This window comes from Protobothrops mucrosquamatus, unplaced genomic scaffold (assembly GCF_001527695.2).
Source record: "Protobothrops mucrosquamatus isolate PMUCROS unplaced genomic scaffold, P.Mucros_1.0 scaffold60, whole genome shotgun sequence".
NCBI classification, from domain to species: Eukaryota; Metazoa; Chordata; class Lepidosauria; order Squamata; family Viperidae; genus Protobothrops; species Protobothrops mucrosquamatus.
The window spans coordinates 544,282-612,046 of NW_015386439.1; the positions used below are offsets into that span (position 1 = coordinate 544,282).

The 67,765-nt window shown below is 51.6% G+C and overlaps 4 protein-coding genes across 4 annotated transcripts; 1 reads left to right on the plus strand and 3 right to left on the minus strand.

The window, feature by feature from the left end:
- Nucleotides 1-3,702: 3,702 nt before the first annotated feature.
- CLEC16A (C-type lectin domain containing 16A) lies at nt 3,703-40,188 on the minus strand. The gene is made up of 25 exons (XM_029283353.1): nt 40,109-40,188; nt 37,783-37,911; nt 37,381-37,514; nt 36,211-36,359; nt 35,738-35,849; nt 34,263-34,386; nt 34,007-34,181; nt 33,273-33,326; nt 32,054-32,167; nt 28,958-29,168; nt 28,340-28,448; nt 28,003-28,103; nt 25,936-26,058; nt 25,161-25,270; nt 24,521-24,565; nt 23,657-23,707; nt 23,180-23,308; nt 20,246-20,366; nt 17,845-17,996; nt 16,269-16,473; nt 15,780-15,944; nt 8,952-9,098; nt 6,603-6,692; nt 6,286-6,306; nt 3,703-4,169 (listed from the first exon to the last, which is right to left on the minus strand). The coding sequence occupies exons 1-25, from the start codon at nt 40,186-40,188 to the stop codon at nt 3,838-3,840; spliced, it is 3,183 nt and encodes a 1,060-aa protein (XP_029139186.1). The 3' UTR covers nt 3,703-3,837.
- A 4,235-nt stretch (nt 40,189-44,423) lies between these two features.
- On the minus strand, nt 44,424-56,526 carry CIITA (class II major histocompatibility complex transactivator). Its single transcript, XM_029283346.1, has 18 exons — nt 56,324-56,526; nt 55,153-55,241; nt 53,215-53,310; nt 52,613-52,738; nt 52,096-52,155; nt 51,696-51,761; nt 51,393-51,434; nt 50,721-50,870; nt 50,450-50,569; nt 47,935-49,588; nt 47,177-47,350; nt 46,876-46,947; nt 46,561-46,641; nt 45,997-46,089; nt 45,663-45,746; nt 45,294-45,377; nt 44,812-44,895; nt 44,424-44,529 (listed from the first exon to the last, which is right to left on the minus strand). The coding sequence occupies exons 1-18, from the start codon at nt 56,524-56,526 to the stop codon at nt 44,454-44,456; spliced, it is 3,354 nt and encodes a 1,117-aa protein (XP_029139179.1). The 3' UTR covers nt 44,424-44,453.
- Nucleotides 56,527-58,220: 1,694 nt separating this feature from the next.
- TVP23A (trans-golgi network vesicle protein 23 homolog A) lies at nt 58,221-62,200 on the plus strand. The gene is made up of 7 exons (XM_015811984.2): nt 58,221-58,235; nt 58,849-58,928; nt 59,784-59,928; nt 60,488-60,577; nt 61,054-61,182; nt 61,730-61,861; nt 62,108-62,200. Exons 1-7 carry the CDS (start codon nt 58,227-58,229, stop codon nt 62,165-62,167), a joined length of 645 nt encoding a protein of 214 aa, XP_015667470.2. The 5' UTR covers nt 58,221-58,226; the 3' UTR covers nt 62,168-62,200.
- Nucleotides 62,201-63,191: 991 nt separating this feature from the next.
- NUBP1 (nucleotide binding protein 1) lies at nt 63,192-67,298 on the minus strand. The gene is made up of 11 exons (XM_015811983.1): nt 67,228-67,298; nt 66,961-67,065; nt 66,554-66,687; nt 66,156-66,224; nt 65,643-65,675; nt 65,196-65,286; nt 64,751-64,905; nt 64,169-64,279; nt 63,892-63,994; nt 63,574-63,657; nt 63,192-63,328 (listed from the first exon to the last, which is right to left on the minus strand). The coding sequence occupies exons 1-11, from the start codon at nt 67,268-67,270 to the stop codon at nt 63,276-63,278; spliced, it is 981 nt and encodes a 326-aa protein (XP_015667469.1). The 5' UTR covers nt 67,271-67,298; the 3' UTR covers nt 63,192-63,275.
- Between the last annotated feature and the right edge of the window lie 467 nt (nt 67,299-67,765).

The following is a 67,765-nucleotide window of genomic DNA, read 5'->3' on the forward strand; positions in this document are numbered from 1 at the left end:
ATGTCCGTCCAGTCTCTTCTTAAAAACCTCCAGTGATGGAGCACCCACAACTTCTGAAGGTTGTGCCCACGTTCTTCATGGCACAGGTTGTGCCCACCTGCGCCTGCTCTGAGCCAGCAAACATCGTTACGAGTTCCCAGCACAAAGCACATCTGAACAAGTGGAAATTTATCTTCTGCCAAAGAATCAGATCCCTCCAGCTTTCCTGGCAGTGGCCATTCAAACGTCTGCACGGGACGAGGAGAGCCGGGGGACACCCCAGCGAAGGCGAGAGGCAGCCCAAAACGAGGCCAGGGCAGGGCGGGAAGGCAGCCCTGATGCCCATCAGATCCTTTACGATCCCTGGTGTGACTTTGCCCTCTTTGAACCGGTTCCCAGGGGTTGCCCTGTTCCTTCCTCAGGGCTGGACATGGGAGCGAGGAACAAGATGGTGCAAAGCCTTGCACGCACACACACACACACTTGCAGTGGCAGGGCTTCTGCCTTCTCCCTGCAGGAACTGCCGGACTGGGGAACTGCATCCCGTCTGCTCCTGTTCCTCCTCAGGATTTTAGGGGACAGCAGGGAACAGCTTTCTACCTGCCAAACAACCCCAGCCCCCCCCCCCAATCCTTTAGGTGGCTTGGCTCTTCCCCAAATCAAGAGGGTGCCTCTTCCTGGGGAGGGAAGCTGCTTTCTGGAAGAGGGGAACCGTGGGAGCAGGGGGTCTGTGACTCATTGGGGAGGCCGGGGTGACCCCTCTCTCAGACTCCTCCCACAAAAGGCTCCTGTCCAGCTGTGGGACCATTTTTGCCGGCTCTTCTGCGACCTCCCTGCCCCCCAGAGAGCTGGGATTTCTCTGTGGCCTTATTTGGACTCCTCCGGTCAACTTCCCTCTTGTGGGAGGGCCATCCAGTTGCTGCCTGTAGATACTGTCAGAGCAAGGAAAGAATCCGGTGTTTGGGAACAGACCGTTCCACACTCGAGCAGCCCTGCCTGGTGGGGAGGGGCACAAGGGGAGAAGGCGAGGCCCGCCATCTTGGAAGACCCCCCCGGGAGGGAAGCCAGCATCGTCCCCCTTGGGTTCCTCTACGAAAGGAAACGCACACATGAAATAAATCTAAGGCACAAGTAATAGAAAGCAGAGCTCCCACACTTGGGGCACAGGCAGTATAAAATTCACCCTGGCAACCTTGGGTTAGGTCTCCCTGGCTGAGGACGATGGGCTCTGTGATGCTACCCATCTGGAGAGCCCCTTGCTGCAGGAAAGCGGAGCTGCTGCCCTCCAGCCACTCGCTCTCCTTGACTTGGGCCGCTGGCCAAGAGCCAAACGGAAGCACTTCTGGCGCTCAGGCTAGCCGGCGTGTGGGGGGCCGAGCCAGCCCCCTCCTCAGGAAAAGGCAGGCCAGGGGAAGGAAGCCGTGCAAGTGAGGAAGCGGCCAGGGCAGGGGGGCTGGCAGGAGAGGGCCAATTCTCAGGGTCCCGAGTGCAACCTGCATGGAAGGTGATCTCTGCCTTAGCAGGCCGGCCCCGAGGGCCAAAGGCCCCCTGGGAAACCAAGAAGCCCCTTCCCCGGCTCTGAGCAGCCTGGCCACTGCAGAGGGACCTGTGCAGGCAAAGCAGCCTCTTTCCAGCTCTGTCATTCACGCTCATGACTGGACAGCGAAAGAAAGATGCGGGGGGGGGGGGGCTTTGGGCTTTCTTGCTCAAGCACCCCCGAGTTTATTTGGAGGAGGGGTCCGGCCTTCTGCAGAAACAACCTCCTCCTCACAAGGAGCCCGAGCTTGTTCTGCCTGCGGGTGGATCTCTGGGCGGCCTTTGGCCTTGGCGTGGCTTCCCACCCGGTTGGCCACAGGGCAGCTTAGAGTCACTTGGGGGGGGCACATCTGGCTTCTGAAGCCCCCCCCCCAAGCCCCACTGGCATACCTGCAGACGTGGCTCCTACCTTTTCTGGGCCAAAGTTGGGATTCTTTGTGACGCTCCTGGAGTCTGACTCAGCTGGACCAGGACGGGGGCCGGATTCCAGCCATGACTCAGAGACTATTGTGGTGATTTCAGACATGCCACGTGCCACGCCATGCTGTGGAAACTCTTCCCACTTGGAGGGACCGGACTACAATTCCCAATGTTCTCAGCTGGGGTGGCGGGCAGGGCCGGCCCTGACACCATTAGCCCCCCCCAAAAGGCAGGGCCAGAGACCTCCTGCTCAGCTAATGCCCAGCCCCCTTGAGCCCCCCCTTCCTCATCTGCTGTGGGCACGACCCTCTCACAGAATGCAGGGGGGGGGGCAGAATCTTCCTGAAAACACAGCAACACTTCCCCCCCCCCACCAGAAGTTTGCTGTGTCTGTCTGTGAAGCTGCTGTGGCGGCTGCTGCCAACTTCCCAGGAAATTTTTTCGTCCGCTGTGTCTCAACAGGATCAGTTGCTTTCCTGGGAAATCCGTGGTCACGGACAGCCGGGCTGGTAGGGATATAAAAAGTGCTAATTGTTTAAAAAGAAGTCAGAGAGATAATGCAGGACAAAGATAACATCTTTTGTATCAGCATCAGAAAGGAAACTGATTCACCAAAGGCTGAATCACAGCCTGTAAAAAGCTGGATTGGGGAGGTGGGTCCTCAGCTGATTGGGAGGGGGGGTTACAGGGAGTTCAGGCAGTCGGGCACCCCTTAGGCATGGGGGGCTCATTCCCCCCCCACTCAACCCCAACCAAGGAAGGCAATGAGTGTGGGGCGGGGTCCAAAATGTGCAGTTTGGAAGTCCTTGGAAAATAGTTCCAGTTCCAGCTCACCAATTAGACAAGCGACTGGGGGGGGGGGGGGTCAGCCTAGGCCGGAGTTGCTGCCCCAAAGCCTGAGTGGGAGTTTTCCCCTGAGACAAGCCCACCCCCCAGTTCTTCCTCGGGGATCTCTTGGGGCCGGCACAGAAGGTTGCCCCCTCTCCCCCATGCAGACCTTCCGTGGCTTGGGGGGTTTGGTGCACTCGCTGGTGATGCAGAATTTCCCCTCTGGATTCGTTTTAGGAGTTAATCTGAATTAACTGGGGCTGAGATTCTGCTCAACCCACTCCCACACACACACTAGCAAAAATGAAATGAAGGACAGGATCAGTAAGCTAAAATATTTTACATTCCTCTGAAATCCTTTACACAAAACTCTTGACGACATTCCTCCATGTGTTCACCCAAAGCAGCCCTCAGATGTATGCAAAAAATCTGAATTCTGTATTTGTAAATCCCCACCCGTAATAGGCGTGTGCGTACAACTTCAAGTTAAAATTATTTCACAGGGAATACACACAAGCGGAATATTAAAGTTAGTGCTATGAGTACAAGTGGCCAGCTCAGCGTGGAGTTCCAGACTATCCTGCCCTCTAATCGAAGGAAAGAAACCAAGAAAAATGAAATTGCGAAAGGCTGGTAGACCAGACGAGTTCTGCTCAAATAGTGTGTGTGTGTGTGTGTGTGTGTGTGTGTCTGTGCGCACACATATTCATGGGGGAAATCTCTCTTCGGTTCCTTGAGAGGCCATTCCTGGCCAAAGCGGAGAGCAGAGGTTGGGTGAGGGTCCATCCCAGAGGAGCTGGCAACGTGGCTTTGCTGCAGGGGAGCTTCTGCTGGCAGCAAATGGAACAGAACCAACCACCAAGGAAAAAATCCACAGGTCCTTCCAAAACACCCCCAACCCCTTCAAGTGCCCTCCCCCCCCCTGGGGCAGCGTCCCACAGCTGCCTCTCACGGACTTCTCCCTTAAAGAAACGCTGGCTACTGTTTATTGTTTCAGAGAACCCGGTGACCGGCTGCGCTGGGGAGAGCAGCAGGAGGCCTCCCGCAACGGTCCGGCCGCCGCCTGAGCAACGGCTAGGACTGCTGCTCGGGACCTGTGAAGGCCTCCGACTCCGCAGCCAGGGACTGGGCCGTGCCCACAGCAAGGATGCTGTCTGCAGCCACGGGGGGCACCAGGGTCAGCGACTCGATGCTCAGGCTGTCCGTGCTGTCCTTGGAGATCAAGGAGATGGTCGGCTGCGGGGCAGGAATCAGGCTGGGCGACAAGGCGGTGGCCGTCTCCGCTTCGCTCCTGGAGTGGCTCTTGCCAGATTTCAAAACCGGAGGCAACGAGCGATCGGCTGCGGACAGGTAACCGGACGAGGAGGAGGGCAGAGCCTGCTCACGCGCGACCGAGTCGTCTGCGGAAGGAAAGGGGGCCACCCGTCACACTCGGAGGAAATTCTCTTTCCTTGCCCGCCACCCTGGAGGGTCTGCCTGGCACACTTAGGCAATCTAGGCCAATCCTTCCCAAACCTGGATAAATGTTTGCTAACCCAGGGCTGACTTTGTATTTACTGAGAACACTGCTCTGGCTCTCTTCTCCAGTCTTAGAGGCTTCTCCCTTCATTTAAAGCTTCCTTTAATCTTGGGAGTCGTCCTCTTTCCTTCCCAAGAGCCTTTGAACTTTGCCCAACTTACAAAGTGACAGTTAATGGTCCTTTTCCTCCTCCCTGCCTCCAGCTAGGGTGACCTACAAACAGGGAGTCCACAGGCATGGAACAGTCTGACTTCAGCATTAAGGCCTTAATGCACTGTTGCCCACGCATCTGCGCACAAAGGTGTGTGTGTCTCTCTTTTAAATTGCCTCGAGTGTCCATTTCACACAGAAAAACATGATGTATTCGTCAAGGAAAGGAGAGCAGTGCTCTCGGTCAGGTTCTCCTTCTGGAGCCTACCTTTGCCTGGCAGGGAGGGCAGCCACAGACCCCTCCCACTGAGAAGGCAGGCTGTGCAGACAAGCCCCCCACCCAGGGCAGGGGGGGGGGGATTCTGCTCTGGTAAACCAAAAACTTCAAACAGGAGAAGCAAACAGGGGAGGGGAAGAAGCGGGGAGTCAAAGGAAGAGAAGAGAAACCGCCCTTGTCCTGAGAGAAAGAGGAGAGGAGACCCAGAGCGCAGAGGAGGGGACCGGGCAGAAGGCGACTCCTGGGACGCCTGACCCTTTCTAAGAGGCCCCCAGCCCAGGAGGAGGGAGCAGACCCTCCAGGAAGAGGCCTCTGGATGACGAAGGGAGCAGAGCAAGGCTTGGGAGGGACCCAGCAAGCCCAGTTCCCGCCCAAAGTGGTCCTGCCAGGGATGATGCCCGCCCTCAGGAGCTGCGGAAGGCACTCTGAAATCCTTGCTGGGGGGAGGGGGGGGAGCCCAGAAGGCTGAGCTGCTGGGACCTCGAAACAGCCCCTGCCAGGTCAGGCCTTTGCCCATGTCCAGCTGGCAGGGGGAGGGGGGGGCAAGGGCACTGCAATTCCAGGGAAGGCTGCTCTGAGCCTGAGCCCCGTTCGCTCTGCCTCCCAGGTGCTTCCCCTGCCAAGGTGGCCCAAGGCCAGGGGCCATCTCTGCTGCCAGCAAGCCCAGGTCTTTACTTATTAACCAAGGCCATCTCGGATCGATCGGATGATCAATGCTATTGACTTAAAGCCTTCCCCATAAATTAAAACTAGCCCATCCAACTGTCACAACGTATCACCAGGAAAAGACCGGGATCCCAACAGGCCTGGGCCTTCCTGACCACTCCATGGCCGCAGCTGCCCGGCCACAGACTCGGGGGCCAGAACGGGGCGGGGCAGGGCGGGCGCTGGGTAGCTCAATGTTGCTGGGATAAGCACTCGGGAGACCGGCTCATGGCCTCTCGGCTGGAGCAAAGCCAAAGGCCTTCTGGGGGTCTTTCCATCAGGGCCCCGGCCGGGAGGTCGGCAGAATGGTTTGGAGGGACGCCCCCTTTTCAGCCGGGCCAGTCGCCTCTCGGCACCCGAGCACTTTTTTGAACCCAGGAGCAAAAGAGAGTCAAGGCCAGGAGTGGCAAGAGAATACTTTTCTTGCTGGAAAACTGCCCTCATTTGCCTGGATGTGCCCAGAAGAGCTGCTCTTTCACCAGGTCAGGTGAGCCCCCAGCACGGCCACCCAGCTGGAACTAGGGAGCATCCCATCAGCCCTGCACAGAATGCTGGGGGGGGAGGGGGGCACGCGGGAGAATGGAAGTCTCTTCTTGGCAGGCGACCCTCCCCAGGGGCTCCCCCTCTAGAAGGGGCCGGAAAAATGGAGACTTCAGAACTCTGAAGATGGGAGGAAAGTGATCCTGGGTGTAAAGGAAAATGCAAATAAAACCAAGCAGCCAACGTGTTGCAAAATGAAAAGAGGGCCAACACCCAAGTCACCCCTTGCGAACAAAAAGAAGCCCCTCCTGCTAAAAAAACCGGCTTGCTTCCATCAAGCCGCGTTTGAAGTTTTCAGATTCCGCTGAATTTACCTCCAAGCAGCTCCTGAGGTTACGGCAGGAAGAGCGGCCTGTGTTTTCCAGGGCTCCCTGGATCTGATCCACTTGCCGGTTCCACCCGTGGCTTTGTCAGATCCCACCAGATCCCCCCACCCCCCCTCCGGCAGAGACCTTCTCCGCCCAGAAGGGGAAACCTGCCTTTCTCTCAAGGAAGTGTGTGTGTGTGTGTGTGTGTGTAAGAGAAGCCATTTTGGGGCAGGAGGAGGAAGGTGCGCCCGATTAGCACAGAACCCGGGTGCGAGAGACGCGTGCACGAAAACACATCCAAGAGGAGACCTGCCTGAGAGGGCTTGGCCAGGACGGGGGCCACTGCTGCTGGACGGCCTAAACCCAGTGTCCGCCGTGACTCTCAGCCTCTGAGAGACTAAGCACTCTGCGGCGTCCTTTCCTGCCCGGCCTTACTAGAGGGAAGCACAGGGAGATATCATAGGAAGCCTTCAACAACTGGAGCGGGGAGGGGGGATGTCAGGAGGAAGGAAACAGGAAGGAGGACACGTTAGTGTGACAACAACACAAGCACCACCGAGGCAGAGACGTCAACCGCCCAACAGCGACGGTATCCTCGGCCTGCCTTGAGGATGGGGCCCCAAGACAAGGCCGACGTCCCCACTTACAAAGGAAGGAAGCAAGCAAGCAAGCGTGCTCTGATTTCAGAGATTTCGGCAAGAGCCCCCCTCATTTCACTTCCACATAGCAAGCCTGAAATCCTGCACCTGGAACACAAAGCTAAAGGCATGGCTTCATTTATTTAAACCAAAAAGAAGGCATGGGAAGCGGCATGAAAAAGGGGCGGGACAAAGACAGAATTTAGCACGCTAAATGGCCGGGAAAGCTATGGGGGGGGGAGCAGGGCGCAGAGGAAAAGGAGGGAGGGAAGGCACTGATGCCGCCTCCTGTTTCGAGAGGCCCTGAGCGCTTTCCAAGGCTGCCGCATCCTTCACGGGGAGCTCCCACCAGGATCCACTCTGCCTATTTTCAGTATGCAAAGCTTGTCAGAACTCTGGGCAGCTCCTGTGAGTACACAACCCCATCTGGGGGCAGCCCCAGATGGACCTGGGGGTGAAGACCAGGGACTCTCCAGACCCCTCGGGTCTTAAGTAAGGAGACCGTCCACCGGGTGGGGGGCACTTCCAAAGAGGGCTGGCTTGGGGGGAGGGAAAGGCCCTTCCCTGTGGGACGTGGAGGGGCAGCCTGGCCAACTCTGCTCCCACTTAACGCTGCTCACCTTTTAAGCAGGCGCCTTCAGGCCACCCAATCCATGACACAACGGGGCAGTTCTAAGGCCTTGCCTGGGGAAGCTGCTGCCACCACTTGGCCTAGCTGGACTTTGCCCCCCCCCCCCCAGCCTGGGCAGGGCAGGGAGCCGTCCGGGCCTGGTGCCACCTGTCCTCGGGCAGGAAAGGCCAGCGGGGGAGAGCAAGGCAGAGACTCAACCCCCAGTGGAGGAACCTGGGTGGATTCAGCAATCTTTTCCCTCTTTGTTCAATCTTTTTGTAAAGACGGAAGGGACTTTACAGTAACTCTCTCCAATGGCCGCCACCATCCATGGTGAAGAACGGACTTTGATCCAAGCGAAAGCACTAAAATCCCCTTTGAGCTTTGCAGCAAATGATCGCTTCATAAATCTTAAGGGACTTTCCTGGGTGCCCGAAGGAAAGCTTCCTCTTTCAGGTTTCTAGGGGCCCTTAAGAATTCCCTGCAGGGTCCCCAGGGGGTAGCCAGAGGAAATCCTTTGATTGAAAACCAACGAGGAAAAGGACGGGAAAAGCAAGAAGAAGAAGAAGAAAGCAAAGCGGGGAGTCTGCCAGCTTCTTGGGAGCTGCCTCATCATCAGCTCAGTCCTCCGTATTTACTACACATTTCTCACTTCCTTACCTTAGGATACCTAAGAAGGTTCTTCAATCATTAAAGCATTTCTCTCCCATTTTATGAATGGTTTGCTACCCTGAAGGACAAACCACCAGTCCCCTGTTTTGCCCGTGTCCTGCACCCTCATTTTGGCCCCCGGTGGGGTCCACACGCTGAGCTACACTCGAGTAGAAGGGAAAGGCCAGCAATTTGGCCAAAGCAGGGCAGAGGGCAAAGTCCTCCTGTGGAAAGGAGTCTGGTAGCCAGCAAAGCGCCTGTTAGCTGCTGCTGCTGCTGCTGCTGCTGCTGGGCTCCCTCTGCCGGGGGGGGGGGGGGGAGATCACGGACTTTGCTCCATGCGCTGCCAAAAGGAGACTCTTCCTTTCCCGGCAGGGGCTGCGTTTCTCCACCTGGGCAACCTGGTGCCCAGACTTTGAACGGAGGGCACAGATTCTGGGAAAGCTTAGAACAGCATTTCTTTGGGCGGCTCAGAATGACCCCTCCTGCTAACCAAGCACTGGGGGGGGGGGGTCAACCCTGTGAACGGGGTGGGGACCCAAAGCTATGAGGCTTTCAGACACGTAGCCAGTTAATTTGTCCAGAATGCAGAGAAGCTGTTTCTGAGGAAAAATAACTTGGCAGATCGCTTTGCATGTGTTATGTTTTCCAGAACGGTTACTAATAAATGACAGTATTTGTACAATTAAGCAGCTTCATTAAAACTTCAAGTGGAGTTCAAATCAAGTTTATGACCTCGACCCCGCTCAACCCCCAGAGTCGCCTGCGCTAGAAGGCCAGGCGCGGATACCTGAGGGGCTCTGTGCGACGGAGGGTGTGGACGTGGAGCTGGCCACGGCCGAGTCGCAGCACCCGGTGCTCCTGCTGGAGGACGGGGACGGCGAGGAGGAGGAGGAGGAGGGGTGGTGCTGGTCGAGACACTGGGCTACTGCAAAACCTGCAAGAGAGGAAGGCAGGACTTACACAAGCGCCGGTGGCGGAAACACACCAGCCTCTTCACCACCGAAGGAGACACTCTGAGGCCGCCGGGAGGAGAGAAGGGCAGCGCGGGGGGAAACTGAGTCTGGCCGCAACAGGGCAGGTTCAGGAGGGGCCCTGCCGAGCAAGTCAGACATTCCTCTCCTTTGGCTTCTGGGAAGGGGCAACTGCCGCCAGCGAGGACTCCGGCCTACGATGGACGGGGACATCATCCTGTTTGCATCCCGCCCTTCTCCCCAGGCAAGTGCCAAGAATTGCTGCCCTCCCCACTCAGGCAACAAAAAGCCCCCGATGCAGGTTGAGGGTCCTCCGTGGCTGCCAGGAACAGGACTGTTGCAGGCCTCCCACGAGGTCACGGAATGAACTTTCTGTAGTTTCTCCAGAAGACTCTCCCTGGAATAATTCTCCAGCCCTTTGAGTCTGCTTCTGGAGGAGGCTCTCCGAGCTGCAAGGGAGCCTCCAAGGGAGCCTCATCCATGTTTCCCTGCAAGCTGCTCAGCAAACGAGGCGGAAGACAGCACGGGAACGTTCCTTCCACCACTCATCTGGCCATTCAGCCCCCCCAGGCAGAGGAGAGTTTTCCCACGGGGGGGGGCGAAGAAGAGCAGCTCTCTCCTCCCGCGTTGGGCATCCAGCTGCAAGGTGGGCCACTTCAAGGGGCCAGGATTGAGCCAGGTGGCCGAGGCCTTGCTCGTGCCCACGTCCATCCGCTTGGCAATCCCAGGGGACCTGATGGGCCAATCGCTCACTGCACCAGGGAATGATGGGCAAAAGTCTGCTTGTTTCCCTGGCTTGGCAACGTTTTAAAACACAAACAAGGTAGACAAAACCAAAGAGAGGCTGAGCCCAGAGGAGCAGCTCATAAGGAACTGGGGCTGGGCGCTTGGGAGACGGACACAAATCCTCCTAACTCCCGTGCTGAGGAGCCTTCCCTTCCGCACCTCTCTGGGGGCAATTCCTGGGAAGGGGGAGGCCTCTCCTTCTGCCCTGCTGAGCAAAAGGCAAGTGAGCTCAAGGGCTGGGGAACATGACTGGGCAACGAAGCTGCACCTGGGAGGTCAACTCCCTAATTCCAGCCCAACATCGCTAATCAAAGTGGAAGATCCGAACGACACACACTCCAGCACCCCAAAGGCCGCTGCCCTGGGAAGACAGCGCTTTGCTCGGTTCCTGCCTCCATATGGGGAGCACACACAGGTCCCATTGCCCGCTGTCCACCCCACTGTCCCTGGCAACGGCAAACTGCCTCCAACGACCATTCTGGGGAAGTGCCACCAAATCAAAACAAACAAAAATCCCCACCAGATGTTGGACTCGGCTTCCTGAGAAGTTCAACTGGCATTTAAAAATAGTTCCTAGCTCTTGTGATTCTAAACCCACTTCTAAAAATATGAGGACAAGGCTATAACAACCTAATCTGTTGCAGAAAGGCTGAGGAGTGCCGAGGGCAGAACCGGCCAGGGGCTCGCCCGGCCACCCTTTGGTTCCTCTGCTGGAAGCTTACAGGCCTCTCGCTCTCCTCCCTGGTCGGACATTTCCTCAAGGCCTCTTGAGAGCAGGTGCACGTGCTGGCTCTGGGATTCTGGGAGTTGAAGTCCACGCGTCTTAAAAGTGGTTAGGCTGGTAAACATGGCTCCAAGCTCAAAAACTGCCTACACCCAATGTTCTCTCCTGGGGCCTCTGCCGAGCCCCCTGCCCCTCTCTTTAATTCTCACACATCAAATTCGTCTCCAACAGTGCGGCATGTTCATTTACATTAACAGCTAACACGGGGGAGAGGAGAGGGGTGTCTCTTTAAGATTGTTCTCCAAAGGAACTGCTGCTAACTATGGCGGCCAGGGACTCCAGCATAAATTGTGATGCATAAATTGACTGGCAGATTTTTCTGAAAAGGGGGGGGGGGAGGAGGAAGAGACTGTGATATTCCTCGATTGCCCAAGGCTGTTCTGCTACAAGGAACCTTTATAGAACTTCTTTGTAAGGGGAAGGCTGGGACAGAGTGGGGGAGCTCCACTCTTAGCACAGTGTTTAATCTGTATGGGTGACTCACATCCAACTTCCTCCAGCTTTCCTCTTTATAGTGACTCCGAGGGAAGCTCTGCCTCCCTCCGCTAGTTTGGAAGTGCTGATGGCCACGACTCCCAGCACACTTCCCTCTCCCATTTTCAAGAGCTTCCTGGGAACGGGACTTCCGGGAGCCCTCCTTCCAAGCAGCCACCACAGAGGAGAAAAGCCGCAGCCTCCAAATTGTGGCTGTCCTGCTTTGCCTTCACTCGACCGGACCACACTCGCAAAGGACACAGATTTGACATCACCAGAGCTCTACTGACATCCGCCCTATAACTTGAGGGGATGCCCTGGAAGAGCTCGTCATCAATGCCACCCAAATGATGGCAGCTTTGTTTACTGTTCTCCATGGTGACTCTGCCCACAGGGTGCAAACTCCAACTACTGTGTGCCAGACGGGCACTGACAGCCTCCAACTAGCATCTCTGTGGCCTTTGTGTGGAGGTGCCAGGGGTCTTGCCCTGGAGGCTCAGCAAAGGTGCAGGGGTTTGTTTCTCAAAGGTGCATCCTGCCTGGCTCCCAACTATTTCCCTTTGCCCAAATGCTGGATGAAACTAGGCTGAGCTCCTTGAAATCTTTGCGTCACGGGAGTTCATTCCATGTTAAATGCACCACAAATTATGGTACCTGGCAGGAACTGAGAAAGGGCAAGGCAGCAGGCTGCTTGGCAAGGCCCAGCCTCCCCTTGGCCCCAGACCTCCAGCTGAATCCCCAGTGATCCAAATGCACGGCAGAATTTTGAGAATGTGTTCATTGAGCCCAATCTTTAGCTTGCCACCTTCAACTGAAGAGGTAATAAATCTATGAAAAAGATTTTTAACAAAATCAGCAACAGGAAATGGCACCCAGGCCTGCCAGAAAATACAATACTTTTGAAAACCACAACTTCACAGAAGTCGATAAACCTGTTATTTAGGTAGACCTTGGGAACACTTCATGGTCTAAAAATCAGTTGTTCATGGCACCAGCAGAATGAAGGGCGGCGGGAGGGGTGTGTGTGATGGTTCAACATTTGCAAAAGAAAGTCTTCTGCCCCACCCCCACCCCCCACCTCAAGAAAATCACTGTGTCAGAAGACCAATTTCTAGGAACAGAAATTTCAGTCAAGAGCTAGAAGTCAATAAAATCTCAAGGGTAGAAAGTTCAGAACGAGTGCATTCTCCAAAAATGTTAAGTAACACGGGGAAATGGTTGGTATTTATCATTACAAGTAGACAGTGAGAAGACAAACATAGTTACATCTGGATCATCAGATCATGAAAAGTCAGGTTACAAAATTGTTTTCTTAGGACAAAACATTTCAGACCCATCACTTCTCATCTCCTCAAGGTAATTTAAAGCCAAAGAACTTCAGAGAGGCTGACGGTCTAGTACATTTACTGAAAATAGTGGCTGTCTTCAGGAAGTGTGGAAGAAACCCAACACTGTGATATTTGACTTCAGAAATAAAGAATGTTTTATTTTTTAAAAAATAAGGGTGGCCGAAAGGAAATTGACAGGGAGGGGACCAGGTCCCTCCAAAATGCATTGTCTGAAAATGGGCCATGAGCCGTGTTTATAATCAATCCTCTGAATCAAGTGATCACTCTCCTGCTTCAGTAATCTGGTTGCTGAACTTGAAATAGAAAATCTCCCCCCCCCCAATTCAACACAAGAGAGTCTTCAGAAAATCAGTGGCTGCATGGAAAGTCTTAAGAGACTCAACCCCCAAACCCACCTGCTCTACACAAATTGTGATGATTCAATTTCCAAGCAACAAAGATAACATGATACCCTGAGTTCTACTGTGAAACGGGCTACAACAGCTAAAGCACCCTGCCCTCTGGGGAAAACAACAGAAACGCCCGGTTCAACTCCCATGCGTGCGAGGGCTTTGTGCCTTCCAAACATGGTTGCACATCCCTAAACTTTCCCCAGTCTTCCCCACCGCCCTGGTGACGGTCTGTTACACGGGTTTCCAAGGAAAACTGAGCAAGGGCTTGCCTCTGATGCAGGATGACCCAATGTTGTACTACTGGTTTGTGACTCTTTCACAGGGTTTATGGGAAACGAGCCTTGAGGCACCCTGACTGTCACCCAGCTACTATAATTGAAAATAACCAGCAGCACCGTAAAACAGAGTGTTGTGAAATCCCCTGCCTTGCAATGCAAATTCAGAAACAGGACTCCGGCTTATCTCAGAGCTATCTGGCACCTTCTTCAGAAACGCTCATTTGGCTATCAGGAGGCCAGTTAGCACAGAGCCACTTCTCACCAACCTATCAGAAGGATTATCTCATTTACAACTTCTATGGAACCACACATCATTCTGCTGCGGGTGCAAAGAGGCCGTTCCTGTTTGTAAAAGGGGAAAACAAGCTAATCACAGCAAACTGTTTACCTAAAAAAGGCATCTTTCTTTTTTTCTCCTGAACTGCTCGGTTGCATTGCTGTAAACTTGGCTACCGTAATGTGGTGTCAGGCTTCCAGCTAAAAAGATTTCAAAAGCAGAACTAGGAAAGGAAAAAAAAAACCCTTGTGAAGGGGTCAAAGGGCACGATCCTGGGCTAAGGGATTAACACCAAGGCCCCCAAAGACCTCAGGGCTTCACGTTCTGCCTTGGCAGCCTGCCAATCCTGCTCTAGGCCAGCTGGACGGACGGAGCCCCGGGTCCACAACCTCCTCAGCCCTCCGTCTGCACTGGCACGGCTGGGCCGCCCAAATCAAATTTCGGCTCCCCCCCTCCCCCCCTTCCCATCACTGAAGGCCCGGCCGGTACAGATTCTCAGCTGTTTTAGTGTTCCAAGCTTCCATGCATCATTTCCCCCAGTCCACGTAAGCCTGATTATTTCTCTTCCTATTCGGCAGCCTCCATCCACAACAACGGCTGGCTTCTCTGGCCTATCGCTTCCTCAAGCAAAGGAACTGGAAGCGGCGGTGGCAGCGGTGAGGAGCAGGGTCCCTTCTGGGGGGTCTCTTCCTCTGTGCCCCTGCTTGCAAAAGAGAGTGGCTCTCATGTAATGAATCTGCCCCGGATGACGTAAGTCACGTCCCTTGTGCAACGATCGGCACTCTTGCCCACAAGCAAGCGGCAGCTGTGTTCGTCTCGGCCTCCAAATCTAGACGGGGCTGAGGCCTTCTGGAACTGCTGCCCCGCTGCAGCTGGAGGCTGCCTGCTGGAAAGGCCACCCCAACTATTTCCCAAGCGCCGAAGAGAAGGCAACCTACGGGCTCTGCCTGCATCACTTCCAGCCCTTCCCTCCTGGGTCATTTTCTAGGTTGGGTCTCCCAGCCGGAGTGCACGGCTGAAGGCTTTGTTAGGCTTGTCCAGGCAATATCAAAAGAAATGGATTCAACAGACTCTGGAACTATCAAGGTTTTGCTTTGATCTATCAATTTGGGGCATTTCATTTTTTAAAATATCATTTTCTAACATTATAGGATCTTTTTTCACAAACACACAGTGTAAGAAGGAGAATCACACCTACGTTATAAGAATGAATACATAAAAAATTAATTTTAAAATATTCAGTATTCAAATAAGTAGTAAGTATTCTTGTCGTAGTAGTAAGTATTCAAATAAGTAGTAAGTATTCTTAGGCAGTAAGCATAGGTAACAAGAAATTTGATTTAAATCAATGACTTAAACAGCATAGTTTCCTAGCTTTATTATATTGAAGATTTTAAATAACTTCAATCTGTTTTAATCAACAAAAACAGAGTTTTTAAGAGATTACTTATATGAGACTCATAGACCAGAGACATAACAAACACAATATGCAACACAGCCAACTGCAAATAAAAGCACCGGGTTTAAATGCTGCATATAAATAAAGCAGAACCAGAAATGATGGAAAGAAAGGATACTAAATAATCTAAACGCAACAGCTACCACCACTGGGCACTTTTGGTGGAGCCTGTTCTCACACATGTTTAACTCTCTCACATCTAGGCTCCATCATAAGCAGACTCAGGTAAATATTTCTTTAGAGAAACAACAAGGCAACATTAGCACATACCTGGAACATTTAAAAAAAAATCTGCTGGAGAGATGCCAGGTTGCTATAAGCCAGGAATGTCAAACTCGCGCTGTAAATGACGTCGCAACTTTCCCCCCATTGCTAGCAACAGGGTGGGCGCGGTTTCAGTATGATGCATCCGGCCCGTGGGCCGGCAGTTTGACATGCCTGCTACAAGCCCTCAAAAGTCCTCCCCACCCCGCCATTCCACCCCCAGGTCTCAACTGGACAGTTTCTGAAACTGAGTTTCTTTTGGTTTGTACGTAAACAGCATTATCAAGTTTTAATAACTTTTTTTAAAATGATAACTTTTTTATTTTTACATCTTTAACTCATTTCATTTATTATGTTTTTGGATTCTGAATTTTCTTACATGCCACCAGGGTAGCATTCTTGCTACAGAGTGGCAAAAATGAGATTTTTTAAATGAAGATGCTTCTAAAAATAATATTATCGCAGAAAGAGAAACTAAAGAAGACTGGGTCACGCCTTCCTCTGCCACAATACCGTAACCTCATCGTGACATCTTACCTAAGATGCACCTGGGGGAGGAGGCAGAGGAGGAGGGAGCTTACCTGGGACTTTATCAACCGAGGCAAACACCGAGCGCTGCACAGTTGGGTCGCAGCTGCTGCGTCGGGCTTGCTCATAAAACCGGAATGGCAGGTGTTGGGTGGCAGCAGAGCTGTGTCCAAAGCCCATCACTTCATTGGCTGGCTGGATGGGCAGGTCCAGAAGTGCTGGGTTCAAGGAGACACACGTTACGTTTCGGCTAAGAAACTAAGAAAGCCAAGACTGCCCTAGCATACAGTGAGGCCGGGTACCTTGCCTGGCAGGCCTTAAGTTCTCCCCCCTTTGCAGATAAACGCTCCTTCCTGGCTGGTTTACATGATATGTGAGCTGTGATTCCTCAACTGCTCTCTCAAGACTAGCCAGGAAGAGGAAACTGAGAACGAAGAATGGCTTCTGACTTGCTTGGGAAAAAACAGGCCAGCCTGCCCCATTTGCGACAGGTGAAGGAGCCCAGTGGGACCCCGAGAGAAACAAGAGGACCAGGCTGGTACCTGCGATTCTTTGCATTTTCATCCGCCGAGCCTGGATCCTCCCCTTGGCCAGGCGCTGCCTTGCAATGACGCAACGGATGTGATCCGAAAAAATGAAGGTCGCCTGTAGGATGGGGAAAGGTTTCGAATGTGGACTGGAAGCCGGCTTGTGTATGATGATATTCAGGGCCCGGCTGTCGTCTTCCACTCCTGTCACCTGCATGTCCTGGAAGGGGCAAGGAAGGAAACACACGGGGTCAGCAAAGACCAGAGCTTACAGCTGAGGTCTGGCACAGATACCAGAGCTATATTTGAGGAGCAACTGAGATGATTAAAGGCCTGGAGACTAAAACATATGAAGAACGGTTGCAGGATTTCGGATTGGCTAGTCTAGAGAAAAGAAGGACTAGGGGGGACATGACAGCAGCGTTTCAGTAACTGAGGTGCTGCTACAAAGAAGAGGGGGGGGGGATCAAGCTATTCTCCAAAGCACCTGCAGGCAGGATAAGAAACAACGGATGGAAACTAATCAAGGAGAGAAGCAACCTGGAATTAAGGAGAAACTTCTTGACAGTGAGAACAATTAACCAGTGGAACAGCTTGCCTTCAGAAGTTGTGGGTGCTTCATCACTGGAGGTTTTTAAGAAAAGACTGGACAGCCATTTATCCGAAATGGTGTAGGGTCTCCTACTTGAGCAAGGGGTTGGACTAGAAGACCTCCAAAGTCCCTTCTAGCTCTATTCTGATTGATTTGCAAAAGACAACGAGGCAGAGTTACTCTTTCTTACTGCAGCCAAACCAGCCCCCTTGCTCCCTCTTCTCTGTTCCTAGGTTAAGCAAGGGGACGTCAGCACTGGAGAGGCAGATCACTAGTCCAGGCTCAGAGGCATCACAATGACTGTATTCACACAACAGATTAGCCTAGCTTCAGAAGTCACCCACTTCTGTTTGCACAACGGTTTGCTAACTGAAGGGGCTGAATCTGCATAACACACTCAGCAACCAAGAAGAATACAAATTGAGCTCCAGGGATTCTGCTAAGGCAGCTGCTAGATCTTTTGCTGAGCTGACTCCCTGTGTTGTGTGGAGCCAGTCAATTACGGCACGATGAATCCCAGATACAGTGCTGCTGATTCTTGTTGCTTTAAAGTCAATAAACTGGAAGCCACAATGAATACTGGCAAGTCTCCTCTTGCAGGAAACTGTACACACCGGCAGCTGCTCAGGTGCGCTGAACCAGAAAAAGGTAAGCCACCTGGCTTAGAGAGGAACATGCTGAAATAGAAATTGGCCATGTGGCCACAAATCCCTGCTCTGAAAATATCCCAGGTCAATTGTCACTCTCATCATTTTTTCACGCTGAAAAACTCAGGAGTCTCAGCACCTTCACCTTTGGAAAGTCCCTAAGAGTTTGGTGGCTTTTCTGGGCAGGAGACTCGTCCCGCTCCACTTGGGGGGGGGGAGTTGCTCACCATCGGTGGCCAAAGAAGGCTTTGCTGTCAAGTTGCTGCACACTCTGCTTGCCAGGACACGCGGACACCTGTGCTGTCATTTAGGCAGCTCAAAATCTGAACCATCCATTAAGTTTTATGCTCACCTGGAGAAGGCCAGCAAATTTAACGACTCCCCAGCCTAATCGCCCAACATCTGGCTCCACCAAACTCATCTGGTAAATATCCACCGCCAGAAACCTCTGGACCTGACCGCTGTCCTTGGTGATCACGGTGCAGGCAATCAAATCACTGTTGTCTGGAGGAGGAAGAGCAGCAAGAAGAGCCATCACCAGGTGATCCAGTAGTTTTTCCTGAAGGAGAACTCTGGAACTGCATTCATCCCAACTAGCTTTACTGGCCTTTTCACCCCTTTATTTGGTGTACTTTATCCTCCTACATTCCCTGCTGTCGGAATAACCCTTTTTGTCTGAAGGCCCCAAGAGACTCACAAACGACAACCTAAGGAAAAGGCTGCCCTGGAAGGAGATTCTTGCGTAATTAAGACTTCTCCGAGTTGCCCACCGACTCCTACTTTGCTCAGCTTGGAATATCCTTTCTCCCCTCAAAAATGGGCTTGTCCTTCCCCTGTACAGAAGAGAAACTAGGCTACATGCCCACCGTGAGGCCCCTTCTGAAAGCTTCTGCCCTAAAAGTAAGTTGGGTGCACAAGCATTTCAGCTTCTCTCTTTTAAAGTTCATGGTTATCATCTAGAGCAAAGTGCGAGGATAAACGCTTTGCAGGTGCTGAGGGAGAGCTTGGGGTTGCGATCAGCGGTTCAGATGGTGCCGGAATCACCACTGCAGCTTCTGCCTACAGAAACATGTTGGAGCGTGATTTGAACAGCCTGGCTGGCCCACTAAATGCCAGAGGCCGGTCCCTCACTCCACACAGACAGAATGTATAAACCAACAGCCAGCCTCGTTGAGGCCGAAGACAGCTGATCTCCACAGAACATAATTTGGGTTCCAGGAAAAATAACCAAACTGGTATTTAATCTTTGCAATAGCTGCGATTGGAGAGTTGGGAACGACATGCTTAGTCAAGAGAGACTGGGAAACTGAATTGCAAAATGCGCTTTAATGCTCCAGAGCGCAACTGTGATCGTTCTATGAAACAGAGTCAGGGTTACAGGAATAGACATTAAAACCACATCAATGAGCATTACTGAAAATTAAAAAAAGAGGGGGAGGGCAAAGCAGGTACTAATAAAAAAATCAATATGCAAGAAACAACAATATTGCATTTTGAAAGCCAACAGGAATATTGTAATTTGATTTGTTTCAAGCACATCCATATAAAACAGTTGACAGATAAATTATAATTATATCCATTTAGTTTGCAAGCTTATTTAAATTCTGCTCCAGGAAGCCTTCTTCCGAGAGGACCGAGTCTGGAGAAATTCGCAAGCACAACTCCTAGGAAGGCAAGGAGGGACCCCTTCTCATTTCCTAGCACATGGGCAGAGAAGCATCTGGCCTGAAACCCCCCACCCCACCCTCGGGCCTTCCCCTTCCCAGGGGCTCCCATTCCTCTTATTTCCATCGTGTTTCCCAACACCTTTTGCAGTGGGATGGCTGAGCAGGGTGACTGGAACGAAAAGTTCCCCTGGCGGATGCATCCCAGCCAACCACATCCGAACTTCCCCTCGCCTCTCTCAGCCACTGCCCGTCCAGGAGTTGTTTCCCCTGAATCTCTGTCACTGACCCAGAGTCCAAATGGCAACGGGAAAGGCCTGTTCTCCGAACTTTGGGCGAGAAAGGACTCAGCGGCAATGGAAGAGCTCCTGCTGCGGGAGGAGGGCCACCAAACGGCTGCCTGAAATCACCTGGGCTTTCTCGCTTGCTTAGGGCCACAAAGCCAAGACAAACAATCCAGTGTTCAACTTCCTAAAATACCCATTACAGTAAAATGAATTCTTTTATAATTACTACCGTAAATATGGCTGACATTTTTCTATTAATAGAAGCTGTGTATTCCCAAATGGAAACAAGGGCACCGTGTTTCCTAGCATACCCAATTTATTGTTATGATAAAGACTTATTACCAGACCATAATGGGGCTATTTTGGGACTTCCAGTTAGTGATGGTTACTGTGACAAGTGATTTCCCCTCTCCCAGACAAAAGGGAAGGGGGGAATTAGGAGACACACACAGAGCCACAAAATGCCACTTGCGAGGGACAAAATGGCTCCTCCTTCAGCTCAGCTGGTCTTCCAGATATTGCATGCATATGATCTGCAACAATGGTTACCGTATAGAGCAGCTATTGATAGCCCAATTTTTCCCCCTCCCGACCAGCTATCTGAGCTACTAAGACCCCAATGTGCACAGAGAGAAGATCATCAAGCAAGCAAGCAGGGGGATGTGTGTAGCATTCTGGAAATGCCTGAAAGCAGGGGGGAACCAAAACATTGAGGGAGAACCTGTTGACCGCTGGGCTTCAATTCTTATTTTCCCTGGGAATTTGAGCGCCTGGCTGGCTTCTTTCCTTGGTGGCTACTCACTCAGATCCAGGACGTCATCTGTCTTAATTAAGTCTTCCTCCCTTGTCAGAGGCAACTGAGTCTCTGGCTCATCCTGAAGGTGCAGTGACAGAGAACGCAGCATGAAGAACACTCGGATGGCCTGAAGACACAAAGAGCAAAGAGGCTCAACCAGGAGGATGTGCAATGAAAAGAAAAGATAAAAGTGTCTTAAACAGCTGCACTGAATACTCTGTGTAAAAAGAGAAAAGGCCACACTTTTCATTGCCAGCAAACTCATTTTCTCTTTGACTTTTAAAAACTGTTTTGAGTAGCCTGCAATACATGTATACAGCCGTAGTTCAGGATATGGCAGGATGGGCAAAGTTAGGAACAGCCAGACATCCAGCCCATAATTAGTTGGTCCAAGGACTGCAGGTTTCTTCAGTCCTTTCCCTGGGGATGGAGGGAAAACCAACCTGCAGGGCTTTACACCAGTTATCCCCCAGCCCGCAGGCGAAGGCGGCTTTAGGCTTCACCATCTCTTGCCAGTATGCCAAGAGTACTGAATTCACAGGCTAGGTTGGCTGGGAACTATGTGAGTTGTGGTCCAACATGTCAGATGATTGATAGGGAGGGGGAAGGCACTTTACACTGCATTTGCTGTGCCAGTTTTCTTAGAATACAAAAATACAGAAACCCAGGAAAAAAAACCCCTGAAAATGGCTGCCACTGCTTTCCACTTTATAGTATGATCTAACAGATGCCAAAGAATGGGGGGGGAAAGGATTAACTGTTGGTCTGTTTGGCAAATCATTAACTCCCAAAGCCATTGTGATTTGCTGCTAGATACAAATAACTGGTCCTTATCAGCAAAGTAATCACAGAAATGAGTCTTGAAACACCGGCTTTTGAAAAAAATATATATGAAAATGAAATTTCTTTTTCTGAGCCCAGTTTGGGCTACTGGGAGGAGGAGAAAGATTCCATAAGGACGGTGGAAAGTGCAAGGCTGGTTTAGGCTACCTAATGTTGCCCTTGAATGTTCCAGAGGAAGTCTCGCCCAGGCACAGCTACCGGCAGGAGTTGTAGCGGGGTCTCTCTGTATGCACGTGCACACATCTGGAAACATCTGTACAGATGTGAAAGGGAGATCAAGATCCCATGATGGGATCTTAAAATGGTGGGTCAGTGGAGGAACTTTCCTTAAGGAAGTCACTGAGGTCTTCCCTGGTGAACACCATGAGTGGGTCCCAAATCAAACTGGGAGCCAGTGCAACAGTTCAGAACTGCTGGTCTGGCAACTTCTTTTTCAACCCACTCTCATCTCTGAGGTCTTTTCAAAGGCAGCCCCAACATGCAGGAAACAGCAACAACCAAGCCAAAACGATTAGCCTTCACTGGACTAGGCTGGGCACTTTACGGTTTAATAAACTGGTTGATACAATACATTAAACCTCTCATTTGATTGCAGGAGAATTTATTTCTCTGGCAAAGGATGTAACATGGCCACAGCAATGACAACTTATTTATTCAAGGATTTAGTGGGTTTTGTGAATTCAGACTGAAAATGTCACTTGGGTCATTTTTAGGTATGCTGGCAAAAATTAAGAAGTTACTCAAGGCTCAACCAGGAGTCTGCAAAGGGATGTGGTTTGTGGCTTCCTACAGAAAGCGATAATTTTTAATGTACTTTATTTACATGCATTAGAACACAACCTTTGTTTGTAAGGACAAAATCTGCGTACAAAGACTACCACAACCTTGTATTTCTGGAGAAAAGATCTAAAATCTCTATTTCCAGACAGCAGAAACTCTTGCTTCAACTATTGCCAAAAATAAGAACATTAACCTTTTTTGAATTGTTCAAGACAAAATGATCTAAGATTCATTACAAATAGTTTTACAGTATGGCTTTTCTTTATGACCCCAGCTATTCAGAATCCCCTTAAGAAGGAGTTTTATTCTAGGAAAAGGCTCCTTTGCTTTCCCAGAAGCCTGTTATAGAGAAAAATAAGATAAAGAGATAATGTAGCGATAAAAGCTGTATAAACAGAACTATTCAGAGCCCTCCCTGGTAGCTGGGATTTCCAAGAAAGCTCTTCAGGCCCCAAAGATCTCTTCACTCTTCTCTAGCTGCCCCCCCTCCCCCCCCGCACAGCCCACTTGACGTAGTTGAGAGCAGAGAGCTCTCAGTGTTTAAACCAGCCCAGCAACCAGAAGAGGCATCTGCACGCAGGACGGCACTTTCTGAGCAGAGGGAAAGACACCGCCTGGCAGGAATTCTCCCAGTACCAGCCATTCAGTTCCTCATCAGCAGCTTTACAGGAAGGAGAGAGTCTGTGAACCCCAGAGCATCTCTGAACGGGCACTGGGAGGGCCATTCGTCTTCAAAGCTGATTACAGAGTCTGTGACGCAAATCTTTCTCAGAAGCTCCTTTCCGTGCAACAGGGCTCGACACGCTTCAACACTTTTGTCATGCTCCACATGCACACAGGTGGCTGCACACTTCCCTAGACTGCATCGCATGTGAGGAGTGAATATGATGACCCCCCCCGGACTCTGAATGCTTCTACCTCTCTAGCCTTGTGGCATCACTTCACTACTTTCTCTTTTCCAATCATCCTTTGCAAAAGCTCATGGAGAAAAAGGGAAAGAAGAGTCCAAGATTTCTAGGAAGGAAGGAAGGGAGGAAGGAAGGAAGGAAGGAAGGAAGGAAGGGAGGGAGGGAGGGAGGGAGGGAGGGGGAAGGGAAGAAGCCAGCGACAGAGTAGCTGGTACAATCACTGCAAGTCCCCGCAGTGGCAGAATCAGGTCAATCTCATGGGATGAGCTGGGTGGCCAGAGTGGCCAGCTAAGAGTGAGCCAGGCAAGCCTCCACCACACTGTCCAGCTGCTCCGGGGAGAGCAGGGGACCACTGTGCCCCTTGAGCACTTAGGACCGAAGGGCAAAGGCCCACGGGAGGCGCACTCACCCTCCTGGTTCTTTCCACGTCGCCACAGGGGAGCCTCTTCACAAAGTCGATCCCCGTGAGGGGAGTTCCGGTGGGTGGCAGCAGAATGGAAGCATCCATCATCAAGTACTCCACATTCATGGGCTTCAGCTGGAAGAGGAAATGCTACATTCAACTACAAACCCCATCCATCTTTCCTCCTCCTCCCCCTCCACGGAGGAGAACATAGCAGGGCTAAGGCAAACCTTTCCACAGAAGGCCAACATCCACCCATGAGGAGAGACACAGCCCCTCAGGGCTTGATGCGTTCCCCCCCCAAAAGAGAACTCCTGGGGTTGAGCAGGGGTCTTTAATATTTCCTTCCTTTCCTTAAAACGTGACTGATAAAAGGCTAATAACAACAACAGCGCTTTTAAAGAAAAACATGGTTTAAATGGTTTGCAACAATGTTCCACTTTGTCACTTTTATATCTCTCTGGTAATGTACTCATTACTTACGGTCATAGTTCTATATTCATCTTCAAACATATCCAGAAAAATTTCTTCTCCCTTTAAAGAAAATAAAGAATTCATTCTTAGAATGGTAAAGTTTCTCCTTTAACGATGGGCTTAAATCAACCTTCCTTTCCCTTATCCCACATTCTTGAAGGTCTATTTTTGCCTCACACAGGAACGAGTACAACTCCAACACCAATTTACTTCTATTTAAAGAAATCTCTACTTGGAGGAAATGTCACACCCCTCTGATTTGCCATGCCTTTAACTGAGGGCACCTGCTCAGTTACGCAGCTGCTTTGGAAGCGTTTCTCTCCTGTTGCTGGCCCTTCGTGTCCAGTGAGGGAAGGACCAATTCAGCAGCTTCCTAAGAACCCCTCGCCAGCTGAAGCAGCGGTTTTTTCCTGATGCAGATTCTCTACCAACAGCATCTAAAGCACTGGACTGAATCGGCCTTGGACATGCTGGGACACCTGACAGCAGGGCAACTTTCCCAGCAACGGTTTGAACCTTTAAAAGGACGATCCAGCAGCCCATGTCAGACATAGCCCAGTCAGGGGGCTGTTCCTCAACAATAATTCAGAGGATGATTCCATATAGCTGATCTACCAGTTTGGAAACTGTTTTGCTCCATGCAAACTTTGCGAGGAGTCATCTAATGCAGGAATACCCAAAACCTGAAGTGGCTCAGAGGCCACAACTGAACAGAACCAGGCAGGCCTTTATTTAAAAGTTCTACCGAGCAGGAGAGAAACGGCCAAACGCCTGGCAAACAACTGTGAAAACTTGAACAGCCACGCCCAGCCCAGCTCTCTCGGATGGTTCCAGCATTTGGTTTGGGAGAGTTACCAAAGGCCGGGAGGTTACCTTGTAAAAACGCCGCACCAGGTGAACGCTTTCTTCTCTTGCCCCCTTAAACAGAAATGAAAAACCCTCCGTTCAGGACACGGAATGTGGAGGAGTGGGCTGCAGGATCACAGAAGTAACATACCACCTCCCTGCACGATCCCCCCTCCCCAACATGGACTATTTGCAGTAGAGTTCTCTCCCTAAAATGATTCAGAAGGGGAAACATGGATCATGGCGCTCCTGAATAAGGACGACCTGGGCTGGGAAGAAAGGGGCTGGCATGGGCCACCCGGGTGGAAACCGAAGAATCCCAGCCTATTCAGAGTGAATTGCTATTTGCCAGGAGCACAGGATCCCTCTTCCCAAGAGCCCAGGCGGGGTGGCTCAGACTCAGCTGCTGAGGGAGAGAAGAGCTTCAGTCGAGGGGGGGGGATTTCCCGGGTTTCACGCAGTGGGGGGGGGACTCGTGCGCCTCAGAGTCCCACCCTCAACTGCAGTGGCTGAAAAAGGCAGGGACCGACTCCAGCCGCACAAGAGGCTCCTATGGGGAAATGATCACTCCCGGTTCTGCAAATTACTTCGGGAGAGAGATCAGCCTAGCAGGACAAATCACCACTGGCAGACCATAATATCTTTTTTTTTTTAAAAAAAGACTCACTTCCAAACAAGCAAGGTGCACGTCTTTGATGATGCTGCCGTGTTTGGTGAAGACCAGCTGCTTCAACAGGAGGCAGCCGAGCTCCAAGGTGGCCAGACGGATTTTGCCATCTGCGGGAGGAGGAGAGGGAAACAGAGCAGGACAAGATTCAGAGGAAACCAATTGAAGGGTGGACGCTTCTTCCTGGCTGATCCAGTTTCAGTTAACACCTGCCCCACACCAGTTCAAGCGGGGCAAGTTCAACACACCAACAGCAAAGTTGCAAAGTGCTTTCTGCCCCTGAAGATGAAACATTACAGAAAAGTGGGTGGAAATCCCACCAGGCATTAAGAAGCGGGAATTTTATTCATAGGCAGAAATGGGGCAGAAGGATTCAGTCTTCTACCAAACCACTTTGTGGGGGGTATTTTTGATTTTTTTACTAGTCCAAGAGGGTAACAGCCTGTCTCTGTGCTGACTGTGGAGGGAAGACCTTGCCTACAACCAACTCTGGACAGTCGGGTATCTTTTATAAGCTCCCATCGAAAACCGGGTCTGTTCGCTGTCCTGGGAGACAAGCTCTGCATGCCAAAGAAGGCTAATGGGTTTATAATGACTTTTCCTGATGTCACTAAACAGTTGCTTGCTGGTTTATGCTTTTATTGTCATAAACGGCTCTTGGAAGAAAAGCTCCATGTTTCCTTCTTTTTCAAAAACTTGTTTTAGACCACACACAGTTGCACAGTTCCAGGACTGACTGGTGGAAAGCGAAGGTGGTCCATGACAGACCCTCTACCTGGCTGAGCAGCGTAGCTCATGATCCTGATGAGCCTCTCCGCAAGCCCAGGGTTGTATGAGTTCTTCTCCTCGGCATCCCGTGCCGAGAGCTGAATCCTCTCCAGGGTGATCGGCTTGATTCCTTGGGAGAAACAGGAATTGAATGTTGTAATTACAACTTGATTTGGCAAAGCAATTCCGAGAAACCACAAGCCAATAAAAAAGGGCAGCTCAGCTTGCAGTAGAATTCATCAAAGCTGCCCACACAAAAATTTGAAAAGCTTAGGAAACAAGGATTTATTATTTATTTCATTAGATGTGGATGTCACCCAACTTGAAGATGACTCTGGGCTGCTAATAAAAATGGCAAAACAGTAGCCCCATTCACACAACTTGAACAAACCCGCCTTGCTCTGTCCTATCAACTGAATTCATCTTTAGCTTCCCTCCAACCCATGACCCTGATAAGCATCTGAAAGTCTTGGAATCACGTGATTCTTCTTCTTCTCCTCAAGCAGCAGTCCACCACCCACACTACTGGTCAATTCCTCCTGTGTCTCCTGACAATGTAAATGGCACCACTTGATGTTTTTGATCCTTGGGGGAGCGGGGAAAGGGCTGATAAAACCTAAATCAACATCTTGAGAGCAACTTCAAGCCTCTCACTTCCTTTGCACAAAGGATGTTCTCACAAGACACTCTGATACTCAAAGGGGATGCAGAACCCAGGCCACCAAAGGGGGCTGAGGCTGCAGTCCAAGCCAAAAGCCACATCTGCTGGCTTCTAACCACTGGCACCAGCATCTTAGCAGCCCAGCTGGGTCAGAATCAGCACCCTCTTTTGCTTTCTCTTGCTTACCAGAAGGACCCTCTGGGAAGAGGAGCCCCAGGGGACCATTGAAAGAAAGAGGAAAAGGGAGAGAAGAGAAACAGAAAGCTACAGATTGACACCGGTATCTGTATTGTTATCAGTACAGTTAGAGGCACATCATTGTGAAATGAAACTAAGCTCTCCTGCAGTTGGGCGTTGAAAGCGACAGCCAAGATAAAGAAAAGCTACATATCTTTGTATGCATGAGCTGAGGAACTGAGAAGATCAATTAATTGGTTGGAGCATACAAGTTATTTAAAGCCACATTAGCACAACAGCGAGATTATTTCTCAGAAACAACAATACTTGTGTCAGTAATGACCTTTTGCCAAGCATTAAGGATAGCACACAAACGTTCACGGTTGCACTTCTACACAAAGAGGACACCTTTTTAGGGATGCAGCTCTCCATTTCCTATCAACCAGCCTATCAGTTGCAATAGTTTGCAACTCTCCATTTCCTATCAACCAGCCCTGAACTCTCTGAATTTCCAGGAGAACCTTTTGTGACTGGCATTTATCCAATCCACTAACTCCAACCTTAGGAGCTTAGTGCTTTGATACAGTGGTCCCCAAAGGTTTGGCACCAGGGACCGGTTCCGTGGGAAATGTGCTACCGAGATCTTGCGCATGCGCAGATGAAGTTTTGCTCACTTGCGCAGCCTGGCTCCTAATGGGCCACGGACCAGGACCAGTCTGTGGCCCGGGGTTCCCAACCCCAGTTTTAATACCTGCCCATGACAGACTTCCTTGTCCAAGACCTCCACGGGTCCCAGACTGCTTCTGTCAGAGCACGGAATCCCTCAGCAGGCAGCCCTGGATGTTCTCCGCCATCTTTAATAATACTCCCATGCAACGTTTAGAAGAGAAGGTGCCAAGTTTCAAACTCTCCTAAAAGTTGCATCTCCGGGCAGGAGAAACCAGAGAGATCACTGGGCAGCCATGAGGGACTGGGCTTGCTGTCCCCGAGATGGAGGGCAGGCTTTCAGGCTTTCAGTCATTCAGCCAGGAGGAAATGTGGCTCAGACACACCCACCGCTTCCCCTCCAAAAATCTCACTTCTTTTGCTGATGCAAATTAGGACCCATGTGGACAAAAGCATGGAGGTAAAGGGGGACTTGGCTGGAATTTAATTCCCTGAGCCGACCGAAGGAGTCGGAGCAGCAGAGTAGATTTTGCAGCGGCCCTTGGTCCCCCTCACAAAGCACAGACTTACCTTTGTTGTGAGACATGGCGTACAGAAGACACAACACAAAAAGAGCATAGTAGTCAAACTCAGCACACTCCAGAGCATTATACACCATCTCCAGAAAGGGCCTGGGGAGAGAAAAAAGGGATTTTTTTTTTTAAAATCAATTTCTGAGGATTCTGCCTTTTATTTGTATGCCTGATATCTCCCTTTGTGGCCCTGAATTATAATGAGCAAAAGAGTCCCTGGAGAATCTATCAGGGGATGAGCCCTTTGCCTGGCTGGGTGACAAGTTGTGGATCCCAAATCTTGGGAGTTTCCAGGCTGGATAACAGCACTCCAGCCTGGAGAAAGGCTTGCCTACCTGTTCCAGCTGGACATTTCAGAAGCAGCGGCGCTCTTCTCCTCGTCGGTTATGTTTTGCTCTGTGGCAGAAATGAGTTTGCAACGCTCCATGATCACCATCTCAATTTCTGAAGAGAGACACATTTTAGAGAGACGGGCTTGTTCAACAAAACAGAGGCAGGCGGACATTGCCCATGGGTGGCTGGGATTCTGGCCAAACTGAACGGAAGAGGTCATCGGAATCTGGTCCGTAGAGAGCTCAAAGGAACCCTGCAGAGAGATTACTGATGCCCCAATTGTGAGGAAATCCTGCTGACCTGTAAACCCAGGGGTTCTCCTTAAACAATCAAGGCAAGCAGATTAGGAACGGCTGAAGCCAGCCTCCTGTCTCAGCACAAAGCACGCTCCAGGCACTCTGCAGCGGGAAGGGAACCCCCGTTTGACCCAGGAGAATCTCCGTAAGGCAGCTGCAGGGTCCCGAGAGACGGGCGGTGGGCAAGGCAGGCAAAGACAACCTGAAGACTCAGGAGTAGGAAAAGAAGAGGGGACCTGCACACAGCTGTCCAGCCACCCCGACATCAACCCCGCAGACACAGGAGTGCAAGAATGGGCAGCCGGCACCTGGGGATCCTCTCACCTTCACTCTCCCCACTGGGCCTGAGGCCCTTGGAGGGACTCTCGGTGCCTTCTGGGGTGTCTTCCGGGCCCCTCTCTTCCTCCTCATCCTCCCCAACGTTTTTATAGTTGGGCCTCTTCTGCAGCCTCTTTCGTCCCTTCTGCTTATTAATTTCTAGCGAGCGCTCCAAGGTCTCGGAAGGTTTAATGAAGCACCTGACGCCTGTCTTGACCTAAAACATCCGCATAAACAGAAGGAGGTCAGCTCCACGACCTTCCTAACAAAATGAACAGGCCAAGCTTCAAAGGGAGAAAAGCCAGGAGTTCATACTGGTGTTTTAGAACTGCAAAAGAAATGCCAAGCAGCCTTTCTGCTCCCCAAACACGGCCTCTCAGCGGCTGATTCCTTGTGTGTAGCAAATGGCAAGAACAGGCCAGGACGAGGGAGGCCAGCAACCCTGGGCTCTTACACCACAGCCTTTAGGGGCCACCCCTCTCTCGTGGGGGCAGAGGGACGTGACACGGTCCGGCAGTAAATCCATCACAACCTTGCAGAAAATCTTGCAAGGACCACCACAGATTGCGGGTCTCACCAACTCCTAGAAACCTACACTGTTTTATTCTATGCCAAGAGTCTTGTTCAACAGGAGCCAAGGGGATTATTCAAGCCCCATCCCGCTACAGTATTTCTTCTGTTTCATGGAAACTCAACCAATCCCCAACCAAGTCACAATTCTAAGCACAAATGGCACTTTCTTTCTTGTAAATGTGAGTGGTCAATTAGTGCTTGGACTGGCTTAATTCTTGCCCCACAGATCTTCAACAACACCAAAAGCAGATTTAAGGGTAAAATCCAGGAAACCTCCAATCTTTCGTGCAATAGAAAGACAATGTTTATAGTCCAAAGAAGAAAGAAGACAAATTGATATCACAGTTGGAAAAGCTCTCAGTCTGGAAAAAGGATTCTGTCTTATGGTTTTTAAAGATTTAATTCTTGCTCAGTTCTGGTGTGCAGTTATTCATGGGGACCCCTCACCTGTTTCCTAACTCTACTGAGCTTGGCAGAGTGTTCCAGCTGAGATTAAGAAGCAAACCATGCAAAGATGAATATTTATCACTGGCCGTCTCCTTGGGCAAGGCTGTTTGCCCACCTCGTCTGTACACTTAAAGGCAGGCTGGAGCATCTGCTGCCCCCCTTGAGGTTACAGGAAGGAGCGAAAGTAGGTTAAGCCCAGGCGGGGAGCAGCAGGAGCCGCCACATCCGACTGGGGCAGGAAGCAGAGCAAAACCAGTTCAAAGGAGGCCAGGAGAATGCCGAGTGTGACTTTGGGTCCCCTTGGGCGGGTGTCAGGCAGGCGCATGACTCACCAGCCCCAGACAGCGAGGAGGAGACCACCACCCTCTTCTGGCACTTCCCACTGCTGGAAACACAAGCAGCTTCTCGGATTTGAAAACTGTCTCATAGCAAGAGAAGCGCTTTTCTCCAGACCACTCATATTTCGACAAAAGAGTGCGTCAGGTGTGGGGGCTGATCACCCAGCCCACCTCTCCGCTCACCAAGATAGGTGAAGATAGGGCGGGGGGACAAACTGCAGACTGCTTTCCCAATTTTCTCAGCTGCTCAGAGAAACAAACCTTTTCCTGACTGCTTGCTACCCCCATTTAACCTAAAAATGGCAGAGCTTGAGCCTAAGACCTGCCTACCAACAGCAACTTGTAAAAGGCTACCAAAATCAAAGCCATTGTTGCCATCAAAATTGCTTCAAGGAAGTGGGCAGGGATTCTCCCAATCATTTGAATTTCCCGCGTTCCTTCGGCTCTGCTGCACCGCTTGCCCTTCACTGCCATCAATGCTGCTGTTTTCTTCTGCCTTTGGTTCGTTTTCTCTCCTCCCTCCCAGTGAGAGAGGGGCTTCTTTAAACCACCAGCATTACAATATCTACCCCCACTGCTTTTAGGATGATAATAATAATAACAACAACAATAATAAAAATAATAAGTTGGAAGGGACCTTGGAGGTCAGCTAGTCCAACCCCCTGCTCAGGCAGAAAACCCTATATACCATTTCAGACAAATGGCTGTCCAGTCTCTTCTTAAAAACTTCCAGTGTTGGAGCACCCACAACTTCTGGAGGCAGGTTGTTCCACTGGTTAATTGTTCTGTCAGGAAATTTCTCCTGTTCTAGGTTGCTTCTCTCCTTGGTTAGTTTCCATCCGTTGCTTCTTGTCCTGCCTTCAGGTGCTTTGGAGAATAGCTTGACTCCCTCTTCTTTGGGGCAGCCCCTGAGATACTGGAACACTGCTATCCTGTCCCCCCTCGTCCTTCTCAAGTCATCGAGGCAACCACCACTTCTCCCTGCCTTCACTCAAAAAGCTTTTCTTATTGGGGGGAAAAGGCCAGCTACGTTTTGGGAGTTGCAGGACAGCTGACCCACCTGGGCTTGTTTCAGGGCAATATCGGGTCTGCTCAAACTGAGCTGGTCCTATTTCTGCCACCTAGAGATTTCCACTGACTGCCCTATTCCAGATCTGTTTCCAAAGCTTTAGGAAATCACCCCCATCTTACTTAATAAATGCTATGAGTATGTAACAATGATTGCTGGTTAAAGAATAAAGTAAAAATGCTAAGATTAGCTCTGGAACATGTCTGCCTTTTGAAGGATTAAACTTACCTAGAAAAACCACTAAAATAACATCCACTCGTGTTACAACCCATTGCGAGTAATTCATCCTCTCACATACTTAAAAAAAACAAAACAAAAACTCAAGACCAAGTAATTCTGCAAAAGACGTTCAGTGGAAGTCAAACTGCTAGAGCAGAAAACAGGCGACAAGCTTCTAACCACAGATTTCCCAGTAACAGAACCCACTGAACAAAAAAGTGGGCAAAACCCCAGAATGAGTCTGTGTGCTACAAAGACAAGATCATTTCCATGTGCCACGGCGCTTTTTATCTTTCAGCTTGCATGCGCGATCAGGCCTGATTTTTTTAAAAAAACACCAAGATAAAGCATACCCAAGAACCCTTTAGATGCCAGGCAGATCATGCCACAGCCCCGGTCTTGCCAAACAAACCAAGAAGGAATCTTAGAGTCGACAGACGTTCTTCATAGACTTACAGAGCTTTTCTGGACATCCTGCTCCACTTTTGAGAAAAACACCGAGAGGTCTCCGTTCAGAATGACTTCGGCCAACGAATTCACCAGGGGGGCATAATGGATGATTAGGAAAACCTGTGGGGGGGGGAGGAGGCAGAGAAGCAGAAAACTGTTGCGGGGGGGACACTCATTAACTTCCCATTTATCTTGCTCTAAAGTGATTACTTTAGGCCAGGCATGTCAAACTGCCGGGCCAGATGAGTCACGCCAAAACTGCGCCCACCCCACATGACGTTGTGAGTTTGACATGTCTGCTTTAGGCTGATTTCACCGGATGATCCTTCTTTCAGTGTGTGGGAGAGAGGAGAACATGTTTAAATGCTTCCTGACATCATGCTGAAGGGCCCGCAGTTTTCCACAACAGAGAGTGTGGTTTGTAGAGACAGCTGTAACTAATCCAGGCGTTTTCTCACTCCCCATCATTAAATACCACATTCCACCTATTTGCCTTGACACTAAGTGGCCCTGGTCCTTTAATTTCCCTCCCATGCCTGTCCTTACTCCATCCCAAATCACTATTGCAAAATGACTGACCCCCCCCTCCATGGCCTGTTTTAACACAGTTGCTACAGCATTGTTAAAAAGTAGACATGATCCTCTATCAAATTCTATTTAATAGAGTCTAGAGCAGTGGTGGCGAACCTATGGCACGGGTGCCAGAGGCGGCACTCGGAGCCCTCTCTGTGGGCACATGTACCGTCGTCCCAGTCCTAGGCCTTCAGCTGGGTTTTATAAAACCTTTTCACTTTAGGCCTCTGCCGCCGTGTGCAAAAAAAAAAAAAAAAAAGTTCAGTCAATTTCAACCTCTCATGGAAAAAAAAGATCTTGCAAAGTTGGAATTGATTGATTGAACTTTTTAGTCCCACCCAGTCTGCCGTTACCACTGCAGCCACGCCCACCCAATGGGCCACACCCACCCAATGGGCCATACCCACCCGGCACTTGACGATGCATAAATGGGTTTTGGGTTGCAGTTTGGGCACTCGGTCTCTAAAAGGTTCGCCATCACTGGTCTAGAGCAAAGTTTCTCAAACCTCAGCAACATTTAAGATGGGTGGACTTTAACTCCCAGAATCCCATGCTGGCTGGGGAATTCTGGGAGCTGAAGCCCACTCAGTTTAAAAGTTGCTGAGATTGAGAAATGCTGTTCTGGAATCAGTACTGGATCATTAGCACTTACTTGTGACAACAGATACAGAGAAACCTGGAAACTTATTCTTGGCCGTTCTCCAGTCTAAGAAAGAAACAATTAAGAAACGGTTTTTAACTGTGGAACAGTTAATGCATGTATTAACAACATGCCCTTTCATTTTTGAATTACACACAAAAAACAGTTTCCAAAGAGGTACAACCGGATCTGCAAGGAGGGAAAGCTTTCGACAATCAAGCTAGGAGGAAAAGACAAAACCCTGAAGCTTTAATCAGAACCCATGAAGTAACTTCTGTGGCTGCCCAAAAGACGATTAGCCAAGGCAAGCCACAGGATGGTTCGTGTGCAATTATTACATCAAGAGGGGTTTAGAAATCTTTGTTATGAAAGGACGTAGCTGCCCTTTGCCACTCTTTCAACTGAACTGATGGCCCAATGAGGAGGCTCGCTGCGCTGTCACGACCTCCCTTTCTCCCTCATTTTGCCCTGACAAGGAAACAGTGGCGGCGGCCCTGCTCCCTTCCTGGTAAACAGTGGTGAGAAAAAGCCTGTGTGAATCGGAGCAGTTCCCTCTCTCCTGTGATGAACTCCGCAAGGTTAACGATAGAATAATTATTTTAATACGATAATGCAGGTTTGCTTCTATGGCTCAACAGAGAGATTCTTGCTGTGGCATTACTTCAGAAAAATGTCACAAGGCAGCTGGGTTCTCGTAAAGCCATCTCAAACAAGGGAAGAGGCCGCTTTGGACAGGAACTCCTCACCTTATCCTGATTGACTAAGGAGTACACGTAGAGAGGCAGGAAGAGGCTGTTGAGCAAGTGGTCCGTCAAGACTTCATTTAAGAATTCACAATTGATAATTAGGATGTCGTTCAGGTAATGGAGGTGATCCAGGTGCTCGGCTACAAGGTCACTCAGTTTGCCCCGATTTCTGTGCCTGAAAAAAAGGGAGCAGACTAAATATGCAGTCACTACCCTCCCCCAAAGAACTGGTGCTGGGTAAATAAGAAAGGCTTACTCCTCGTCTGTCTGAACGCAGTTGTCCAGCTCTATCACGTGGCTCCCGATGAACCAGACGAGGTTGGAGAAGTAAGGGACGGCTGTCTTGTCTCGAATATAGTGCAACATCGCCTGGTTGTCCACTGAAGGCAAACAGGCTGTTATCATCATTGATATATCTCTCCCCAAACACTTTAAAAATGGATCCCTTCGTCTAACTCGCTTTTGCCAACAGGGGCCAAAATCAATTCTATTTCTATCGCAGTTTTTGGGAGAAGCCAACATCCCCTTCGAGAGATTAATCTAATAATAAAAATCCTGAAAGCGGCTGGAATCTGCCGCAGGTGAGAATTGCCCCACTTGCTTTCTAGGGAACTGGGTAACAGCACAAGGCGGGAAAATCAATCAGCAGACTTACATGACACTGTTTTAAGAGACACGGGATGCGTCAGTGAAGAAAAGACGAGAGGGGACAAGAAAGACAACATGGTTAACAGGGTTAGGAGCTCCAAAGAGGTCAGTGGCTAAAACAGCAAGCATCTAGGCTAGAAGAGACCAGTTAGAAACAAGCAAACAGCCCTCGAAAACCCGCCTGTCCCAAGGCCAGCCATCAGGAGGTGCCCTCCCCTCAACTGCACATTCCAGGACAGGAACTATTTATTATTAATTTTATTTATTTATATCCAGCCTTTATTTTTTTATACAAATAATTAAGACTCTGATAGTTTTGATTACTTACAGACTCTCTGGAAACCTTATGGCTTAGAACAGAACAAATCCTGTCTATGTCAGAGTACTATTTCTAGAGCATGTGACCAAAACCACTATTTTGGAAGTGGTCCAGCTCCAGTTTATGTGTTTCTTTACATGAGGGAAGGGCAAATCCAATGGCCCTCCCTTTCCTCTGTTGCAGGATTCCACAGATTCTGAATCCCAGCTTTAAATGGGCATGCAAGCCAGTCCAGAATGCATCCCTGCCTTAAAAACCTCTACCTCTAATGTCTGGGTTCAGAGGGCAAAATGGAAAACATCTGGCTGAGTTCTAGATTGCAGCTGACATTTTCTTCTCTGATGAAGAAGAGTGTGCATGCAAGGGAGAGAGAGACAGAAGGGGGTCAAAAGTTCTATAAATATTCCAGGAAACTGCTCTTGGTCCTGATCAAGCAACTCGGAGATTCTCACTCACACATTCTCAAGAAAAATCCTTCCCCAAGTGCAAAACCTCATGCCAAGAGCGACCTCTAGTGGCCATTCCCTGAGTATTCTCTTCTGGGCTTCCCCTGCTTCTTAGTGCTCCCTCCTGGCTGAGATGACAGCAGCAACTTAAAAAAAACAACTCGTTCTGGAAGTCAGAGCTTCTGACCAGAGCCTCATGTTTTCCACTAGGTCAAATCGGGCTCTGCCCTCCCTAACTTTCTCCCGATAAATCTGGGAAGGCCAGACGCCCCAGCCTCCTTCAAACGCGAGTGTGGTGCTGAAACTACCCAAGAAGACGCTTACCTTTGTAGACGTTTAATGTGATGGTTCTCACTGCGATCCTGACCATGCTTTCTGGGTGGTTGAAGAATTTGATGGCCTCAGTGTACAGGGCAAAATCATTGGTATGCTGAGAAGGAAATAAAGATTATGCATTTTTATTCTGCCCTTTCACGCCCTGGACTGTTAAAGCACATTCTGGGGCTTCGGTAAAACAAGAAGCTTCCCTTTGCACCTGGTCTGGTGCACAAGCCTTTGGGCAGAATTTTAAAGCCTTGTCCCTCAGGCCGGGTCCCTCCTGATGCTCTCAACTGCGACTCCAGCAGAACCATCTACGAACTTTTTAAATATTTACAGATTTTGAAATAAACACTTAGGATACAGAAATAACCATGGTCACTTCTGAAGTACACATTTGACAACGATATATACGTTGTTCCACAAAATATTTAACCAACTCTCAACAAGCAGAATTTCAACCTGCGACTCACCTCGTTGTAAAAAAAGTGAACGGTGTGATTATTGAGTTTCAGGGAAAGTGTTTTTAAGAATGAAATATAGTATGCCATGATTTCTTCATCTGAGAAGTCAAATTTGTGCACTATTATAGAGTTCACGTAGTTGTTGGACAGTAAATAGTCTGAGGGAACAAAATACAGATGCATAAAATACAGATAGTTCTCGACTTACGACCACAATGCAGCCTAAAATTTCTGTTGTTAAGTGAGAGTTGTTAAATGAGTTTTGTCCCATTTTACGACCTGCCACAGTTGTTATTATGTGGTTGATAAGTTAGTAATCTGGTTGTTGAGTGAATCTGGCTTCCGCACTGACTTTGCTTGCCAGGTGGTCACGAAAGGGGATCACATGACACCCCCGGGACACAGCCACGGTCACAAGTATGAGCCACTTGCCAAGCATCTGAGTTTTGATCACGTGACCATAGGGACATGGCAAAGTCATAACTGTGAAAAATGGTCATAAGTGACTTTTCTCAGTGCCGTTGTAACTTTGAACGGTCACTAAACGAACTGTTGTAAGTAGAGGACTAACTGTACAGATTTAGCATACAAATTAATTCAGCAATGCACAAAGTTTTCTTAAAGGATCACTGCCGTCTCTGATTCTGATTCTGATTCTGATTCTATCCAATCAGGAACAAAGACGAAAGGGAACAAGGAGAAATCTCCTCTGCGAGAAGCACATAAAGAATTATATGTTCCGCCTTCTTATTTCTGTTCTCTGCGTTCTCTTGCCTTGTCTGCACACGTTGCACATGTATCAAAGGAGAACTTTCTGTTTACAGTTCACTGTTTCTTTTTTCAGGAAAAAACGAGTGTCAAAACATTTTAAAATCATGTTTAAAAAAACGTTATGATGTATATCATAGATCTTTTGCAAAATTTATGTTTCCTTGTGAAAAGAGAAACCACTTGGCCTAACACTTACAACTTAATAAAATTAAGTGGTTGAACAGTACTATACGCTGAAGAATATTAACCAGCTCAAGTCCCAATTTATTTAATTCATTTAATACCTAATACATTTAAAACATCTCAAATTCTACAATCCTCATGACAGAAAACAATAACCTGAGTTATATGTGTAGCTTACATTTTCAACAAAAGTTGCTTTGCCTAAAGAGAAATGTGCATACTTACAAAGGGATGTTTCGTGACTGATGTTCTCAAAGAGGATATTTAAAGTCTGGAGAAGCTGCACACACACATAACGGCCCGACTTCTGGCGCAGAATGTTCAGAAAGAACACAAACATGTTTTTCTCCAAGAAAAAGCTGGAATGCAAATATTTTTACCAATTTACGGTATCTTATTGAGAAATTTCATTCAAATGTTTATTGCTGGAATGTAATATTGGTGAAGATAGTGATAACTATATTTTAACCAGCATGATTAGAACTATATTGATATATTTATTAGCTTCTCAGGCCACTGCAGTTGAATCATTCTCAGTAGTTACAGAAAATAAAACATCCATGTAACAGGAATAAACATAATGAAAAAAGTCCGTATTTGTTAAAGCAAAATCATACAAGCTCTTACTCAAACACTGAACTGTCATTTTGATCTCCCCATATCAGGATCTCGGTTATTGATCGAATGGTTTCCACCAAAAGGTTGCGGTTGTGGTCAGTCACAGTGGTATTTTTGGTCAAAACATGATACATATACCTGAAAGACAAGAAGAGAGAGTAAACATTGGGCCCTCAAACCTGCCTGTGCAACCAAATGGTCTCGATGGGATTATGTATGTTGAAGGTTAAGCCTGGGAGAATCTGTGGCTCTTTGGAAGCACTGCAGAAACAATTCAATTATTCTCCTCACTTTTTCTCTCTCCTTTAGATTTGTTAAATGTTCTTAAGTTTAGCATAAGCCACCCTGAAATCAAATTATCTGGCACCAAAAGCACCCCCTATCCTTCTTTCTCTTTTTCAGGCATTTTCCCTGCAGAAACGGCAATCAAGGGCTCCATCAGAACGGTCTTCCGGCTAAAGGGAGGCCAGAGGAAAACCCTAGAACGCCAGCAAGTATCCAAGGGTGAAGCAAATAAAACTTAGGCATAACTAGCTTGAACTATATACATTTGTTTTACACAAACTGTCCATGTATGGTTTTCCAGAATTATGAAATCTATGAAAACAAACAAGCCACGGCCTGTGTTTCAATATAGTTTAGACCTGGAATACTGTGTATTGTGCACCTCAAGTAATTCCCACAGGAATGGAATGGTGATGAAAAATAATCTCCAAGATGGTCAAGGGAGCTGATAAAATATCCTAGCAGAATTTCTGACCTTTTACGGGTACAGAATAAGATAGAGGCCTGAAAAGATTATGCTTCGTTTTCTGAAAGAATAATCCAATAAAGCTGACAGGAAGTAATTCTTACTCACAAAATTGTCAGATTCACTACCAGAAAATCATTTTGGCAGCCTTTTGGGAAAAAGTGAAATAAGAATAATTTAAATAAACTAAATGAATAAAAATAGTGCTGACCACCAATCCGGACACCTTTAGTACGTAAATGCAGAGCAGTTAAAACTGCTGGTCATGATGACTCTGTTACCCTGGAAAGATACCCAGCCTGCCTCTCCCTCCCAAATGCAAGCAGCTGTCCGAGGGAGGGAGCTGTCAGTCCAGGCTGCTTTGCTTAGAGGCCTCCTTCCCTTCGGCACTTAGCAATCGCCCTTAGACTTATATGCCGCCCCAGAGTGCTTCACAGCCCTCTCTGGGAGGTTTACAGGGTCAGCAGCCTGTTGCCCCCAACTCTCTGGGTCCTCATTTTACCGACCTCGGAGGGACAGGAGACCGAATCGGCCTTGAGCTTTAGGAGAGGATTATCTTTCAGCCCTCGGTCCTCAGCTCAGGAGGCAGGGAAGTGGCTGCTAACAGGTAATCCTTGTCCTTTGGGCCCTTGGCTTGACCTTACGTTCCCCACACCAGATTACAATTCCGACTGTTCTCACTCCACATACTTCCTGGAATATTAAAAGGGGGGGAAAAACCCCTTATTTATGGTCATTTGGGCAAATTATCTAGCTTATGTTCTTCTCCACGCTGAGAGTGTTATTCTGCATAGGACTAAGGCTACACCAACAAGCTGAGAAAAAGTTAGAATTTACTTTTGGTCGACAACTTGTCTTTACTATCAGACTGAGGCTCTTCCGCAGCTCCCTGTTCGGCAGCCAGACTGCAAGCACTGCGCAGGCGCGTCGGCCCCCCAGGACCCCCCCCCGGGAAGGCCTCTTCCTCGGGCGCCTCCCGCGGCCCCGCCAGCCGCCCCTTTGGGCCTTCCCCGCTTCAGCTGAACCCGCAGAGAAGGGCTGGGGGGCCTCGGGCACCCTCGCGAAACCTTTCCCGCTACGGAGGGGGACGACCCCGCGCCCCAGGCCCAGCGGCTCCTCTTGCATCCAGGCGGGGCCCGCCGGGCCAGGGGCTTCTGCGGGAGGGAGGCCTCCGGGCCGGGCGCTTCAACGCCCCCCCCCCGTTTCTGAACGGCTTTTTCTTCCCAGGATTCCCACGGCCGCCCAGGGAGCGCTGGGAGTTGTAGTCCACCCATCCTGAAGCGGCCCAGGTCGCCAACCCGGCTTCAGAAGCGGCCTCTCCGGCAGGCCCGGGGCGCGCGGGGGGCGGCCACCCGACCCGGAAGGGGCGCCCGGGAAGCGGCGGGCAAAGCAGCCGGGCAGGCCGAGGGGCTCCGCGCGACGCCCCGTTTCTACCCCGCAAGGCCCCCCTCGGGCCGCCTCCGGGAGCGGAGGGGGCGGGGCCGGCTGCGGGCGATGGGCGCGGGGGTCCCGCGGGCCTGGAAGGGGCTCCCCCTCCGCAGAGGGGCCGGGGGGGGCAGCGACCTCTCCGCGGCCGGGACTCACTTGAGGTGCTCGAGCGAGTGGATGTTGCGCGAGGCCTTCCCGCCGCCGCCGCCGCCCCAGCTGCGCGACCGCCCGAACATCGTGCGCGGGCCCGGCAGGCGCGCCGCCGCTCCTACGGCCGCCGCCGCCGCCGCCGCTGCTGCTGCTGCCGCCCCTGCTCCTCTTCGGTCGCCTCGTCCTCGGCGGGCGCCGCCGCCATCCTCCCCTCAGCCTCTCAAACTAGCCGGACGCCCCCGCCGCCGTCCTCTCGCTCACTACGCAGATGCGGGGCATGCCGGGAAGCGCAGTCCTACGCGCCGGCGCCTGCCCTGACGCCCGACGCGGGGCGGACCGGCCGTAAACTCTCAGTCCCGGCGGCCCCCGCGCGCGGGCATCCCGGAAGGCGAGGGAGCGTTTGTGACCCAAGGGGGGCGGGGCGAGCATGCTAATGAAGCGCCGGCGTCACGGTTAACCCCCTGGCTGCCGGGCGGCGGCGCTGCGGACTACGCGGGCTCCGGCGGGCGCGATGCACGGCTGGCGGGCCGGCAGGACGCTCCGTCCCCGGGGGCGCTCGGGCTGATCCCTCGCTCCAGCGGCCCGGCCGGGCCCGTCCTTTCCGCCGCACCCGCCCGGCACCCGGAGCCCCTACCGGCGCCCGCCCGAGCCGGGGCCGCCGTGCGAAAGCAGCTTTGCGGCTTCCCGGGCTCGCCATGGGCGGGGGAGAGGCGCCCGGCGGGGCGTAGGGGGGCTGCGCAGAGGCGCCCCCGCCGCAGCCCTCCCGCAAGGCGCGTCGCCGGCCGGCTGAGCCCCGCGGGGGGAGGAGAGGCCGGGCGCCGGACGGTCCCCCCGGCCAGTGCCGGCTTCCCCGCGGCGCCCGGAGGCGGGCCGGAGAGCAGGGGGCGCGCGGGGCGGCGCTGCGGCAGGGCGGGCCCCTTGTGCCGGCGGCCTCCTTGCGGGACTGCCCGGCCGGCGGGGCTGCGCCGCTTGTGCCGGACCGCGGGCGCCCAGCCCGCCCTGCCCTGCCCTGCCCTGCCCCGCGCTCCTGGACCGGCGCCAGGCGCCCCGCCGCCCCCGATGTTCTCCGCCGGCCTCTTCCTGGTCAACCTGCTGATCCTCTACTACGCCTTCCTGCTGGAGTACCTGGCCCTCAACGTGGGCATCGTCTTCCTGCCCGACGACATGGAGCAGGCGCTGGTGGACCTCGGGCTGCTCTCCGACCCGGCGCTCGGCCTCTACCGGCCGGACAGCGAGAGCGAGCCGCTCGACGCCGCCTGGGACTAGAGCCGGCCGCCGGAGGGGCTGCTGGCCCGGGAGAGGAAGCCGGCGGGCAGCCCTTGGCCGGCGGAGGTACGGCTGCGAAGGAGGGGGAGCCCCGAGGGGTGGCGGCACAGCCTTGGCTGCCCTTGAGCAAGGCGCCTGTCCTCCAACGGGTGAGGACTACAGCTCCCATCATTCCGAGCCAGTCCAGGACACCGGGGAGGCAGGGAATGCCAGAGAAGATGGGCAGCGATGGGTGAGCGAAATTCTCCAGACGGCCCCCTCGCCTCTCTGGGTGTGTTAAGCTAAGAAGGTGCACATGGGATTCCCAGAGGAGAACACCCCCCCCAAGAAAATGCTCCTGGATCTGCTCCTGGGAACTAACTAGGTTGCTGGCCTTTCTGCCCCATGGGGCAGTTCCTCCGGGGCACAAAGCATCTCTGCAGCCCCTACCTACCGTAGGCATTCTGCCCATCTTTCCTGCAGGAACACAGGCTCCCCCTTTAACCTTTGGCTTTAATTCACATTTCTACAGGCTTGCTGCAGGAGGAAAGAAAGGAAAAAGATTCCAGAAAGGAACCCATGGATTCTGAGGCATTCTGGGGTCCCCCCAGGGAAGCTGGACTGAGGATGGGACCTGCCCATTATTGGAACTCTTGACGGGTTTGGCGTGATCCTGCGATTCTGCAGGAATTCATTGAACACACTATCAGGGTTTACCCAGAAGATCTGGAGGGGGATTTGGCTACCTAAAACCCAAGGAGATTCTAGTTTCTTACACTGAACGAAGGGATTTACTCCTCGTTTGCAAACTTCAAGGAACAAGAATTGGTTCTCTTGTTTTTGAAGAGGTAAAGATATGTGTAGAGCTAACCTGGATTCTTAGACAAGGCAAGCAGTGGCTGTGATGGGGTCATCAGGTTTTAAGAGGGGGTGGGGGAATAAACTCAGAGAGCCTGAGGTTGCTTACAACAGCGCATGTTCCTGAACACACAACTGCTAGGCAGTTGAAACTTGGCCTTGCATTACCAATCAAGACCCCCCCAATCACATTTTCCCCGTAGGGTGGTAGAATATAGCCCTCAATTATCAGTACTATCCATATCTGTGAGAGCTTCACTACTCTTAAATGTTTTCCAACACGTGAAACGGTTATATGGCATTAATGAAGCTTGTTATCTGACATGCTAGGTTTCCAGCTGCAGGGAGAGGCAGGTGTGGAAATATGACGAAGCCATCTATTTGCACAGAAGTCCTTAAGTGTTATTAGCCACGAAGGCTCCAGATTCTGCTCTTTCAAAGGGTGGAAATGCTGGAAGTCTCCAACCAGCAATCTTAATTTGCTGTGAATGATCAGGTCGCCCTTCTTAAATTTTATTTTTTTTTTGGATCCCCTGAACCTTTGCAAAATCCACTGCTTTTTAAAGAGTAATAATATAAGAAAAAAAGAATTGCAGGGATGTTTCTGTCACACTGTTACAGAGAAGAATTGCTTTTGTAAGTATTTTTATAACTTGGGGGAAGGAAAGAAGAGCCTTGTCACTGTTATGGCAAGTTATTTTGGAAAATGTTCAAATGCATTGTTATGTAAAGCAGAAAATGTAAAAAAAAGCAATATCTTGATAACCGGACCTCTCGCAAATACAGATGTATGCAGGTGAGGTACAATTCGCTTTGCGTATTATTGCTGGGGCGCCAGGGTGGCTGCTGGGGTGATTTCATGGCAAAGGCTGCAGCTGGACGGCTTTCTTGGGGCCTTTGCATCTTAAAAGTGGGGGTCAAGGTTCCAGTGGCCCTAGCAGAAGGGCAAAGCTGGCCAGCAGATGCTCAAGACAGATCCTCTTCTTTGCTGTCTCACAAAGTTCCTTCTAGAACCAACCGCCCATAACTTTCCCCCTTTTGCTTTGTCTAACCTCCTTTATGGAATCCTTGGCAAAGCTGCCATCCTTCCTCGGTTTCTGCCAGTCCGTTCCTAAAGGGAAGGATGCATTCTAGGAAATCAATTCAAAACTGCTAGCTTAGCCCCTGAATTTTTAATCCAAGACTCCACCAATATTCCCATTTTCAAAAAAATAAACCCATGCGAGACACTTCTAGAAACAGATTTATTGACAGTTTCTCAGGGATATGAAAACTGTACATTAGAGTTAACTCAGAAGAGGCTGTGTGGTCCGATCATTAGAAAAAAGCTTCTAGGCTCAGACAGAACCAACACATGTGGTGCACCTTCCACAGTTGCTAAAGCTTAAAATGACCCTTGTAGGGCCAGGATTACATTATTTCTCCAAAGTTTTTAGCAAGCTGCGAGGGGCTGATCTTGACTTCATGCAGAAATGCTCCAGAAAGATACCAGCTCTCAAAGGGACCTGAGTTTATTCAGAAAGCACCAGCATTGTTTTTTCTTTAGAAAAGGCAGTTGCTTATTCTCCATGGATACTTCCGCTAAGTCAAATAATTTTTGACACATCTACCTATGTGCAGACACAAACATTTCCCTTGCCTTCACCCACATCACAAAATTTGGGACCCAAAGTCCAACTGCCCTGGAGAGGATTCTTTCAGAAAGGGGATCCAGTAATCATGTTGATGGAGAAAAAGAAGCAGCCTTTACGGATCACCCAGCTTTAACTTAGCAGCAGAATGTCCTCCTGCATGAGAGAAAACGGGGCGGGGGGCGGGGGGGGGAGGCCTCTCTTAAAGTCATGCAGTTGCCATCGGGAGCCCCGGATTCAAAGTGAGGCATGGGGCAGGGAAGTGAAGCTTCAGCCTGATGATCGGGGGCACCGTTCATGGAAAGTGTTTATTAACTATCTATATTGATGACATTAATTGAAAGAGATTTTTGTCACAGGACAAGTGAAAGGGTTTGGATATCTGGGGGTTCAAAGTGCCCACGGTGATAAATAGCCTTTTATGATTTGTGAGCAAGGGGGAGCCAACAGAGCATCACCTCCCATTTTGAGAGTTTGGGATGGGAAGACTGTAATTCAGCATCTATTCCACAGTGAGGAGCCTTTAATAGGCCGGATGTAGAACCACGGAAGCTCCTACAGGCCCCTTGAAGATACCCACCACAGCAGAATCTGAAGCAACTGGTCAGTGGCTGCCTCTAAAATCTTCTGATCCGAGAATCCAGCTGCTGCAGGTGATCCAGAACTCCGTGAGGAATTGTTCGGTTCCACAAGCTGGAAAGGTTTTTTTAAAAGCAAGAAACTAAACGTGACTGGAATAAATGGGTCTCTCTAGAAAAAAAGGGCCACCAGCTGCTGTCACTGAGGGCAGGGTGACTCTGTGTGTGTGTGTGGGGGGGGTGTTTTCCATTCTGCAGCTGGCCAGGAATTTGGGGACCTCGCAGACACCCCCAATTGTCCTGCCCATAACCTCTCCCAAAGCTGCACCCATTGAATCCGGTGCAGTTCAAAGTGGGATTTGGGGCACCCCAGGATCACGAAGAGGCCCAAACTTACGCCAAGCTCTGAATGCGGGGGCATCTCCTCAAGCGCTCCGTCAGACACCGGGCTCCGGCAGCAGAAATCTGGTTGCAGTGCAGGCTGGGGGGGGGCAAAGGTGGCACAGGCAGAATTACAGGCACCCCCTTTGCCAGAAAGGTCGGCAAAATGGCAGAGGGCCCAAGGGCGGAGCATGGGTGGGTCTCTGGGCACCCATCTGGTTCTATGAGCCCTCCCTGTATTTGGGGGGGAAGGACTCCCCAAGAGCCTGGTGGGGCAGAGCAGGGACGTGTCTGAGCCCCTCAGGTGTTGAGGCAGAGTTCCTCTTCTCTGCCTGAATTTCCCACCCCATCGAACGTCCAGGCAGCCGGAGTGGCTGTACAGTAGCTAAGGGGTGCCTGCATCAAGACTGAGGGGTGCCAGTCCTGTATGAAAGGCTCCTTTGACTCCCGGGAATGAAACCTCCTCCCCCTCCCAGCCACACACCGTGGCACACTCACTCCAGCACCCGCAACGTGCACATCTGGGGCAGCACCTCTGCCACACACTCCGCACCAGCATCTCCAATGTTGTTTTCGTACAAGCTGCGGGAGCCAAACCAACGGAGAGGCTGAGAAGCCGATCCAGTCCCCGCTGCCAGGAACCAAGTTCCCCCCCCCGAAATCTGTTGAGGGCCATTTGGGAGGCCGGGAAGCAGGCCCAGCCCCAGGGGGGGGTGGAGGACCCTTCCCCAGTCTCCCTTTGGCAGGTGGAGAGCGAGGCTGGCCGGCTTTCTGATCTGCTCCTGGGGGCTCCAGTGGGGGCTCCTGGCTGCTGGGGGTCACCATCCCTGTCTGGCATTGGCTGACCCAGAAGGGGCCAGGCCTCACCTGAGGGTCTTCAGCAAACGCATGGAGGGCAGGGCTCCGGCCAACAGCTCTGCACCCAGGTCAGTGATCTTGTTCCGGGACAAGCTAGGAACAAAAGATGGTTACATCAGGATGTTTCAGATGGGGGGGGGGGTCCTTTCCCTCCCTCTCTGGAATGTCCCGTTAAGTAAGGCTGCTGTGAGAGGGTCCACCACACAGGCCAGCCTCTTCCTAAATAAATATTACTCTTTTACTGTTTTCTGGTTTTTTAAAATTCTGTTTATAATCTGTCCCAAGAATTGGCGGTTAGGCGCTTTGTAACCATTACACGCTCCAGCATGTTTCATTAACTTACTTCAACGTTTCCAGAGACGCCAAGCGAGGAAGGACGCGGCTGAGGGATCTCACCCCTTCGTCTCCGATTTCGTTCTCATCAGGGGAATCCAAGCTGGGGAACAATCAGGCCAGAACGGCTGCAAATTCTGCTTAACCTGGGGGCATTTGGGGGGGGGGCAGGCAGGCCAGGGTACCAAGAGGGCAAAGGAGGGGGGCAGGAAAAGCAGAGGGGCTCTGCAAAAGACGCCCATGGGACTTTGCTTTTCTTCCCGTGCTCGTTCTGAGGACCCCCTCGACGTGCCCAGATGGCGGGGTGTGTGGAGGGGGCCAGCAGGACTAGGAACATCCTGGAAGCCCCATTCCAGCTTCCGTCCAAGAATGTCTTCCTCACCAGGTCAACACATCCTGGAGACCCAGCAGGGCAACCTGCCACCGTGGCTCCCCCTTCCTGCGGCCCTGGTGGTCTCAGACCTTGGTGCCTAAGCCTGGCATCTGACTGACCCCCCCCCTTGTCCTCGCCCCCCTCCGCTCAAAGACACTCCCCGGATGGAAGTTGCCAAGCGGGGCCCTTCGGCTCACTTACTCCAAGTGCTGAAGAGCCGAAAAGGCAGCCAAAGATTCCACCAACTTTTGGAAACCCTCCAAGCCGCAGCTGGGCCCGAGGCTGCAAGGCAAATGGGGAGGGGGGCGGTGGGTGCTGGACTCCTGACCCAAGGCCCCTCCTGCATCCCTGCCAAAGGTGCCCTTCCCTTGTCCTTTGTTTGGCCTAGAAGCCATCAACCTCCCTGAGGCTCCCAACTGGCAGCCCATGAGGACATCCATGGGTGTTCTGAGGTAGACTGCCTCAGCATAAGGAGGTTCTGCATTCCGCTCTTAAAATACCCATAGATGAACTTACCTGAATTCTAGTTGCAGGAACCCAGCAATGGCTGGAATAAGACGGCTGCTGGAACCGGCAGAGTCTTCCCTGCTAAACCAAAAGGGGTTGGGGGCAAAGACGGTCAGGGTGGCTAAGGAACACCGCATCTCCCACCCCTAAATCCCTGACCCCAAAGGCAGGCTTAGAGGGGGACTGGGATTCCCCATCCCACTAACCCGGAGACCTTCCCTCCAGCTAGCCTTTGGGGATGCCCGTAGCGGACCCACGTGCCGAGCTCTCTCCCCGCATGACCCCAGCCCAGCTGAGCGGGGAGCCTTACCCTTCCGCCATTTCTCTGTGCAGCTGCACCAGGCCCAGGAGAGAGTCCACGTCCGCCATCGTCTCCGCCCTGAAGGGCACCACCAGGAACTTCCCCATGGCTGCCTGCAGGGCTTCCCTCTCCTGGGCGTCCCACAGGAGCTTCCAGAGCGCCACGGCTTCACCGAGGGACACCCTGCAAAAAGAGTCCCTGAGGAACCTGGGGAAGCCTCCGGCTGTCTCTCCCACGCCGGAAGAGTCCGGCCCTTCTGCTGCACCAGAGGCAGGCAGCAGCATCCCCAGCTCCTCCTGGGTTCAGGACGGTTCTGGTTCTGATTCTGCCTTTCCCTTGGGAAGATCTTGGGTTTGGGTCTGGCCTTGTTGGACACACTGCAACGCTAAGAGGAACCAAGGTCTGATCTTGGCTTGAAGCTGCTTCCTAGATACTGACAACAGCTCCTCCCTCACCTTCCCAGACCCTGGACCTGTCCCCTTCCAGCCTTGCCTTCACCTTCAGGTGAAGATACCTTGTTCCAAAGATAATTATTAAGTGCCCACTGAAGTCACTGGGGGTCAACCAAGATGCCTTCCATTTAAGAATAAATCCCACTGGAAGTTTTTGGAAGCGTTCAAGATGTACTTTCAGTCCCTCCCCGCCCCCCCCCAAGGCTGGCCCTATCTGGACTCACTCACTAGATCCACTGCTCTTTGGCCCTTTACTCCTAACATCTGGTCCCCAAACCTAGTGACCCTCACCCAGATGCAAAAACTTCAACCAACCTGAATTGGGTGACATTCTTCAGGTCAACCAGCTTCCTGAGTCCATCCAAGTGAACGCCACTCCCCCTCAGGTCTAAGGAGAAGCTCTTGGAGGACCTCCTCAAGAGAGAGTGCAGGACACTGACATCAGGCGGGGTGAGGGGAAAGCCCAAGAAAGAGAGGTCTGGGCTGAGCTCCAGGCTCAAATGGTTCAAGAGGTATTGATCTTCTGTTTCATGGACACAATGGAGAAGCTCCAACAATTTGTCCGGACTGAAATCCCTAATGGAAAGTTTCCTGATGTATCGCGAGAGACTTCTCTGCTTCTTGGTGATCATCTTCTCCGTATCTAACTCACCTTCCTTGCCAGAAAGGAGGCAACTGCCGAGGCCATCCTTTAAGAACAGTAACCCAGACAGGAAACGGGGCACCAGGCCCCACGAAGAGAGAAATTTCCTGAACCTGGTCCCCAGACCAACGTATTTGGTGAGTTTTTTGCCCTTGACCTCTTTAGCAAGAGTCAGATGCAGGGCCGTCAGGAAATCCTGGACCCCAAAGTTGGGGAACACATATACATCCCCCTCCTCCACCAGGAGCCCGGTTTTCAGAGCAAACTCCTTTACACCCGTGGAAGGGAACTGCTCGCTCGAGAGGGCCTTTTGGCAACGCTGCCCAAGAGACCAAGAGACCTCAGCCAAGGCAGCGATGCCCTGGTATCTCGAGGCCGTGTCGTTTGCCGTGGAACGTGCCAACCTCTGGAGAAGGTAGGTGAGGAAGAGGCCGGTGAGTGTGGAGGGCAGCTCTTGACCTCCTGCTTCAAACACAGCCTGGCAAATGACCCTGCAGAGGCCAGGATTGCAACAGTGGCCGAACAGGAAAGGAGAGGCCTTGATCAGGCTCGCCTTCTGCTCCCAGTGGGAGGAGCCCTCCACAGAGCGAGCGAGGTAGAGAGAGGCCTGCTCCACGGAGAAGCCCACCAGCTCCAGGACCGTGTCCACGCGAGGGAAATACTGGGGGAGCCGTTCTTTGGGCCGTCCCGTCAATAACAAAGTGCAGCCGTTGAGCAGCTTCTTTTGGAAGAGGGAGGCCAGGATGGTGCCGAGGCCAGAGGCTGCCCTGCAGGAAGGGCTCCCCGAAGCAGATGGGAAGCCCCCGGGACTCCTCAGGTCTCCCACGCCATCAAAGAGGAGGAGGACCCTCTCTGGGTTCTGCAACAGGCTCTCGTAGACTTCATCGAGGCCCTCGCGGGAGCCCCCCAGGGAGTCCGAGAGCAGGGACTTGAAGTCACGGTAGGTCCCGTGGAGCAGGCTCAGCCTCCAGCAGTCGAATCGGAAAACAAAGTCAAACTGGGCCATCTGGCCATTGGCCCAGTCCAGGCAGATCTTCTGGACCAGGAGACTTTTCCCCGTGCCCGCCTTCCCCAAGACCACGATAACTCGGCTGTCCAGGTCATTTCTCCTGGTCATCTGGAACAACCTGCTTCTCTCCACGGAGGCCTCCCACTTCTCTCCTAGGTGGCAGCGCCTCAGATCCGCGCTCCTCCCGCTCCTGCCATCCAGGTGATGCTGCAACAAGTCCCTCTCGAGATAAAGATGTCCCAGGGGCTGCCCAGGGGCCGGGTGGCATTCTCTGCCAAAATGGTCCTTCAGGCGTTTGCAGAAAGCCCTGGCCAACTCTAGGAAAGGGGGACAGGGAGATGATCAAGACCCATCTAGTGGACAGGGAAGATAGCCGGCCCCTTTAAGGATTTCGAGATTCCAGAATCCTGTCTTTGCTTCGAAGGTCTCCCCCTCTTGTGACCCCCAAGATATCCCTGCAAGGGAGCTGGGCTGAGATCAGGAAAGGGCCCCAGGGGAGGGGAGCCCCTCGGCTGAGCAAGCAACCCCTTTGCCAGGCCAGAATGGGCAGGCCCAGCCGGAGGAATTTGTTCAAGACTTAGGAGGACCAGGACGTCCGGGCTTGTTCAACAAACCATGGTTTAATTCAAGGGATTTCCTCCATTGAAAAGAGCTGAAAGTGGCCTCCATGGCGCCCCCTTGTTTATTTTGCTCCACAACAACTCTGGGTGGTAAATGGGGCTGGGGGAGGAGTGGCCCAGAGTCCCCAGGCTGGAAATAGATTCGTCTGCACCGTGACTCATAAATCTAGCTTAGGTGATCCCACCAAGATCCTTCATAGTTTTTTCAATGATGCTTCAATCTATTGGTGGACTCAGGACTGGCACAAAAGGGGGCACCTGGTGCTCAGCAAGGCCTTGGGAATCCCACACCCTTCACCTATCAATACAGAAGTGGCACTCAAAAGAGGCAGTTGGGCACCCCCTGCAGAAAACGGATTGGGGAGCGAGGACCTCCATCGAGACCACTCCGAAGTGTATCCACTCCGGCCTCTACAAGCGCTGCTACTCCTGGGCACAGCTTTCTCCAGGACAGGCTGCTCTGAGGACTTCAGCTTTGGGTCTTGCCAGGTGCTGTGGAGGTCCTGAGACCCAGCTCTCTTGGGGTCAGCTGGAGGGAAGGCCGAATGAGGAAGTCACCTGGGGAAGCTGGGGTACCCGGGGGCAAGCAGGGCGGCTGGGCATTTTCAAAGGCGAAGATCATCTGGATGTTGCTCCTATGGCCTGGGATGCACCACAGCTCCCGATTTGCAGAGGACCCTGGAAGAGGGAGAGGAGGGGGTTGGCTTGCACCCCTCCCTCCCTCCCTCCTTCCAGCAGACAAAGGAGGAACTGAGGCCCAGCCAGAGTCACCCGGGGATCCTGGCAGAGCCAGTCCAGAGCCAGGATCTCTGGAGGGGCTTTCGTGTACCAAAGACTTCTGGAGATCCCCCGGCAGGGCCCATGGTGGCCACCAAAATTTGAAGGTGGAAGTCAGGTGGAGCGTCGGTGCCGTCCTGGCCAGGGTTCAGGGCGATGGTGAGGGGGTCCCCGCTCACAATGCACAGAGCCGGTGGGTGGGCTGTCGAAGAAAAGGAAAATTGCCCAGCCTTCCCCAAAGGCAGGCAAGGTGGGCTCCGTCCCCTCCCTCCTTCCCTCCCCCAGGCAGAGGGAGCAGAAGGTGGAGCAGGGAGGCGAAGGGGGGAGGCCCCTGGAGACCCCCTCCTCCACTCGGCAGCGCCAAACATTTGAAGTTTCATGTTTCATTTCCCTGATGCCTTCAGATGCGCAGGACATCCAAGCCAATGGCCGGGGATGATGGGAGTTGTAGCCTCAGGCTTGGGGAAAGGCTGTTTTGCAACCCCAGATGGCTTGCCATCTTGCTGGGAGGGGAACGCCTGGAGGGCGAAGGCAGGAGTAGCGAGGGCATCCAGGAAAGCCCCGGCAGGAGAGGGGAGAAGACCCGGAGGGAAAGGGAACAGGGCGAAGTGGGGGCCTTTGTGGGGGCCCTTCCAAGAGGGGAAGGGGCTTGGGGATGGGCCCCGATCTCTGCACACCCTGGTTACTAAAAGAGAAGCTGCCCCTGAGGGAGCAGCCCACTCACCCAGCCTCTGGCGCTTGGCTTCGGGCGCGTCCGAGGAAGGGCCTGCAGGGGGAGAAACGCCAGGTGAAGCCTTGTCTCTGCTGATGCCCTTCTTCGGGCAGGTGGGCTTCACTGCCTCGGGCCCTTCACAAGGGTCCCTGCAGCCCCACTCGACCCGTCTCCAGGAGGGGAGGATCTGTCATCCCCTGAACTGGAACCCACCTCCCTCTTAACCTCGCCCCTGGAACCTCTGGAGAGCTGGACTGGGTCAGGCCCCCCTGAGCTGCCCCCGGAAGCCCTCCTGCCTCCGGCTCCCTCACCTACCCTGGAGTTTGGCCTCTGCGCAGCCCCCGGGCCCTTCCGCAGCCCCCACCTGCCAAAAGAGGCTGCCTGGTGGGGAAGAGAAAGCGAGAGAGGACTATTAGCATGGGGGGAGGGAATGATAAGGGGGGGGCACGATTTCAGTGCAAGAGGGAGGGCAGGGGGGTTGCAATGCCAGGCTCAGACATCCCAGGATTAACCAAAGCCCAAGGAGCCAGTTCTCATGAAGGACAGGAGGGAAGGAAGAGCCAGATGGGCACGGGGCTCTTTGCCCAGAGTGGCTCTCCTGCTCAGGTGGAGCCACTTTTCTGCCCCCCAATAGGCCCCATCCTGACCAGGGGAAGGCCGGACCCCTCCTGGGGGGCCTGAACGTGGCCCCTGGAAGCAAAGCAGGGAAGCTCACCAAAAGGCTCCTCCACTGGGGTGTCTTGCTGGTCTTTCAGCAAATATTCAGCCAGGGCAGCTAAAGATGGGGTGGAGGGGGGACATGGCATGAAACGTCAGGCACCACACATCCTTTCCAAAGTGCAACCCCCCCATCAAAGAGCGGACATTGTGCCAACCCCTTAAATTCGGCTACAGGAGGGGAGGGGCCCTTTGCTGCCATGGAGGGGGGGTCTGAGGTGCCCTCCTGCCCTGCCGGCACCCCAATGTCCTCAGCTGGGCATCCCAGGGGGCCCCTTTGGGCAGTCGGGCTCCTGGGTCTGCTGGGGTTGCTGCCCTGACTGGCCACGCAGAGCGAAGGACGGGCACCTGCTCCTCCCAAAGGCCTTTGTGCTCCAGCCCCTCCGGGGTTGCCCCTGCCAGCCCCCCCCGCCTTCTCGGGTCCTGGGCTGTGACACAGAGGAGGGCACCACGATTGCTCGGATGGGCTTCTCCGCCTGTGCCCTCGTGCCGCTGACCCTCAAGAGGGGACCCACCGATTTTGTCATAGGCCTCCCCCATATCGGAGCAGAGGCAGACGACTTCTCCGCTCTCGTCCCTCTCCACCGTGTAAAACACCTCGGGGTTGTCTTGATCCTCACTGGTCACCTCAGAAGCTTGAACTTGGGGGGGGGGAGAGAAGATGCCATTTGTGAATCAAAGGGAGCCCTTCTCTCGAGGTCTGCCCCATAGAGGCTGGCCTCCCCCTTTAAAGCGCCCTGCCCTCCGTAGAGACAGGCTGCCCTCCCAGGAAACCGAGCACCTGAATGATGGAGGGAGTGCGAGAGGCTGGCCGCCACGGGGAGAATCTGCTGGGAAGGGAGACCACCAGGAGATGTCAGATCTGGGAGTTAAACCAGGAGGTGGGCTATTCCAGCTCTCCTCTTTTCCCGTCTGCCCATCCAAGGGCTACACCCCCTGGGAATTCTGAGTCACAGCTCAGCCAGGTGGGGGAGGGCTGCCTGGAACCCAGCTCCATGAAACAAGCAAGAGACCGAGAAGGGGAAGGGGAAGGGGAAGGGGAAGGAGGAGGAGGAGGAGGAAAGGGAAGGGAAGGAAAAGAAAGCTAGGGTCAAGCACTTAAGCTAGGGTCAAGCACCTGCAGGTGCTTCAGCCATCTCTTCCATCAATGCCAGGTGGGTTTCGCTCTGCAGGCAGTGGGTCTCTGGTGGGATCCCTTCAGGGCTCACATCATCTGATACAGAAATAGCAGGAAGAAAAACATGGATGAAGCTCTTAAAAAGGTGAAATAACGGACTGTCAGTCTCTTGTCTTGGGCTGCTTTAAGGTGGGGGGGGGGCTTTGGGGAGAAATAATTAAATGCCTGTTTTCTCTTCCTAACTTTTATGTCTGGATTCGCTTTACAAAGATCGGGAGAGAAGACGCTCTGAAGGAAAGTGACATTTTGGGGGATTTTTGTGCAAAAAGGGGACCAGGACATAGGTCTCTGGCTGATCCAGACTTTGCTTTATTGGGGTTTACTGAATAAACCACAATTAGATAGCTGGCTTCCCAATGAAGCACTAAGCTATAGTACACAGTTTACAATCTGGCTGGGATCAAAGCAGCAGTTTAGGGACCCACAGCTTAAAAACATGTGACTGACCTGCAAAATGCAACTTTTCTACACTCCTTTTTTTTTACCCTGAATGGTTCAAAGGAGATTTCACAGCTGCCTTCACAAAAGGAGAACAGAAAGTGGGGCTCAGATCTTCTGCCTTCTATAAATATTCACGAGGGGGAGGGAGGAGAGGGGGGGACTCCAGCTTAGCTCAAACAGGGCAAGAAAACATCTCATCTTCTTGGAAGACCTGCCCACCCCCGCAAAAAAGGAGAGCTGTGTCACTTGCAGCAATTCAAAAGTTCCCCTGTTGCACTGATGGATTTGTGACTGCAGTCTCTGGCACTTGACACGAGGATGGGGTGAAGAACGGGAGGTCCACCCCTTCCCTCCTGGAAAGGCACAGGAGGAGGAGAGGCCGGTGGGCAGCCGGGAGCTTCTTTCAAACCCTCAGGCTGAGTCTGGCCAAGCTTGGCCACAGTCAAAAGGGTTTGGCTCCTGGTCAGCTGCACCAGCCCAGCCTTGATCCACCCCGAACGCCTGAACTGAAAAGTGGATCACATCTTCCCAATTGCCTTCCTTTAAAAAAAACCCGTCTCGCTGCACCTTCTTTTCTGCACACACAGAACAGGGACTCAACCGGAGGCCAGAGCTGCAAGACCCCACCCTGCAATACTCTGCATTTAACAGGGGAGGGGGCTGCCCCCTTCTGCCCTCCTCCCTGAGAATCTGGCGGCAGGGCCAGCTTGCCTGTTTACCTCTCCAGAGTCATTAACTTTCTTCCGGCACAAGCAACACCAGCAACTAAGCTTGCCGGCATCGATCAACAAGCGGGGGGGGGGGTGTCTTGCCACAGCCCCTTTCTCACACGCTGGGTGGTGAAGGAGGCGTGTGGACCAGCAGAGGATCAGGAAGCCAGAAGCAGAGAAATGGGATTCTCAGGGTGAGAGAGGTTAAAAAACCAACCTTGAGGGAAACATTCAAGCTGTCCTTTCTGCAAAAAGGCTGGGGTGGTGAGCTCTGGATTTTGACCCATCCTGGATGCCTCTGGGCAAAGTGGCCAGGCTGCCGGTCCCGTTGTCTTGCTGCAGGTGAATGCCCACAAAGGGTGGGAAAACCCTGGCATGGGCGTGAGGAGGAATTCCCCTCTGATTCTGTTTCAAAACTAATCTATGGGGAGCTTCCAAGGTTGGCAACTCCCTTCCCTGATCCTGACCTTCTCTGAAAACAGGTGCTCGCCTGGCTAACAGCCTGGTTTCTACTCTGCTCAACCACCCTCCCTGCAGGGCCCGGATACCTACCGTCCAGGTGTCCACACACACTACTTCGGGCTCCTCGTGTGGAAAGGAAGGCAGCCTGCTCCTCCCCATGTGCTCCTCGCTTGCTTTCTGACACACGGGATCAGAAGTGAAAGTGGTGTGCTTGTTTCATTTTCTCCTCTCTCTGGCTGAAGGTTCCACCAGGTCCACCACTTACCTCTTTGTGCTCCTCCCACCCTCGGTGCCTCCACCCAGGGCAGTTTTGCCTCCCCCAGGGGGCCAGTGTGAGCGCTGGCACCAACACGGCTGCACGGGTATCAATGCACAGGAGAGACCGGAGGCGGCAAGGGCTGAGCTGGGAGCCAGAAGTCAGCCCAGACCATCTCGCAGGCCACTGCTGTGCGGCCCAAAAGTCCCGTCCAGCCCCCGGAGGACAGGCGGAAGGTCAGTGAAATAGGGCTGGTGAGGTGGATGAGGGAATTAGCTGGAGCTCTGGACTGCAATTCCCATCATCCTGAGAGGCTGCAGTGGTTACCAGGACTGTTGTCCAGCACCTTTGGCTGTAGGTTCCTTTCTCCAATTAATATTTTTTTAATGGTTCCAAAATTTTAAAATGTCCTATTTGTGATATTACATTGAAAATCAACAGTATTTAAATTTTAGGTCCCAACAGAAACATAGGTCAAAAAGGCAGTTGGCAAAACGGATGGAAANATTATTATTATTATTATTATTAATTTAATTTATATCCCGCCCTTCTCCTTACGGACTCAGGGCGGCTAACAACCAGATAAAACACTAATCCCCAAAAACTACAATTTAAAAACATAAGTAAAAACAAATATTAGTAATTTGGTCAAGTTAATATAAAATTGCTTTAAGACCCCATTAAAATTTTCCCCTAGGCCAGTCCTGCAAGCTGGAATAACCAAGTCTTAAGGGCGCGGCGGAAGGAAGGGAGATCAGGGATCACCCTGATCTCTGGGGGCAGCTCATTCCAGAGGGTGGGAGCTCCCACAGAGAAGGCCCTCCCCCTTGGGGTCGCCAGCCGGCACTGTCTGGCCGACGGCACCCTTAGTGTTTATTGATTTTTGAATTAAATTAAATGTAATGTTAGGTCTAAATACCTACTTATCTATTTGTAAGGCAAATCAGTGAAATTATCCAACTGACCAGGAAGAAGGTATTCCTCAGAGAACGAGTTTGGATGAACCTTAATTAACTATTTCCTTCCCACAAACGCTGACAAATACAGTGCGTAGAGAATCATACGATATTAACCAAGCTTACCAGTCAAGTTTCTAGTCCTCAGTGAGACAGCTCCATTCTTAGCATTTTCTCTAGAATTGCCAGAAAGCTGTAAGCCAGAGAGACGGGTGGAATCTGACTGCTTGGCTTGTTTTCCAAGCAAGGTCAGAGCAATCTTCCTTGCTAAATCATCAGCGTCCTTTTCATAAAGTAACGTCTGATAGTATTCCTTTGATGTAATTCCATCCCTCAGCATGGAGTCCAGCAAAGCTTGAATCTGCGGGGCTGAAGCAGTTGATAAAATCTCCCTAACTTCTGGTAAGATTTGCTTGAAAATATCCATTTTGGCAGCAGAAGCGCTTGGATTTCTCCAAATTATTTATGCTGCACTTCCCTGTCTTTATACAGGCATTTATATGGCAAACTCATCTTAACAGGGTTCCAAAAAGATGAAGTGAAAAAAAGAAAACTAACAGTGTCTTTGATTTGGGGGATCATCATTGCTATTTCCTCATTTCGCTGAACCTATGAGTGCATCTTCCAAAGATGCAGTCTCGCCTATTTTTATTACTTCTAAAAAAACAATCTTAGCAATAATTGATCGGCCGCTTGGACACTTGCTTGGTTGCAGTTAATAGCAAAACTGTACATTGCAGGTGTTTGGGGTTTTTTTTTTGGAAAATCCCCCAAGAGTGGGAAATTCACCCAAACCGTTGCTAGATTAGTCAGATGAAGACTTTGTTCAGAGGGGCTGTGCCCCAGAGCCCAGCTTGTGAAGTTACACCTTTAATTTTATGTACTTAGCTGCAGAAACGTTTTGCAAACTGTTTTTGGACCCTCCTTGGATGTGCACTCCAACAGCAGAGTGGTGGGTGTTTTTCCCCCTCCCCTTAAATCTCCCCCCCCCCAAGAGACTACAGACTTGCAGCAGCCCGTTCCTAGGCGGGGGTGTCCGGGCAGAGACCCCATGGGGTTCGGGGGCCGTTCCGCCCTGTGGGGGAAAACGGTTGAACCGGGGCGAGGCTGACGGGAGCTCAGCGACGCTTCTGCTGGGGACTTTCACGTCGCTTCTGCTGGGCGGGGAGGGACAGAGCAGCGCGGAGACCGCCTGGGCCTTTAGCCCGGGATAAAGAGCTTCCCCTTGGCCAGCCTTGGCTCGCAGTTGCTCAAGCTTGGGGCACACCCCCATGTTCCAGGGGTCCCTCCCGACCCAAAGCAGGCAGGGCAGCTCAACAGCGCCCAGGGCAGGGAGGGGGAAATGGGGCTCGCGGTCCCCGGCTCTCCTGGGGGCTCTCCGGCAGCCTCACTCGCAGTCGCGACCCCCCCCTCTGGGTTCACCTGCGACCACCGGGTACGGGAGGCTCCTGGGGGCGGCCACCGCATCTCCCCGGGGCGCTTCCGTCTCAGAGGGCCCCGGGCAGCCGGGCGGCGCTTGGCCAGCGAAGGCATCTCCTGCAAGGTGAACCTGCGGGCGCGTCTCCTAACAACGCGGGGAAATTCCGGTTGCTCCGCTAAGCAAACGCACGCCAGGTGCAAACAGTCTGCCTCCTTTACAGAGCTTGGGGGGGGGCTGGGGGGGCTGGGGGGCCCGGGAGCCCCCCCCTTCCCCCTCGCGTCCGAGTTTTCTGCTGCGGAGTTCCAGGCTGAGCTCTGCACTCTGGGCTGGGTTTCAGTTGGGCAATGTTGCATGAGCTCCTTGGCTGCCATTCACTCCGGCTGCTTTGCTATCGAGGAAGAACCCGGCGGGCAGAAAGGAAAGTTAAGTGGGAAACCTCCGGAACAGGGCGAGGGTGGGCATCGGCACTGTCCCGGAATTGGGGGCCCTGAAAGACCGGCCCAGACCGGGGACTTTGGCCGTCGCCCTGGAGCTGCCCGGTGCCCAGAAGCAGGCGGTCTCTGGGCCAACCTGCCCCTCGCTGCCTGGGCAGCAGCATCCCTGCTCCAGTCGCCATAGCGACGGCCAGGAGGAGGCAGGATGTTGGGTGGATCCGGCTCACATCCGCAGAGGCCAGAGGAGGAAGAGGAGGAGACGGAGCCAAGAAGATGAAGCAGGTGGGGGAGAAGGGGCCGAAGGGGAGGAAAAACTGAGTATTATGGGCTGGCTTTGGACCAGCAGGATGCATGAGGCTGGGTATACAGCAGGGAGAGAGAATTCCCTGCACAAAGCGGGTCTGGGAGAGTCCTTGACACTGAGTGCAGAAACAGGGCAAAAGAGACAAGGTGGCAGTCAGATCTGGGAGCAGCTTATTTTGAACAGAATCCATTTTCTGGAGGGAGGCCTTGAGTATCGGGGCGTGTGCGTGTGTGGGGTTTCTGGAAAACAGAGGGAGGGAGGCAGGAGGAGTGACTCAATCCTTCAGTCAAAACAGAGGCTCCATGCTTTCCCAGACCCGGAAGAGAGGCACCTCCACGCAGGTAGGCAGCCAGCTGGCACGGGCGAGGCCTGGCACGAAAAGAGGAAGCAACAGCAGGTGGGAAAATCCATGGTAGGGTTGGAGCAGGAGGGGCTCAGGGTTCAGGAGAAAGGGGGGGGGTAGAGCTCTGCTCTTTGGGGAGAGAAAGAGGGTCTCCAGGAGTAGCTTTCAAGGGATTCATTACGCTTTGCCGTTGGTGCCCTTCTGAGCTTGTGTGGATGTGATGCTCATGCAGGATTCATCTTTTTCAGAGCTTAGCAGATGACACGGAAGACGTGTCCCTCGACTTTGGGAATGAAGAGGAGCTGGCCTTAAGGAAGGCAAAAGTCAGGTAAGGAGGGGTCACAGGGTGCCTCTCCCAACAGCGCCCCATGGCCTTCTGCAGCTCCTGTCAGTTTCATAAACAGACCTGTTTTTTATGCACGATGCATGTGCACGCACACACACACACACACACACAAGCTTCTGAGTTTCTGCTTCACTAATTGTGGTTGTTTTTTTCTGCTCAGTTGAATTTAGGGCTTATTTGTTAAACAGCTTGTTGGAATTCTTTATTTTGTAACTGCATGGCACTGCTGTTCTTATGGAAGCTAACCCTTTGGTATGTATTTCTGCCATTTACTGAGCACACTTGCCAAATGAATTGGCTGCCCATAATCACTGAGAACTGGGCGGCACACAGGTTTACGGTTGTTCCTGTAATTATTTAAGTGTAGTCTAAATGTCTTGGATTTGCTTTTAAAATTGTTTGATTAAAGATTATGACCTTTGCTGTTTGGGTCCAGAACTATCCAAAAGAGGCTTCTTTATTGAAATTCAAATAAAATATTTTGCCTTGCTGTTCTCATGCCTACTGTTGCCAGGTAGGTAAATATTAGATCATCCCGTGAGGTCCCAGACGTCCTTGGAATTGGTCTAACTGTAAACAAGTCACCTTTGTTCTCATTCTTACTAATGTAAGCACAACCTGCAGTGCTGGCTCGCTCTTGCAGCAGATGGAACTTCACTGGGAAGTCAGTGCGCCAATGCCCAGCCAGACCTCCCTGGCCTTGGCCCTCACCCAGGGAGCCCGGAGCAGCAACGGAATCCTGTGTTAACCAAATGTTTAAAGCAGGGGCCCCCGACCTTGGCAACCCTTAAGATTTGTGGATTTCAACTTCCAGAGTTCTGGGGGGTTCCTTCCCAGGTACCCGCTGGCCACCTTTTTCCACCTCTTCTTCCGTGTGAGCGCCATCATGACCTACCTCATCTGCGACTGGTTCAGCAAAAGCTTCATCGCCTGCTTCCTCGTCATCCTCCTCCTCCTCTCCTTTGACTTCTGGTCTGTGAAGGTAGGCCTTCTTTTGGCCTCCCCCCAAGAGGCCCTGCTGGGTCACCCTTGCTCCGCTGGGCCCTTGTTGGCAGGCTGGTAAAAGGGGTATTGAGGAAGCAAACATTGTATTTGCTTTATTGGGCATGGCTTTGTTGTTTAACAGGTGCCAATTATGGAAAAGGCACTTTCTTCTCCTAGATAAAAAGGGAGGAGGTGGAAGATGGTGCTTTGGGCATCACCAGCAGTCTAGGTCAGGATCAGGCCATTGGAGAAATTAATTGAAAGGCCATAGTTGCAGCAAATGCAAAAAAGGAGGCTTCTCCTTCCATAGCTTTCCAACCCAGTGCATGCCAGGCCGTCAGCTCCCTTATCACCAGCCGGCCCTCGACCAAGCAGTCTGATGGGCGAGTCACGATGGGCTTCTCTAAATTATGGCACAGGGAAATGGAGAGATGCTGGTTCTCCTGTACCCAACCTGGTTTAGCTGAGATGCAAGGGCCTCCTACATTTCTGCAGTTCAAGAAATCCCCCAAATTCACATCTTTGTTCAATGCATTGTTTTTTATCTGTCCCATCAGAATGTCACCGGAAGGCTGCTGGTTGGTTTGCGATGGTGGAATCAGATCGACGAGGATGGGAAGAGCCACTGGGTGTTCGAAGCAAAGAAGGTAGTCCTTAACCGTATTTTTTCTCTCCAACCTGTGAACCTTTTGGTCCATTTATGAAGTGGAGCCATTTGAACTGCCTCAGGGTGGACCCGAGCATCTCCTTTCCAGGCTGAGGGCAGCAGGTCAGAACGCAACCCTCATAACCTCCGGCTAACATCACGATGGCTGGGAACGAGGGAATTTGTAATTTCTGATCTTGAAAAGGTGGAGGTCTGAAAGCTTTGTGCACTGTGCAGCGCCTACATTTCAAAGAGCTTCATAAATTGTTTTATTTATTCTCGTGGACCATATAAGCCCAATCAATATATCACATTTTAAGGAAGTCTGCTGCCTAGCATGAAGAAGTGAATCTGCTTTCTTAATATGAGACAGTATCTGTTCCCATTTCTGTTGAATGTTGCTTTGCAGAGATTTGAGCTGAAAACAACACCCACAACCGTGTACCTTAAAATAATTTGCTTTTCTCTTCTTTTAAGGGCTCCTCTGCTGTGGCCCCCCCCACTGAGGTCGAAGCCCGGATCTTCTGGCTCGGGCTGATCATCTGTCCCGTCATCTGGATCCTTTTCTTCTTCAGCACCTTGTTCTCTTTGAAGTTGAAATGGCTGGTAAGGGCTGGCAGCCCCCACCCTCCGCCAACAGGGCCCCCCGGGACTTAGCCAGTGTCAAGCGGCCTCAGAATGTGGCTTTTGCCTAGATGTTTCACAACCGCTGCTAGATACTTTGTGAATAGGCGGAGGTGGAGTAAAGCTTGCATCAGGGGCCTGTGTGGTGGAGGGCCTCCTTGGTGGGACCCAAAGCATTTCCTGAGTAAGGAGACAGGAAGAACTCGGCTCTCCTGAGCTTCTTCTGAGTGGCTTTGGCAGATTTCCTGAAGCTCTACTTTCAGCAAGAACTTGGCAGCCGTCGAGGGTAGAAATTTAAAAAGACCCTCCGGTTCTCAGGAACCCGAAACATCCTTGCGAAGATGCTTTGCACAATCTGAAGTCTGTAAGAGCCTGCCTTTCTGGAAGCCATCCTCATCCACCAGCCATCCCATTTATGCCAAGGGCTGCTCTCCCAGGTCCCAGGCCATGTCGGGGGTCTTTCTCAGTTTCCTGAAGCTTTCAAGTCATTAGAAATCTGCCTATCAGTCTGCTGCTCTTTGTGTTCCAGGCACTGGTGGTAACTGGCATCTGTCTCCAGACGGCTAACCTTTATGGCTATATCCACTGTAAACTAGGGGGAGCCCCCCAAACCATCCGCAAAGTCACCCCACGCTTCCCGGCACAGGAGATCTTCCAGAAGGTGAGCGGGAGAACCTCCTGTCCGACTTTGGGGGTGAAGCATAAATGGCCAAGACTGGAAATGCAGGTGGCTTTTTAAACACAGGGAACCGCTCAATCAATCCTGGCAATGGCAGGGGGGGAGGGAGGACTGTAACCGAGGCAGGTCTGAATTCACTCAGGGGGATCTGCTGCATCTGCAAACTGGCATTGGCTTGTTTCGATTTCCACCTCTTTGGCAACCAGCTTTGTTTTATTGCTCCGGCAGGGAGGATCAGAAGACTTTCAGAAAAACGCCCTGAAGCATCTGGGGACCCAAAGTCATTAGAACAGGGATGTCTGGAGAGTCCCCGGGGGACAGTTTCTGCGCTAAACACGCGACAGGCTGCATTTTGCTTCTTCAGAAGGGCCAACGCAGCACAATCAGCGGCAGCTTCCTCTTTGCTTCACACCCCACATGACGCTTTCCAGCGTTGCAGCCCATTCCCAGGAATCTGTTCTGGCCTTTCCTTCTGTTGGAGGCGGTGGCAGGCTGATGCTGAGCTCCAGGCTCTGATCCCCAAGAGGAATGTTGCTTCTCCGCTTGCGAGGCAGGCCTAGAAGCCTCTTCCTCCTCCTCCTCCCACTCCTTCGGCTGCGTTCCCTCGGAGCCTTTGGCGGCTCCCTGGCAATTTGGCCGGAGGCCTCCAGCAGGCTTGGCCCAGCCCAGAATCTGTTATGCGTCATTTCGGTATTTGTGGGTGGCTTTCCAGCAGGGACTGGGTGTGCCCATCACACATTTCTTTCTGCCCCCGTTCACCCATGGAGGACGCTGGGGGCACCAACCAGTCCTCCTCCTTGCCAATCTCTCCCTGGGGAGCAGCAAGGGGTACGAGAAGAGGGCCTCTGCCCACAGTCTTTGCCTTCTCCCTGCTTTCTGCAAGAACACTTGATCCAAAAAGATGAGGAAATGAAACAGCGATTCCCTCTGCTTAGAACTAGACAGACACCAACAGAGACAATGAGTTATATTTACTTATATTCTTAAAAAGAGCTAATATGGCACTACACCATATCGCTTGTGAACAGGACCCTGTCAGCACCACCCTTCTAAAACACCTGAAGAATAAGACTAAACCAAAATCTAAGGAACTGATTTTAAATAATCCTCAAACAGAGAAAGAAAGACTTTTTGTTTTTCTCAATAAAAGCAACCTCTGAACTTGTCTCTAGTGGCTGATTTCACTAGTGAAGATAATTATTAAGGGAATTTATCAAATCACGATAAGCAGATCTGCTTCTAGGAACAAAACACAGCCTGTTTTGGAAAATTTAGATAGGCTTTCCTCAGAAAAGCATCTCTGATTGGCAAGTATTATTCAAAGGTATTTATTTGCATGTACATGTTTGTCCACCTATATAGATATATGCACAAAAGATCCACATTTATCTGCTACTCAAATCCTGTCTTCTTCCTGTGGGGAGTTCTGGTTACAGTAGTCCTGGATTCCTGCAAAAAGACCCAAAGTAAGAACGGGACTCAGGACCCGTGATGCCTCCCTCTATGGCTGGCTTCCAGCCAGGGGCACGAAGGCCACCAGGTGGCTCTTGGGTGGCCTGGGAGGCCACTATTACTCAAAGGAGTGGCCTGTGGCTGAAAATGTGTCCGTGAGCCACAGAGATTTGCTCTCCGAAACCATGTAAAGAGAGGATGGCCTCAGGTGCCTGGAGAAAGCCCCCAAAGGCAGGACTCACTTTGGATAATGTTCCTGAAAGACAGTGTGGCTGCAGAGTGGGGCGCTTCGGCTAAGAAAGAGTGGCCTCTGTCACAACTTTTTCCTGCTCGAGGAAAGGAGAAAAGGGAAGATGCAAATTCAGTGAAATGGCCCAAAAAGAGAAATGCAAACGTCTCTCCCCAGTTCCCCCCAGGATGCCTCATCCACTTTGAGGAACAGAGATTCTCGCTGCCCATCTGCTCTGTTTGGCAGCCAGTCAGAACAAACATTCAAGTCTTCTGAATTTCACCAAAGCTCGTGAGCATTTGAGCAAAAGCGCACCCATAGGTTACCTTACCTATTTGAGGGTCGAGAGGCATTTTCCCCAGGAGAGGCACGTTTAAGGTGCGGCACATCATCTCTGCACCCCCCGTGCTGGGAGGGAATATTTGGGATTCTTTCTGCAAAAGGGGAAACTGTCACACAGGCTCTGAGATGCACCAGAAAGGAGGAACCTGGATGTCTGTGCCACGGAGAGGCCTCTTCCGCTGCAGCCCAGAGCAGGGAAGCTGAACCGGCAGCCCCCTTCTAGGGAGGGAGTTGCTTAAAAGTGATTAAAAGAGATGTAACGATACCTTGCATTTTGGGCATGTGAAGCTGCTCATATTTTCCACCACTCCAATGACAGGCAGCTTCACCTTATGGCAGAAGCTGACCTCTTTCCGAACATCCTGAAGCGCCACTTCCTACGTGAAAGGAAACACTCTAGCTGAAAACGAATTCAGATCTCCCGCGATAAAAAAACCGCCCTTGAAGAGAAAAAGTGGCCCAACGACCCCACTGCCCTTAAGTTTTGGCCCAGGGCTGCTGCAAGCACTGCTGGGGGAACCCACACCTGGATACCTCCCTGCCTCTTCTGCTCTTCCCCTTCTCATGTGACCTCCTCTCCCAAACCCGTTCTCAAGGTTGTTTCTGCAATTCTGGCCCTATCTACCCACTCTCCTTCGAAACTGGTTCATTCACATCCTGCTCCAATTGTGCTTCCCACTTACCTTTAAGGAAAAAATGGGGGCAGCCGTGGGGTTTTAATCAGAAGGTTGTGCTGATTAAAGTAAAGGCTTATTTCCTGCAGTGGGCATCTGGCAGTGCTCGCCTGCAGGTTGACAGCCCGACCGAAGGGCCGCTTTAGTTCCGTTAACTGGCGTTCCATATCTTACCTGTGGGGTGGTGATGATCACAGCCCCATCGACTCCGGCAGTGCTGAGATACTGGACTATGGATATATGTTCATCTGATGTTCCTGGAGGGGTATCTACAATCAGGTAGTCAATTTCACCCCAATCTACATCCCGAAGAAACTGCTTAATCATCCCTAAAAATAATAATAAAAAAATAAATAAAGGGAGAAACTGGATGCTGGGGGTGGGGGGCTAAAAATATCCCAATTGCCCACATCAAATGTGTCTTTGTGCTGCAATATATTTTTCTTAATATATTTTCACATGGCCATCAGACAAAAATAATTATCAACTAGTTATCAAGCGCTAATTAGAGTTAGTTTAATTTTAACTAAACTTGTGGAAGTTCCAGAAGTAAGAAGCAACTGCCATCCAGATGTAAATCAGCAGCTCACATCCTCTGCAGGGACCAAGAGATACAAACCGTTTTTTTTCGGTCCTCTCCAAATAACGGCATCATCAGGGCTGCTCAGCAGAAACCCCACTGACATCACACCCAGGTTTTCTTCAACATACTAGAAGACAGAAGCACACACACAACTGTCAAAACAAAAAAACTACAAATATATTATTATTTATGCGTATGAAACAGCTATAGCCTTATCACTCCTAGAGTTCACACAGAGATCAAGTAACTCTGTATCTAGGCCAAACTTTTTCAGAAACTAAATAAATCTGTACACAGTCAGTAAACTACGTAATATAGGGGGCTTCAGCACCAAAATAGGGGAATATGGGGGAGGGCATGTAATGCTTGCTTTTTTATTATTATTGAAATGTAGTTCCTAATTTCTTGTGACTGGAAATAGCAATCAGCAGAAAAGACCAGAGTTCTCATACAGTTTATTAAGAAATAGCAGCAGCAACTCACCACTGGAGACCAGCCTGATCCGCTTTGATGAACCTGAAAAGAAGATTTCAAAATGTTAATATGTACATAAATAACACCCAGCATCACAATAATTTGCTATTGCTCTAAATTTGTAATTCAAAGTGACAGGTGATCTATGGTGATAATATCCATGTAATTAGAAAAAAAATCAGTACATAAATACTCCAAGGCTAGATATTGGTAAGAGATTGACAATCAACAAGCATCACCCCAATCAGGGAGAGGAGCTGGGCACCCTATTTTAGAAACATGCAAGTTTGCTACAACAGAATTTTCTGTTTTGGGATAGATCTTTTAAGTACATCTTATTATTAGATTCCAAAACACCAGTGCCCACTTTGCAGAACCACTAAACCAAAAATAAAAAGAGTGTCCAGGTTACTTTACTTTTATCTAGAAAGCTGCATTTTAAAAAGGGCTGCAGGGCAGAAGCACTGACATCCTGAATCAGAGAGCAACACAAAGAACCGTTTCTGACATACAAAGCCACACCTGTTCTCCCTCAAGGCCCATGATTTTTGGAATGGATGGTCCACAAATATCAATGTCCAGCACAGCAACCTGGAGTGGGAAGAGATCATCAGGATTTGCAATTTTACTTTCAAAGATACCACAAAAATATGTATGGGATTATTGCAACCTTTTCACTGATCATAGGGATGGCTCCAGGAAGGGACATAATAAAACAATTATTGCTTTATTTAAGAACTCAGGAAATCAGATTAAAAACAGCTTTCCATTATCACTCCTATTCGCCATCAAGCAACATTATTTATGTGTGGTCTTCCTCAGGAAGCCATCATGAGAAATTGCTTGCTCTTCCTCGTCTCCATTGTCAGGCCACCGTTTCAACAACCTGTGACGTGAAGTGCTATACAGAAGACCCTCACCTGTGTAGTGTCATCCTCTGCGAATCCGTGGGCCAAAAGAGCAGTGAATGTGCTCTTACCCACACCTCCTTTCCCAGAGAGCACCAGCAGCTTGTGCTTGACAGTTTTCATTTTTTCCTTAATTTCCTCAATGGCTTCAAGGAGGGGAAAACAACAGAAAAAGCTTTAATAAATAAAAGATATTTGTATCTGAAGATGGAGGGAGTCGGGTAGGATATGGAACATGGCCTTCCTCTCATGACTGAGTGGCCCGGCAAGAGGCCTAGCCCCCAGCCTGCCATTAAATCCCCCCCCCACCTGCAGTGGAAGGGAAATGCAAAAAAGCATTCTGAGAACCCCGCAAGCTGCCATCAGAGGCTTCCCCTCAAGACCGTTTCTCCAGGCTCCACGGCATAACGCACACATACCTGGGTCGGGGCCAGCAAGCTGCCCCAAGGAACACAAGCCCTGGTTGGGGCATCCTTGGCAAGCATCAGCCTTGCCTGCTTCATTGCTGCCGGTGCCCGGACAGTCTGGAGGGATATGAAAAAGGGGAATATTCACACTGGAGGAAGGCGAGGAGCCACAGGCCAGGGGGGTGGCCTCTTTTTAGTAGGTCAGCCCCCCGCGTCGGCCAGGCCAAGGCGGGCGCGGGGAGGGGTTCGGCCCGGCGACCCTCACCCCCGCCCGCTCACCGTGAGGCAGGGCGTCGAGGGAAAGCCCACTCCCCTCGGCCATCGCGGCGCCACTGCCGGAAGAAGTGCGGCACTTCCGGTCGAAGGAGGGACGCCAAAACGGCTCCGCCGCGGCGCACCGAAAGAATCCCTCCCCCGGAAAAAGGGAGCGGGCGATGCAGTTCCAGTTGGGGACCGGAGGGAGGCTGCGGGACGGGGCCGAGCCGCGGAGGGGGGAGCTGGCCCCTCTTTTCCGGCTTTGGTCCGGCCCCACAGCTGGGGAGAGTGCGCCCCCTCAGCGCCCCCAGCTCTTTGGCTTGGGGTCACTCAGGGGGGCAGGGAAGGTGGCGGCTGAGGCCTGACACCCCCCCCCCCAGATTAATGGACCTCATCTCCCAGAATTCCCCAGCCAGCATGCCGGCTGGGGAATTCTGGGGGTTAAAGTCCACCCATCCTCAGGTTGCCCAGCCTAAGAAAGCCTGGCTCAGGGCAAGCAGGGAGGCATTTTAAGCAGGCAGGGCAGGGCCTCTGGGGCCCTTTTGTGACACCAGCGCCAAGT

What these genes read in the sequence shown, in the direction of transcription:
- CIITA (XM_029283346.1), bottom strand. Translation starts at nt 56,526, where the DNA reads ATGGATATTTTCAAGCAAATCTTACCAGAAGTTAGGGAGATTTTATCA. An exon ending in GGAGGCCTATGACAAAATCG is followed by an intron (nt 52,156 to 52,612) that starts GTGGGTCCCCTC and finishes CCCCATCTTTAG; the next exon opens with CTGCCCTGGCTGAATATTTG. An exon ending in TTCCTGCAACTAGAATTCAG is followed by an intron (nt 46,642 to 46,875) that starts GTAAGTTCATCT and finishes TTTGCCTTGCAG; the next exon opens with CCTCGGGCCCAGCTGCGGCT.
- NUBP1 (XM_015811983.1), bottom strand. Translation starts at nt 67,270, where the DNA reads ATGGCCGAGGGGAGTGGGCTTTCCCTCGACGCCCTGCCTCACG. An exon ending in CAGAGGATGACACTACACAG is followed by an intron (nt 66,225 to 66,553) that starts GTGAGGGTCTTC and finishes TTCCCACTCCAG; the next exon opens with GTTGCTGTGCTGGACATTGA. An exon ending in TGATCATCACCACCCCACAG is followed by an intron (nt 64,280 to 64,750) that starts GTAAGATATGGA and finishes CCTTTCACGTAG; the next exon opens with GAAGTGGCGCTTCAGGATGT.
- CLEC16A (XM_029283353.1), bottom strand. Translation starts at nt 40,188, where the DNA reads ATGTTCGGGCGGTCGCGCAGCTGGGGCGGCGGCGGCGGCGGGAAGGCC. An exon ending in GCCCAGTGGGGAGAGTGAAG is followed by an intron (nt 28,449 to 28,957) that starts GTGAGAGGATCC and finishes GTCTCTCTTCAG; the next exon opens with AAATTGAGATGGTGATCATG. An exon ending in GAGCTACGCTGCTCAGCCAG is followed by an intron (nt 25,271 to 25,935) that starts GTAGAGGGTCTG and finishes CTCCTCCCGCAG; the next exon opens with ATGGCAAAATCCGTCTGGCC.
- TVP23A (XM_015811984.2), top strand. An exon ending in GGGTGTTCGAAGCAAAGAAG is followed by an intron (nt 60,578 to 61,053) that starts GTAGTCCTTAAC and finishes TCTTCTTTTAAG; the next exon opens with GGCTCCTCTGCTGTGGCCCC. An exon ending in CTTTGAAGTTGAAATGGCTG is followed by an intron (nt 61,183 to 61,729) that starts GTAAGGGCTGGC and finishes TTTGTGTTCCAG; the next exon opens with GCACTGGTGGTAACTGGCAT.